General features: G+C 44.8%; 1 protein-coding gene across 9 annotated transcripts; it reads left to right on the plus strand.

Moving 5' to 3' along the window:
* Positions 1–28,644: 28,644 nt before the first annotated feature.
* Positions 28,645–56,483, plus strand: B3galnt1 (beta-1,3-N-acetylgalactosaminyltransferase 1 (globoside blood group)). 9 transcript variants are annotated; one of them, XM_038347828.1, is made up of 6 exons: positions 40,855–41,120; positions 43,099–43,356; positions 43,744–43,810; positions 47,032–47,621; positions 49,222–49,326; positions 55,501–56,483. In XM_038347828.1, exons 4-6 carry the CDS (start codon positions 47,131–47,133, stop codon positions 55,754–55,756), a joined length of 852 nt encoding a protein of 283 aa, XP_038203756.1. In that variant the 5' UTR covers positions 40,855–41,120; positions 43,099–43,356; positions 43,744–43,810; positions 47,032–47,130; the 3' UTR covers positions 55,757–56,483. The 9 variants fall into 9 exon arrangements, with proteins under 9 accessions (XP_038203750.1, XP_038203751.1, XP_038203756.1 ...); XM_038347822.1 differs by lacking the exons at positions 40,855–41,120; positions 49,222–49,326; positions 55,501–56,483 and adding an exon at positions 28,645–28,737 and having other exon boundaries at positions 47,032–49,135; XM_038347823.1 differs by lacking the exons at positions 40,855–41,120; positions 49,222–49,326; positions 55,501–56,483 and adding an exon at positions 28,927–29,031 and having other exon boundaries at positions 47,032–49,135.
* The last annotated feature ends 719 nt before the right edge of the window (positions 56,484–57,202 follow it).

The raw sequence follows: 57,202 nt of genomic DNA on the forward strand, positions 1-57,202 counted from the left end.
CAAGAGCTAACTTCAAATGGTACAAGTCTTTCCAAACCTCAAAGCTTCGCTCCCACCCCCCACAGTTCTTCCACCAAGGCCTCCTACACCTACCCAGCTAGCATCACCAACTGGGGACCAAGTAGTCAGAAGCCTAAGAAGGTGGGGGATGCGTCTCATTCAAACCACTAGAGGCTTATACTTCATTCTCAAATTATTTGCGTTTTGAGCTAGCTAATGTCGCAGGAGAAAGTTCCCTTCAGTCTCTCTACGACCACTTTTACTCTGAAAGGATTCATCATGTCAGCCCCAGCTTTCTGCATGAGCTTTACGTTACCTATTTGTAATCACAAATAATTTGTGATCTGTGAACTGGAAACCAATAATTACTGAGTGAAATTAATGCAAACGTTTTTCTTATTTGCATAATCAAATAAAAGGACAGCATGGAAGTCTGAGAGAGTAAACAGTGCAATGTGTTGCCTTGGAGTTTTGTTTGAAATTCTGGATTTGAGAGTAACACATTTCCTAGTTTTGTTGTTAACTTTCTATTTAAAAAAACGTGTGTGTGTGTGTGTGTCTATTGTGAGCATGTGCATCACAGTGCATGTGTTGAGGTCAGGGGACACATCTGGGGAGTTGGTTCTCTCCTTTCTTTGTTCCATGTATTCAAGGCCAGCTTGGCTGATATAGTGAATTCCAGGCCAGCCTTGGCTGGAAAGTGAGACCATGGCATAAAACATCAACAGAAAAGATACCTGATGCATTTCAGCTCCAGTGAAGCCTGGCTGTCCTCCTGCCAGACACTGCCTTGCACATACGTAAGTGGAGTTAGAGCTCTCATCCCCTACACCTAAGAGATCGCGTAGGAATACACTTTGCATGTGCTTTGCTCATTAAATGCTTATTAAATTGAACTAGCAGACAATGTTATATGGAGGAGAATTTCCTTGAGTCAAGCTGGGGCCAGGTCCCTGGATACCTGATACCAGTGTTCCCTGTATGACAGCTGACAAGTTGTTCCTGCTGAACTCAATGTATATGCAAGAAGACAGTCCTTTCCCCACGTTGCCCTGAGGCTTTCATTTGTCGCATCTTGACATTTTGATTAGTATAGTAAAATAATAACACAATTGATTGGACCAAGTTGTTATTTTTTTCTTAGTAGGAAGAAGTTTGTTTTTACGCTCTGAGAGTTTGGATTTAAAGTAGATGAACCCAGAAATGAAGCTCCTCATGGAGGATCTAAGATAACCATTTACCCATTTAAAAACAAGAATTTTGGAATGCAACTTATGCTGAATAATGGGAAAATTCTTTGACGAAGGTGGTGGAAAGCTTGGATCTTTTTAAATATGAAGACTCAACTCAGATAAAGTAATGTTACTTACAACAGTTATTAAGGTGAAAACATGGGCCCAGGCAGCTCGAACAATACCCCCAGCCATAAAGAATTGCTTGGCACCAGCCCAACAGATCTGCCCTGCTTGCAGAAAAAGTATGTCTGGTTATCCAGGTAACAAAAAACAACCCACCTTGTCTCTAGTTGAACTCCAAAAAAGCTCTACCTTCTTGATAGATACTCGTGTGTGTGCACGTGTGTGCATGCGTGTGTGTGTGTGTGTGTACCAGTTCCCTAGCCCCTCTAAAATATGCTCAACCTTCATCCCATGGAAAGGTCTCTCAATGTTCCAATAAAGCACACTCAGCGTGTTGAAGTCAAGTCTGCTCTCTGACTCACTTTTCTTCCAGGGGAACCTCAGGAGTGGTATGTTAAAGAATGTTAGGTGATGATAAACATCTGCTATGACCCTTTACTGGGATCACAGGACAGGGAAGGCAGGAATGCAGGAAAACAAGTTGTTTTAGTTCTGGAAATGCAAATTAATTTCTTTCTTTCTTCCTTCTTTTTTTTCTTTCTTTCTTGTTTCCCCTGGGTTTCTCTTTGTAATCCTGGTTCTCCTGGAACTTACTCTGTAGAGCAGGCTGGCCTTGAACTCAGGGATCTGCCTGCCCACCACCATCTGGCTTTTTTCCCCCCACCATTTAACCCAAATGGAGAGCCCTATAAAAGAGTGTGGCGCTGACTGACAGCCCTGGCTGACAATGTCATACATAGGTGGGGAAAAAGGGCACAGTGGATCATGATGTTCTTTCTGCTGGATAAGTGTGGGATCCTTATCAGGCAGGATCCCTGGGCAACCTCTGGTCCTGGAAATTCTGGAAGAAAAGGATCCTGTTGACATGCCTTGCTTGGTGTCCTGGCTAAAACAGTTTAGCTTCTGGTATACAAAACGGATCAGGCAGTTAAAAGACAGGGTGAAAAGCCATGACCTTTAAATCAGGGGTCAGGAAAGCACACTGGTTCAGTAGTGGAGGTCAGCAAGCAAGTCACATGGCCGATTGTGGTCGAGCTTCTCAGTATGAGTGAGTTCAATAGCTGAGAGATGGCTCAGAGTTTAAGACCCATTGACTGTTCTTCCAAAGGTCCTGAGTTCAATCCCCAGCAACCACATGGTGGCCCACAATCATCTATAATGAGATCTGGTGCCCTCTTCTGGCCTGCAGGGATACATGCAGACAGATGCTGTATATATAATTAATAAATAAATCTTTTAAAAAAATAAAAGTACTTAGGAGACAATTATCAAGTCTCTATGGCTGTTCTCCGTTGAAATGGGAGCATAGCAAGACTCAGGCTTGCCACTCTTGTTGACTCTTATGCATTTGAGAACAATCAAGGGGACTTAGACATATGGAATTAGATGGTCACAGGAGCAGCTGAGCAAAGATCAGCAAAAGTAAGTGTTCAGCTGGAACTTCCAGCTCTCTCCTGCACAATGAGAAACCCCATCTCTTTCTCTCCAAACCCTGCCCTCTCACAGAAAAGAGGCCCTAAAGCCCAGTTCCTTATTCTTGGCAGCTATGGCAGCTCCTCCCCTGAAGTTGCCAGCAGCCCAAGTCCCTGCCTAATATGCTCAGCTTTTGACATACACAAACCCAGCTTGTGGCAGACAAGCAAGCCATCACCCCTCACCTACAGGTTCTATAACCTCCCTGCTTTAGTTCGGGGCATGGGACTTCTCTCACCTCCATTTCTGGGACTGGAGAAATCACCTGGGAGTTGATTTGCTCAAATAAACCTCTTCTTTTACTTTTCCAATTCAGCTTGATCTGGCTTACCGCATCGGCAGAGAAACCTTTTATCGGGGCTACAGAAGACCTATTTAGTAAGAGAGACATTAGAAGAATTATCAGGAATACACAACCAGTATTTTCTCTACAATTAGAAAGACTATGAGAGTTCTTTAATCGGTTACAGCTGGAGAGATGATTCCTACACCTGGCATGTGGTAGCCCATACATACTTGGGGTTTATTTAATGGGAAGGCCTTTAAGGTCTTCATTTGTTCATATTAAAGTGTAGTTCTATCTATCTATCTATCTATCTGTCTCTCTCTCTCTCTCTCTCTCTCTCTCTTTCTCATCTCAATTACTTTAACCTTTGGTCCTACTTTCTTGCTTGTTGGTTTAAAATCACTCAGGTGATGACAATTAACTCTTTTTATCCTCTTAAGTCAGTTAAGAATCATATCTTTATGGAAGACTTGGGCTTGGAGGAACCTCAGCTACCGATGTAGCATAGGTGTATTATATTTAATATTAAAATGATTGAAAGTATAGTGTATTTTTAAGAGGCAAAGACAGATGGAGATGGGGAGAAGCAAAGAGGCTGGAGAGACGGCTCAGCGGCTGCTCTTGCAGAGGACACAGGTTTGGTTTCCGGCACCCACATGGTGGTTCACAACCATCCACAATTCCAGTTCTAGGGATCGGATTCCCCTTTAACCTCCATAGGCATCAGGCATACATGTGGTGCACATCCATACTCACTTGCACATGTAAAACACACACACATTCAAAAGTATAAACATTATTTTTAAAAAAATCCTTTTCAGAGGGGCAGGGTAGAGGGACGTGTTTCACCTTTGGCTCAGCAGGTCCCCCGCTCTTGCTGCTAAGCTGATTTACACATCGCTGCTGCTGCTGATCCCATCAATGCTGCCATTTCCAGTGTTTCCAGACTTCCATCGTAGACTAAGCAGCAGTGACTCTCCAGGAATCCAGGTTTTCCGCACCAGACTCGGACCGCTAAGGCACCCAGCCTCACGGGCTGAGCACTATGGGGCTGTCAGCCTCCTCAGTGAGAGACAAACATTGTGGGACTATTTCATTGCTGAGGCTGCAGACTCAAATACTGAGCAACTAGCACGTTTTCAGTCTCCCAGCTCTGAGACAGCTATGTCATATAAGCTGATGGAATATATTCTCATATATTTATTTATCCTGACAGTTTCAATTCCTGAGAAAACAATGACTAATATAATAAGATGGGTGGGTGATTAAACAGTTTTACCACGATGACTTAGTATTGTTTTTACCTGTAGTCTTAACACAATCAAGAACTGATTTCATGATTTCTCCCATTCCACAGGCAGATATATTTTATTGCTGGCTCATCTAAGGGTATAGGAGGGATTCATGGTCTTGATATTCATCAATATGTTATTACTTCTTTCTCCTCAGCCCAATAGATAGAACTGGCTGTTTTGATTCATCTATTATGGTTAACTCATAAATTCTTTTTTTTTTTTTTTTTTTTTGGTTTTTCGAGACAGGGTTTCTCTGTAGCTTTGGAGCCTGTCCTGGAACTAGCTCTTGTAGACCAGGCTGGTCTCGAACTCACAGAGATCCGCCTGCCTCTGCCTCCCGAGTGCTGGGATTAAAGGCGTGCGCCACCACCGCCCGGCTAACTCATAAATTCTTAAGTATTGTTTCTGTTACCATTCTAGCTGGCAGCATGACCTGGGACAGAGGGGCCTAAAAATGAGGCAGACTCAAGTCCAGTGCAAGAGCCAGCTATATTCAGGGCATCAGACAGTTTATATTCTGAGGGTTAGGCGAAGTCATATGAGCAGAGTTCTCTTGAGTTCAAGCTGTACACAGCCCCAAGGGCAAGGTCACATGAGCTTAGACTGTCTACAGCCATAGGGACAACTCGTACTAGGAAACATCATCCTGAATAAGAACGGGTAAGACGCTACGCTGGGTGATCTAAAAGTCAACCACTCCTATTTATTACACCTGGGAGGGGCACGCGAGCACATCCCGAGAACAACCCGTGTTGTGGAGGAGCGGGGATTGCAAGACCCCCGTCTTGTTTCCTTGAAGTTTTCTCACAAGCTCTCAGAAATCGTCTCACGAGACGTCATTCATGGACCAGGTTCTGAGAGTTTCAGACTCTGCTTATGTTGCAGGAGCATTTCCAGCAATAGAAGCTGCTTTAATGTCATCTTCATAGTCTGTTGTATTCCCATTACTACAGGAACTACAATATTTGGTTAACGCCGACACACGTCCTCTTTTTATTACTCACGCTCATGCACGCTCTAACAGTCCTGGTTTTATTGCAGAAGAAAACAAGCGAGCTGGTGCGTTAGCCTACCCAATTCTCACTTCTTCAGAACAGGAAGAACAACACCTATGCACTAGTGCTAATCGGTGTCACGTGCAATGCCACATCCCTCTTAGACAAGTGGGACATACTGTGCCCGTGTGTCCCATCTGTGCTCCGTTACATTGTCACAGTCATATAGCTGGAGTTAATCCCAGAGGTAAATATACTGATCAATTATGGACGTCACTCACTTTGCTCTTCTTCCTCAGATGCCGTACCTGCGCATTTGCATTGATACGTATTCTAAATTTCACTGGGCTGTCCCTCCATCCTCAGAGGATGCTTCTAGCAAAATGTGCTTTTCTTATACAAACTTTTGCTGTTAAGTGTAGCGCCTTCGAGAGCAGGGAAAGGGGATGGAGATTTAAAAACATACACACTCAGACAGAGACACAGGGACACAGGTCATCCTTGAAACAAGATTGCCAATTTTATTGTGCTCCAGGGAAGCTTATATAGGGATCCTTAACTGATAGCCATATCCCAGCTCTTGGAATTTTCAGCTGTAAACTCACCAGAAACCACTTCCCTGTCATCAGGAACTCCTGAGGGTCTCGTGCTCAGAGCAGCTGCAGGCACAGGAAAACAAGCCAGTCACTCCGTTCACTGCAGCAGGCAGAGGGTCACAGAAAGTCAAGAGTCTGAGGGTCTGCAGTCCCAACAGTTAAGCAAGTGCCTACTTCCATTAAAAATGGACCAACCTATTATAGTAAAACATTTAAGAAGAACTATAAAGAATGGAATATAAATCATATTATAGGTATTCCTTTAGTCTTCAAGGCCAGGGCAAAACTGAAAGAGCACATAGAACATTAAAACAATAAATATTAAAAACAGAAAAGGGGAAGCACTAAGGAATATTACTGCAGTCTGTTTATTTACTCTTAATTTTTAAACTTTGCCTCCAGGTGATGTATGTTCAAGAGCTCAGAACATTCTGAACTGCCTGTGTGGTTTAAACAATTTGAGACTTGGAAGCCCAGTTGTCTGAAGAACATTGGGAAGGTGTATGCATCTGTCATTCCAGCCGGATCCATTGAAACATTATGGATTTTGCTTCGGCTCCTCTGGCCCTGAACCGTCACGGACAATGGTGGAGGGCGAGGAGACCAAAGCAGTCACCAGAAAGATAGCAAGCCTCTAACTAAAGGACAGGAGTGAGTTTACTTCAGATTTCTCATTGTTGCTTGCTGTTCTTATCCAGTTAATTTTTAAAACTACCCTTTATATGTCTCCATGAAAAACATGCTTTTACCATGTGTGGCTTGCCTTGTGATTGTTTACAGTTTGAACTCAGGAGAACTTTACCTAGGTGACCTTTCTTTAACTCTCAGGGTATAAATTGTCTGGGGTGCTGAATAAAGCAGGCTATTGCAGGAGATTTTTGTCTGCCTCGTTTATTAGCTCCATTCTCCCATGTCCCACCGCCACTAGAGCAGTGACAAAGGCCAACTATGAAAATCCTACAGTTTATTAGTGACTGCTGTCAGTTTGACACTCAAGAGGTCTGAGGACCACAGACATGCTGACATCTTGTATAGCAGGCGTAATTTAAATAAGACATAGTTCAGTAGGCATGTCGCTCTGGCATTGCCTCATGATAAGAACGCCTCTTACTCTTTAAGAGACAGAACTTTTGCTGAACCTCACAGTCCGATTTATTAACACCCTTTGAGGTCCCTGAAGACTGCTCTCCTACTCTGTACTCAGCCTGTTTGTTTAACATGCTTCATATTATTATGCAACAATAATTACTTGCCTAGGATTTCCCATGTGATCAGCTTTTACAACCTACGGTAATGCATAGTTAAAATCTTCAAATTTGTGCTCTTTCATGCTCCTGACTGAGAACTCCGCATGTTCATCAATTGCTGAAATCAGCAAATACAGAAGCTGGGAGCAATTTCTTGAAATAGATAGCCACCATGTGGTGGTTTGAATGTGGTTATGTGGTTATGGCCCCCATAGACTCATGTGTTTGAATGTTTGGCCATAGAGAGTGGCACTATTAGGAGGTGTGGCTTTGATGGAGTAGGTGTGGTGTTGTTGGAGGAAGGGTATCACTGATGAGGTGGGCTTTGTGATTTTTCTAAGCTCAAATCTGGCCAGTGTGACACAGACTCCTTCTGCTGCCTGTGGATCAAGATGTAGAACACTCAACTCCTTCTCCAGTACCATGTCTGCCTGCTTCCTGCTATGATTCCTGCCATGGCAGTAATGGACAAAACCCCTAGGAACAAAAACCTGTAAGCTAGCCCCAATTAAATGTTTTCCCTTACAAGAGTTGCCTTGATCATTGTTGTTCTTTTCTGCAGAGACTCATAGTGTCTCTTCACAGCAATAAAACCCTAACTAAGATACACCATACATGAATACCTACCATAAACACATCATTTATGGAAATTGGTTGATAAACAGTGGTGTTTATAGTACCGCTTGCTGAGTCAGTTAGGGTCAGTTGGAGTTAATGACTTAATTCCCTTGTAAAACTCTGTTGAAAACTTTTGTAAAGTATCACTTTCATTCCCCATATGATACTTTCTATGATGTTCAATAAATACATAGTAAAGCCCTTTGTGAGGGGGAGACATATATAGACACACAGTCACAACACACACACACACACACACACACACACACACGGACAAATTCAGATTCCTACAATAAACCAGAAAGAAAACAGAAGCCACTGGGCACATGATGTAGAGAATTCAAGTTTGGATTCACTCTTGATTAAATGCCTCCAAGGGGATAAACTTTTATTTCTTTTCCTCAATGTGACACCAGTGCATCACTGATGACTTAATTACAAACCCATTTAATCCATGAATAACTCTTGAAACAAACCCAGTTATGGCAGTGCCTCTGTAGCAAGTGCCAGCTTGCTCAATGGGAAAATATACCAACCGCGTTTAGAGCAATCTAACTACATGCTCTCAATATCTGCTCTTACTAATGCTTACAAAAACTGGCTTACAAAAACGTGAATTTTGCTTTCTTTTTTTTTTTTACTAAATCAGAGATTTTGTTAATAGAGAATCTTTATGTAACACTATTTCATCCTTCAAAATTATAGTTAATGAAGTTATAACTACGTTAGCTCCATCCTTTATAAGTTTTTATATAGATGGGCATGGTGGCACACACCTTTAATTCCAGCACTTGGGAGGAGGCAGAGGCAGGTGAATCTCTGTGAGTTGGAGGCCAGCTGGGATACATATTGATCAAGTTCTAGGACAACCAAGGCTACATGTTTTGGAGCCTGTCTCAAAAAAACAAACAAAATATACAATAAGTATTTATATTAAACATCTTTAATTAAAAACATTCTAGCCTCCTCATTTTTTAACCAAAAATACACTTTACACTTTATATTTATAATTAGTATATCTTTTAACAAACAAGTGGAAACTCAGGAAGTCATACTGTATCACATAATTTTATTATTATAAATAATCTGTAAAATAGAAGTTACATTTAAAATACATTGATATTATCTATAAATTTGAAGATGTCCTTGTTTGTCTTTGAGTACAACCTTTTTATCTTTAAGTGTGTCTGTGTATGTGTGTTCTGTATATATCCATATACACACATATGTTTCATTTTGTTTTGTATTTTCAGACAAGGTCATGTTATGGGTCTGGGGTCCTTCAGAGATTCCACTGTCCGACCAGGAATAAACTATAGCAGAGGAGCGGCTTCATTCAGACACTGGCCCTGGGTACTCACGGAGCCAGGACTGCACTGGAAAGTGCCCTCAGGATGCAGTACTGCATCACATCAGTCGGAGATTCAGAAAGGCAAAGCTCACAAGGCTACCTACTTCCTGCCTCCATGCAATGGGCGGGGGGGGGGGGGGAACCCAAGCAGTTTGTTATTAAACTTTTAAACACAGTGTTCACCATCACTGTCTCACTATGTAGGCTTGGCTGGCATCACTGGGTAGAACAGGCTGGTTCTGCCTTCCAAGTGCTAAGATTAAAGACCTGCGCAGCCACACACACACACACACACACACACACATCTTAAAATCAGGTACATAGCAATGTGTAATATTAACTATGGAAATAGGTTTCATGACACATAAATACAGTTTTCATGCGTGTAGCACTTTTGAACACATTGAAATTACATGATTACATGTAACATTTGAGAAGAGAAAGGCCAGTGGAGAGTGATGGTTTTTATCTGGGCAGAGTTCTGTTGCAGAAAGGTCTATGACTGTGAGCCAGTTTGGGTACTTTAGACTTTTTTTTTTTTTTTAATTTCTAGAAAACACCTTATCTTTTTCTTCTTGGCTAAGAGTTGTCCTGGGGCAGAGGGGAGGCAGGCAAGATAACGTTAGAAACTTAGGACTTAGGTGTATGGCTTCCTAGAAGAGAGGACGAGAAGGAGGTGTGGTTGACGGGATCTCTGAACGCTGGCAAAGCAGTTTGGAAGTCTATAGACTAACTTGTTAAAAAGTATAGCTGGGCACTGGGCAGTGGTGGCACACACCATTAATTCCAGCACTTGGGAAGCAGAGGCAGGCAGATGTCTGTGAGTCTGAGCCTACTTTGGTCTGTAGGAGTTAGCTCCAGAATAGCCAGGGCTGTTACAAAGAGAAACATTGTCTCAAAAAAAAAAAAAACGGAAAAAAAAAAGGAACTGGGAAGGCTAGTCTGCTGGGGCAGGGATCTGTGGAATGAGGAACTCCTTTGTTCCTGTATTTAGGTTAGCAACAAGTCAGCAATTGGGGAAGAAGTAAAGTGTAGAAATAAGAAATGTCAGAGAAGCTACCAGAGGCAGAGGGGCTTAGACTGGGCCTCCTGGAGATTCTGACTACCTCGTCTTATCTGAGTCCATCTGGGAGTGGCTGTGTGTGGGTGTGGCTGGAGAAGAAGCTCCTGAGGCAGTAACTGTGCTCCAGACAGGCCACGGGGGACTTTATGAGCATTGCGAAGGGGTAGACACGGGAACAGAAAAAGGCTTGTGTACTGGAAACTTCAGGTCACATTCCTTTGCATATATGAGAGTTCCTTTGGAATCTGGAAGTTAAACACAAGGTCTAGGGGCCGCTGGTGGACGTGTTTGCTGGGGTTCTTCGGCCAGACGGTATTACAGAGGAACGAGGCATTGTGTCTTAATAGTTTTTATTGGGAAGAAAAGACTGCAGAAAGGGACTATGGTATAAAAAACAGAGTCTGCTGTCTGTTTCCAGTCTGGGGTACTCATAGGGATAGTGAGAGAGGAGCTGGAGCCCAAGGGGGCCTGGCCCAGAAGCGGAGACTGGCACAGCCAATGAAGATACAGGACCTAATCTGTGGTCTAAAGACAAAACTTCTGCAGGGATAGAAAGTATCTTCTCCCAATAACAGATTTTGTGTTTTGTTAAGGTAATTCCTTAGCATTTCTGCTGATTTTGCCAAGTTTTTGACTAGTTAGGAAATCCTGTCTTACAAAGTCAAGGTTCCTATGTATCTGCTTGTGTTAGAAATCATTTAAATGAGGATTTTTATAAGCAACCATTTTAAATTTATTTTAGTGCACTAATATCCTATATTTCAGTGCCTGAAAATGTGTAATATTGTGTGTCTAAACTTTACATAATATGCAAAGTTTACAGAGATGACATAAATATAAAGCAGGCAAAATGGCTGTTTTGTACAATATTCCTTATAACTGAACCGATATAAAAGATCCAGTGAAAGTTATGACACTTTGTGCTTTTTATTCTTTTCATTGCTCTCTTTTTGAGACCTATTTTGTTTGAATATCTTTCTCCTTCTGATCTTCCTCTTTGTCTTCCTACGTAGAAAAATGTACCAGGTTAGGATTGAACTCTCAGTTCTACCTGTCTCTGCCTTCTGAGTTCTGGGATTAAAGGTCTGGGCTGTCACAGTTAGCTATCTCTGATATTTTAAATCAGTATTATTTGAATGAAAAAAAAAACCTGCCTTATTAGCAATTGTCTTAGTTAGTGTAATGATTTCAGTCACACAACATGGCTGACACTTCCAGGTTCCAGGGCCAAGCATGTGCAGACAAGCCCTCAGGCAGAAGTGCCTAATAGCCCCGGGGAATCTTAAAGAACCCCGCGTGATCCATGTGCAGCATGGTCGCATTATCTACGCATGATGCAGCTGCATGAGCCCTTGCGCACATGTGTGAGCTCCATCATCTGTGTCTGATGTAACCACGCCATTCCCCCTGTGCTTATGCACAATGCCCTTGTGTTCAGAGAGGAGGCCTCAGCCAGTCTCACACTGTCTCAAGGACAAATCCAATAGCCCCCCCTATGAGCCACATCCGAACTGGCCCAAGCTTGTGCAAGTGTGTCTAAAATTGATAAGACTAAACCTCAGCCAATTAAAAGTATACTCATATAACTGCTGCTTGTTTAAGCAATCATATTTGATGGAGGAGGGTCATCTGTCTATGTGTTATTTTCATTGGTTAATAAGGAAACTGCCTTGGCCCTTTAATAGGACAGAAAATTAGGTAGGCAGAGTAGACAGAACAGAATTGTGGGAGAAAGAAAGCAGAGTCAGGCAGACGCTTCAGGCAGTTGCCATGATTCTTCGACCCGAGAGATGTAGGCTAAGAGCTTTCCTGGTAAGCCACCACCTTGTGGTGTTACACAGATTACTAAATATGAGTTAAAACAAGATGTAAATATTAGCCAAGAAGAGGCTAAAACTAATGGGCCAGGCAGTGTTTAAAAGAATACATTTTCTGTGTAATTATTTTGGGTAAAGCGGCCCACCATTTCTACTACACATATTTGGGACGACCTAACTGTCCCTGCAACCCCCTTTAGCTGTGCTTAAAAGGAGCCTGCGTGCTCCTCTCAGGGCCATACCATTTTGTACAGGTGAACGACCTCACACACATGCTGGAATATTAATAAACACTCTTTGTTCTTACATACTATGTAGATCAGCGGTCTTCTTTCAGCTCTTCCTCAGACCCTACCCTGTTAAGAGCTCTCGTTGTTTTTACAGAGGACCTAGATTCCATTCCTACAGTGGTGGTTCACAACCATCCCCCACCCCAGTTCCAGGGGATCCAGTGCCCTCTTCTGATCTCTACAGGCAACAGGCATGCCTGTGGTGGACATATATACCTTCAATGAAAGCACTCATATGAATAAAAAATTAAAATTAGGGTCTTGCTGAGTTTGGTGGCACATGTGTTCTAGGCCAGCCAGGGCTCTTAGTGAAACACTACCTCAAAAACCAAAACAACATAATTGATATAAATACATGCATAGATAAAACCTCCTCCTCTCAAATTAGCCTATCAGCAGAGCGTGCTAGCTAGTTTTATGTCAACTTGATAAAAACCTTTTGTCATTTGAGGAAAACGTCACCAAGAGATTTGGCTGTAAGGCATTTTCTTAACTAGTGATTGGGGAGGGCCCTGCCTATTGTGGGTGGTGCCATCCCTGGGCTGTTGGTCCTGGGTCCTATAAGAAGCAGACTGAGAGAGCCATAAGGACAATCCAATAAGCAGCTCTCCTCCACAGCTACTGCATCAGCCTTCAGGTTCCAGCCCTGTTTGATTTTCTGTCCAGACTTCCTTCAATGATGGACTCCAACGTAAAGTGTAAGCCAAATGAACCCTTTCCTCCCCAGTTAGCTTTCTGGTCATGGTGTTTCATGGCAGCAATAGAAATCCTAAGTAAGACCCAGAGGAACAGGAAGTGGTGAGTAAAGATGAAAAAGAAGGAGGGGTCCATCCTCATTGACCTCCAAGCTTGCAAATGTCTGGGTACAGGCTAGGCAGGGTTGCAGTCTAATCACTTCCGGTCAAATCTTTCTGTTGTTGAAAGAAGACAAAACAGTTTTCTTGGGTTCCACTTGTAAGGATTCTAACCCCATTTGCCAAGGCTCCGCCTTCACAACTGCATTGCTTTCTCAAAGGACTCGGATTAGAAGTTAGGCTTTCTAAATAACAGCTTTAGTGGAAAGAGGCAGGGCTGCAGGAGGGACGGCTCAGCAGTTAAGAGTGCTTACTGCCGGGCGGTGGTGGTGCACGCCTTTAATCCCAGCACTCGGGAGGCAGAGGCAGGCGGATCTCTGTGAGTTCGAGAGCAGCCTGGTCTACAAGAGCTAGTTCCAGGACAAGCTCTAAAGCTGCAGAGAAACTCTGTCTCGAAAAACCAAAAAAAAAAAAAAAAAAAAAAAAAAAGAGTGCTTACTGTTCTTCAAGAGGACCCAAGTTTTGTTCCCAGCACTCATGTTGAACTGCTCATAACTGCCTGCATCTCCAGTTCCAGAGCATCCAATCCTCTTGTCTAGACTCTGCAGGCACCCGAACACAAACGGTGCGCGCGCGCACACACACACACACACACACACACACACGAATACATATTGAATCTTTTTTAAAACAAGCAAAAAAGAACTTCAGGAAATGACATCCAGTTCCTTGCATCATGAAGGGGGAGGGGCAGGGTAAGTGGAAAGAAGGGTCAATTCCCAGAAAAGGAGGAAAGCAAACAGATACAGTCGGTAGTATCTGCTGACTGTATATTCTGACTGTTGGGAATATAAAAAGTGGGTTCAAAGAACGGGAAGTGTTAAGGCCTAAAAGATCACCTCCAACCCGGCTGCAGCATTAGTTCCTAAAATGAAGCCAAGACCCGAAGATGCCAACGATGTCTGGAGGGATGAGGAGCAGCAAATTCCAAACCAAACAGAACTCGGGCCTGACTGTTGAGTTTCAAGAAGGAATGACGAGCCAGCCGGACTCCATTTGTTCCTGGGAACAATTTTGAATCTGTAGCTAAACTAAGTTTCTGTTTACTGTAAAACTCAAGTGTCCTTTTCTCAGAGCTGGGCGATTCCCCATCAAGTAACCATGAAATGTTCTGGAACTAACACTCCAGGAAGATTTCCTTAACTGCTTTGTGAAATCCTGCTATATCTACACTTGCTTGAAAAGATTCCCCGCCTTGGGGTTGTGCCCTATTAAAGAGGTATGGGAAATTGACTTGGGGCTGAGGCTGATCTCTTGAACACTGCCTCATGGGAGACTGCTGCCAGCTGGCTCCAGTGAACACTAATAAAGCTTGCTTTGATGTGGACGTAATTCAGACCAGTGTGCTTTTTCTTAGTATCTGTGGGATTAGCAAAATAGTTGCTGAGAGCTGTTCTGGTACTTTTTCAAAAAAAGAAAATTTAGACTCTAAATTATAAATAAAAATCAACATGCAATGTCCTTTATCAAGTGAATTTTGAAATAGTTTGTTTAAGTGAATGTAGGTTAGCTACCGAATTTCATACAAGCCACACAGGCTGGATATAAGACACAGCAGAGGCAAATATTTTACAAATGAAGTTACTGGCTCTTCTTGAGAAAGACTGGGCCTCAGCATAAAGCAATGCTTTAGTAATATCCACACCCAAAAGACAGCTGTGGCCCTGGGCCTCTGGGCCCCAGTGAGGTGGAAGTGTCATTCCATTAAAGTCCAGGCCATTAGGAGATGGGGGTTTGGGTGCCCACAGGGTGGCATGTGGGGGCACTCACATTGCCCCAGCCTGGGTGCACAGGTGTGGTAGCCCCCAGAGAGACCCCTGACTAGAGACTGAGGAGCGTGCAGGAGCTCACTGAGATAAGTCCTAATAAGGAGCTCGCACTGAAGCTGAGCTTGCCCTCTCCCAATCTCCCTCCCTTGCTTGGTTCAGCTTTCACATCTGCAACAAACTTAGGGGTACATCAGAAAATACAGACCCGCCAAACAGTAACTTCAAAAGACAGAATGTTCGTGCAAACAGAGGGGACCAGACAAACAGACGTGCGTACAATGGCCACTTTCAGTCATATACTCAATAGTTCCTAACCAAGGGGATGAGAGAACTTCTTTTCTGCCCAGAGGCTGGATAAATGTTTCATCAGATCCACACCCAACAACCTCTCCTGATTATCCAGACTCCAAACAGAACAAAAGAACTCACCAATCAATCTGAGTTTGAGATGCACATTGGCTAGCAATTCTTATGTTCAATCTGTAAATTTGTGGCCGTCCCAGTCTGGGCCCCTGCCTAGGGTGTCTCAAGGCCACCGTGGACTTGCTCCCATTTGGGAGCCTAACCCAGGCTGTTAATTTGTGGCAGCCATGATCTCAGGCCTTCTGTGGACTTAGAAGTCCACCAGGGCCTCCCAATTGTGGGCTCCCTGGGATTCCAAGTCTCAGGGCTTCTCCCAGACCTCAGGCCCCCAGTCAGGGATCTCCCAGAAATTTCACTGGGGTCTCCAAAATATTACAGAGTTTGAGACCACCAGGGAAAGACTTACAAACAAAATAAAAATATAAAAAATTAGGTTTGTTTTACTTATGCAATGTGTGACAGCTGCCTTTGCTAATTTGTCAGCTATAGCAAAAGGGGAAGGCAGTGGCTGGAGCTTTTAAAGGAACAAACCACGAGACAGACCACAACTATCTCAACTCTGGGGCTTTTGCTACTTGAGACCTTACCGTGCTTGTTTGGTTTTGGGTTTGCTTTTGTTTCTCTGAACAAGCAGCCATAAACTGTGACGATTAGCACATTTAAGGTTTTCACTACTATGCTTCAGATACATATCTGAACTGTCTCTAACATGTAAACCCCCAGTTTGTGTGGGCTCTCCCCTGTCAGCTTGCTTCCCCTTTGGCCCAGATGTGCAGACTATTCTTGAATGGACTGATCTTGTCATATTTGTTGTTCTTGCAAGAGAGTAAGTCATAAGACTAGCTCCTATTTCTGCTTTTGTAATCAGACGTAGACTCTGCGCAGAAAGACAACTACTAGACCCAGCATGGTAACTGTGGTTGTTTTCTCCTTTACACGCCCTGTGTTGGTACGGCCAGATGATGGACCCACCTTGGGTGCACTCTCAGGTGCAGTCCTCCTGCCAGGGAGCCTGGTGCCAGCATCTGAATAACATGCTTATTAAAATGTATTGATGATCTTGGTGAATCTCTGAGCAAGCCCGGACCCACAACAAGACACGATTATAGAAACAGAGTGAGCATCAGTATTTTAGATAACAATCGCACACTAAGGGGGAAAGAGCCAGGTGGCTCTGTGATCAGCCTCCTCTTTAGACGGCTGTCAACCATCAACAGCCGACCAGGCTGACTTTAGGGTTGTGGTCTAGACATCCTGTGGGTGACAGTTCTTCAGCTAAGAATAAGGTCCTGTTGACTTCCGGGTTTATTTGTTTATTTATTACTTAACGCAGTAACTTCGTTTGAAACCCAGTTTGAAATGGAGGTCGTTTCCCACCATTGCAATAAAAGCAGGAAACATTTGCTGTGGAGAGGAGACTCTTCCGTGGAACTGACTGGATACCAGCTGGAGAGCGAACTCCAGGGATCTAGCTTCCATGAGCTCTCACCCATGATACAGTGAGGGTGTCAGTGATAAAGCTGCCGCTGAGCCTACCGCCTATGCTCCTCTCACCCCTCAACCACGGTCCTGGAAATAACCCCAATAAACTCACTGGTTTGCCAAGTTAAACTTCAGTGCGAGCATTTTGGGAGGGACAGTCAGAAGTACCCTATCTAAGGTGCATAGGTGTTTGATCGTATTTCCCCGGGGAACATGTAAGATGTGGTTTTCTCAGGGAGAAAGGATGTATTTATTTATTTTGTTATGTTTTAAGGAAGTGATTCATGGAGTCCAGGCTGGTTTGGAACTTTTAGTATAGCCAAGGAGGACCTTGTGTTCCTGATCCTCCTGTCTACCTTCTGTGTGCTGTGATTACAGGTTTGTGCCACCAGATTTGGATTTTAATGGTACTGGATATGGAGATCAAGGTTTCATGCAGGCTAGGCAAGCATCCTACCAACTATAGCTACAGCCCCAACTCTGCGAATCCCTGACCTGACATGCTGGGTTAAGGAGAAAGATGAACCAAAGAATAAATATGGATACCTGACAAATGATGCTACTTTAATCAAATGAGGATCCAGGAGAATCATTAAAGTTTATGGGGAAACTACTGAGATTGGCTTTTGCATGTATATCTTCAGACGGCCTGGTAAACGTCCATGGGAGAAAATGCAGGCATAACCTGGCAGTCAGTTTACCTTGTACGCTGCACTTCTAAATAAGAAGCACGGCACACTGTAACCCAGAAGTCAGAACAGTGGATTCTGAAATGGTATGAGGAACCAGCAGCACCCTCCCCATCTCCTTAATGTGATTCTTCTGCATAGTGACCCTGGGGGTATCAGCACTCACTATCCAATTGGAAGTAATGGGCTAACCAATCACAGCTGATCGGCTTCCGCTCTATGAATGGTTGCTCGTGTTCAATAAACCTGAAATCGTCTATAGAGAGGTTTATCTCCATGCCCTTTCCTGACACATGAGCACTGTGGTCTTCCCAGGAGACGCCCCAGTAATGAAGGTAAATGCCTTTATCTATCAAAGGCCGAGGGTAATATCTATCAAACCAGTTGGGATCATTAATAATCAACCGATGCCATACATATAAATACACGTTGCAGATGGAGCCGCATCAGGCTCGCGCTAGCATCACTCCTGCGTGTGTTCTGTAACCTATAAGAAGGGGGATGCGGAGAGACTGAAGACACAGCCTGTGCTTGCGTGGAGCAACACCATCTATCAGTTCAGCAAGACAGGAGGCATTGGAGGAAACTGCTCCGGAGAATGAAAGATGGGGCGAGTCAAGGAAGAAATAGAAGGCAGCAAATCATCAATTAAGAGTGCATCCCATCTGCTTCAAAGAACAATAAACTGTCAAAGTTTTCCATCAGATGAAGCAAGATGGGGGTACAATGAGATTTCAAAACAAAACAAAACAAAATTAAACCCACGTTGAATAATTCAGCTGAGCAATTAGCAGCAGCATTCACTGTAGATTAGAAACCTTCTCCAGAACCCATCCTGGCTGGAACACATACTGCATAGATTCAAATTCCCTGTTCCATTTTGATTTTTCACCTGCAGACAAACCTAGGGATGAAATATAACGTTTTCTATAAAGGCGATTTCTAGTTCAAACTTCTAAAGAAGCACACGGCTACTAAAGTCTTGATTGTGAGCTTGGAAAATTGCCAGTCTGACTATCCACCTGACTGATGCAATGATAGCTGGGCATGAAATGTGACCTCGTGGTGCATGCTTTTCTCCTGGAATCTGTGGCCAATGGTGGGTTATTTATTTGCTTTGCCTCTGGGAACTAAGCAAATAGCCGGTCTTTAAACCTCATTACAGCTTAGTGAGATGCATACATGTATCTATGAGTGAGATGCATACGTATCTATGAAATATGTTCCAAGTTGTGGCAGGACAGTAGGGCCCTGGTCTCTTTGCCCTGGTAGCTCATAATGTCACGACAGACACCTATAAGGTCGCTCTCAGAAAAGTGAGTGGGTGCTGAGAATTATGACAGGCTAGCTCAGCGTGGGGAGAGGGCGGAAGAACAATGGGTAGCAGTAGAAGTAAAATGTGGAGATTTATGTCACAGTTTGAAGTTATTTAAATCTAGCAAATCTGATACTGAAGTAACCATAACCTCTTAAAAGTCCCTTGGTTGGCCGGGCGGTGGTGGTGCATGCCTTTAATCCCAGCACTCGGGAGGCAGAGGCAGGCGGATCTCTGTGAGTTCGAGACCAGACTGGTCTACAAGAGCTAGCTCCAGGACAGGCTCTAAAAGCTGCAGAGAAACCCTGTCTTGAAAAAACCAAAAAAAAAAAAAAAAAAAAAAAAGTCCCTTGGTTGAATGTGTGGTAAAATCTGCCCCTTGGTTGTCTTCGTGGTTATAAAAATGTAACTCCCCACTGAGAGGCAGGACCTATTTGTCTGTCTCCAGAGTGCAGAGAGACCTGATAACTTGCTTTGATGTATACAATGTTGTATATATGACCTTGTGTGATTTCATGGCTCTGGCTGAAGAAGGTCACCTGATTCTGCCTGTCCTCTCCTGGATGAGGCCAGAGCCCGGCAACTTAACCCACTGGATGATGAGAGGCTTCACACTGCTCATAATTGTGTGAGTGGGACACCTGTGACCTTCAGCTCAGCTGATCCTCCCGTTGAGGGGATTACAACCCGCTACCTGACACACTCCTGGTTAAAGATTACGGCTTCCTTTAGCTTGCAGTTTGGGGATTCTCCATATATGGCCAACTGGTCCCATGGCTTTGGTGCCTGCGTCAAGGCAGTGCAACATCACATTGCCCTGGGGAAGAGAAAACTCATTCAAATCTCGACTTAGAAAAAACAAACCACTATTGGTACTGGCGGAGGACCAAGTCTTTAGCACACATTGCTGATGTAAACCATAGCAGAAACGAAGCCCAAAACATTCACTATCTAGTCTTTTAGAGAAAACCTTCCCAGCCCTTAAACCCTTTAAAGCAGAATGTAACTCTGTTGAACCAGCCCAGACAAATGCAGAGAGAAGTCACCCAAACAACTCTCAGAACTGAGAAGTATTAGGATGGGCGATGGTGATGAAATGACAATTTTACAATCCCGGGGATTGAACCTAGCACAGTAAGCATGTCAGCTCTATGATGGAACTTCTCCTGGGGAGATGCAATGCATGTCTTCCCAGCCCTGCTAATGTTGCCACTTCAGACCAAAGCACCAATACCACCAAAATCCAAACTGGTAAATCAATGAATTTTGTCAGAGTTACTGACAGAAGCAGAATGATTCAAAGACAGCTGCATCACCAGGGTCCATCCCAGCATGGATGACAGCCCATCAAAGCTGGGAACCTGGAGCGCACCGCACAGCCTGCAGGCAGCTCAAAGAGTGTCCTTCCCGAGTGGTCTAAGTCTCTTCCAGGCAGTTTGGCTGGTTTCTGCTTCTTCCAGGCAGCTGGGCTGGTCTTCCTTACCGTTTTTTTCTTCTCGCAGAATCTTCTCTGCTGCTGGAGTTGTTAGAAGTCTCCTTAGCAGTTGATTTTCCTTCCATCTGGGGGGCACTCAGCTTTCATCCTGTACTCTGTACATCCGGTCAGATCCAGTGGTTGCCTGAAGCTAGTTTGAAGTTGTTTACCTTCCTGCTTTAAGGAGTCTCCTGCAGGATGGAACGTTTCAATCTGGGAGGACACTGTTATACAACAATGCCAGGCAAATACTCTACCACTGTTGTGGGAGAATTGTTTGTACAGCCATTCCACTGTGCCAATAAAGCCACCTCTACTGCGGTCACCGATTGGCTGTCTGGGATTAGTCATAGAGTTCTCGGAGGACCCAGGAAGTCTGCAGAGAGGACCGGAAGAGAGAAGGGGGATTTCTGCGGCTGGTGGTTCAGGAGAAACGTGGAGAGAGGATCAGCCAATTGACTCTCCTCTGTCCATGAATTTATCAGGTTTTTATGTCAATTTCCGACTCCCTGGATTTTATTATACTGGAACAATTTAGATGGTCATTACATCTGGCATCCCAGACATGGGATTATTAAACCACGCCAAGGCAATGAACCCTCCAAGCCACACCTACAGCTGCCTGCTGCTGCGGAGGCAGCTTTGTCCCCTTCTCCACCCGCCCTCTGTACCTGTTTTTCTGCGTCCAGGGTTTGTTTCATTACAGTCCTTAAGCTGCCCCCAAACGCTTCTGGGACTAGCTGCCCCTCCACCAGACTCTGCCCGCATTTAGCGCCACACAGGCCTCCCCCAACCTCCTCTACCCCGCCCCCAAACCCCGTCATTTAACAGCTTTGAGTGCTTCAGACAGGGTTGAAGACTCAGGAAAGAGGACCGAGTCATTTACTAAAATTATACAAGGCCCCAAAGAAGCTTTCATTGCTCTTTGTTGTTGTTGTTTTTGTTTTTAGATTGGCTTCAGCTGTAAATAGAATAATATCAGATCCAGGAGTTACACAAATATTAATTGAATCTTTGGCCTTTGAGAATGCTAATTCATAATATAAACACGTAATTAGGCTTTTAAAGGCAAGATCAGCCCCCATAGATGGATGGGTCCAAAATACAGCTGATAATAGATCTCGTGCTTATGAGGCTGTTTTGAAAGAGCCCCACCTTGTATCAATTTTTTTTTGTACAACAGTCATTGGAAATAATTCATAAATTGGTTCTTCAATTTATAACTTATCATTCTATGGCTATCTTCATAGCTGATTCAGATGCAGATAACTTAGAAAAATGTTTGAAGAAGTAAAGAAAAGTTTTCCTTGTTTGGGATTACAAATTGCTCCTGAAAAAATACAGGGGAGAGTCTATTAACTACTTAGGATAGAGGGTAGGTTTATAAAAAGTTCAACCACGGAAAGTACAAATCAGGAGAGATCAATTATGTACTATTAATTATTTTCAAAAATTGCTGGGAGCCGGGCGGCGGTGGCGCACGCCTTTAATCCCAGCACTCGGGAGGCAGAGGCAGGCGGATCTCTGTGAGTTCGAGACCAGCCTGGTCTACAAGAGCTAGTTCCAGGACAGGCTCCAAAAGCTACAGAGAAACCCTGTCTCTGAATAAACAAAAAAAAAAAAAAAAAAAAAAAAAAAAAATTGCTGGGAGACATTAACTGACTACGGCCCACAATTAGATTAACAACTCAAGAACTAAGTAATTCATTGCAGACCTTACAAGGTGATAAAAACTCAAATAGTTCAAGAAAATTATGAGCTGAGGCTGAGAGAGAGTTGGCTTTGGTAGAAAAGAAACTACAGGACGCGCGTGTGGATGTCCTGGACCCAGAGCATTGTATCATACTATCTTCTATGCATTCTCCCGCAGGAATTCTTTTACTTTATTTATTTAGTTTTTCAAGATAGGGTTTCTCTGTAGCTTTGGAGCCTGTCCTGGAACTAGCTCTTGCAAACCAGGCTGGCCTTGATCTCACAGTTATCTGCCTGTCTCCCAGGTGCTGAGATTAAAGGTGTGCACCACCACTGCCTGGCTTCCTACAGGAATTATTATGCAGAGAGCATATAGTATTTTATAATGGATATGTTTGCTACCCAAACAGAGTAAAAATTAAAATCCTAAGTAGAAAAGTTGTCTGAATTGATTCTGAAAGGAAACTTGAGACTGTCAATTAACAGGAATAGACCCAGCAGAAACTGTAGTATCTTTTACTAATGCTGAAATTTCCTCATTATGGGCAGAAAATGAACACTGGCAAAGAGCTCATAGTAATTTCTTGGGAGATATTAGCAAATATCCCAAAAAGCAGGAGACTTCAGCTTATAAAAAAGAATTAATTGGATTAATTGGATTTTTTCCTCACCTTGTGCAAGAAATAACAATTTCTGGAGCTCCTATATTCTATACTAATGCAAATAAATCAGGAAAGGCAGGTTACAAATCAAGAAATTTAAAGAAAGTTACACAAAGGACTTATGATTCTGTTCAAAAGTTAGAATTATATGCTATTCTCATGATATTATTAGATTTTTCCAGAACCTCTTAATATAGTTACTGACTCTCAGTATGCAGAAAGAATTTTTTTACTGCTAAATTGTTGAACTTATTCCAAATGATTTAGAATTAACTTTGCTATTTATTCAATTACAAGAAATAACCAAAAATAGAAACCACCTCTTGTATATAACATATATTAGATCCCATGCAGGTTTACCAAGTCCTTGAGCACAAGGAAACAATTAATTTTATCCACTTATTAATGGGAAATGTGCTAGAAGTCTCAGAATTTTATAAGAAACACCATGTTAATAGCAAGGTGTTAAAGAAAGAACTTTCTATCACTTGGCAACAAGCCAAGAAAATTATAAGGAAATGTCCTATTTGTTCAAACTCCACTGCCTGCAGGAGGTAACCCAAGGAGTACACAAAGAAATGAAATTTGGCAAACAATGTGTTTCATTTTGCAGCAGTTGGAAAATTAAAATAAGTATACCATACCATAGATACATATTCAGGATTTCAATGGGCAACTGCTTTGAATTCTGAAAAAGTTGATTCTGTAATTACACATTTATTAGAAGTTATAACCATCATGGGGATACCTGTACAAATTAATACTGACAATGCTCCAGCATGTCTCTAATAAAATGAAACAGTTTTTTACATATTATAACATAAATTACATTGCAAGTATACTACACAATTGAAATCCAATCAGTCCCTTAGCATGAAAACCAGCCATGTCAAGAACACGAAAACCAATCAATCCTTGAGCATGAAACCAACCAATCCCTGAGCATGAAACCAACCAATCCCCGAGCATGAAATCCAACCAATCTCTGAGCTTGGTCTCAGTAATTGAGATCCTACCAATCTCCACTCTGAAAATCTCCACCTTGGAATGCTCTGCCCCGAAAAAACCTGATATAAGTCCTTTACCTGTTCAGTCTGTGGCTAACCTTTTTCCACCCTGGCAGAGCAACCACTCTCCTGGATACCTCTATTCAATAAACCTTTAGAATGAGCTTTGTTGTAAGGAGTTTCTTTCGCCTAAGAAGAGCAGAGTAGAGCAGAGATGTAACAACTTTCACCAGAGCAGAGCAGGGCCGCCAACACTTTGGCTGGGAAAACATTCCCTTACTGGAGCAGAACTGTTACATTCAGGGGAAGCTGAGAAGAGCTGTAACATTTCTCTGGAGCACAGCGGATCAGAGCTGTTACAACTTTGCTCGGGAAACCCTCCCCTGCTGGAGCAAAGATGTTATGCTTGCATTAGAGAAACCTTTCCCCAGAGAAAGGACTGTAACACTTTGCTGGGGAAACCTCCCCCCACCAGAACAGAGCTGTAACAATCTGCAGTGGTCTATTTCCTTTCATTACTGTAGGTATTCCTTGGCTTCCAACTGTCAGGATACCGTCCTTTCGGAGCTGTAACACTTACATATATACCACTAAGTTATATCATATTTGTATAGGCAGCTGAACTTTGGGACGGATTGTTCTGAGCATAGATAGCTGAATCCTCAGCTGTTAGATGCTATAAGTACAAGAGAGGGAGAGAGAGAGAACATCTCACATCTTAGTTTGTGAGTGTCTTCTTACATATTTTGAGAACTCAATTCTCCTTATCTGAAGCCCCAGAGTCTTTGCATTCTAGAGCATTCTGGAAGTGCACTTACTAGTTATTCATGGATCATTAAAAACACTTTAGAAATAGGTGGTGCTGTAAGTTTCCAAAAATTAAAAAGTAAAAATCTAATGTTAATATCCTCAATTCGAACACTGAGGTCCATCCCTTTTTCAGTATACTAACCCATTTGCAATGGAGCCTGCTTACACTGTCAATAATAGACCATGCCTCTGTGAAGTGAGCTGTCAACCCGGATGGGTGAGGAACAGCTGTGATAAATGAAAGTGTAGCAGGGCAGCAACCACTTTACTCTCTGCTAAGAGCACAGCTACCTACTAAGCCTGGAACTAAGCAAAGAATCACAACTGTGATTTAGATCCGAGTCCTCACACTGTGCCAATGAAGTCCTGGCTTACGTTGCCAATGTTTAAACTTAGTTTTGCTGTATTCCCACTTCAACCTTTAACTCAGCCCTGTTTTCAGAAAACTTTCTGGTGACCACAAATGATTTCAAATGTGTTCATTCTCCTTTTTTCTCTTGCAGTAAAGAAACTGCTGAGCCAAGCGAGAACGAAATGGACCGTGTGTTGATTTTGAGCAAAGGGACAAGATAATCAGTTCTCCCCATCTGAATTTGGTTTTGTCTATGACAGTATGATATCTGATTTCCAAATTGTGCCCCAAACCCCTAAACTCATCTGGTGATGATGTCCTTGCCTAGTTCTTCCACTTTTGATCTTGGACAGTCTTTTGCTTGCTTCTGATCAATAGAAAGTGCTGAAACTTTTGCTACATGACTCGTGTGTGTGTGTGTGTGTGTGTGTGTGTGTCTGTGCACTCACATGGACACAGGTATACAAGGAAGCCAGAAGTAGTGTTCCTCAGGCACTGCCCACTTGGTTTTATTGTTCGTTTGTTTTGTTTTGTTTTTTTAAGGAGGGTCACTTGCTGGCCTAGAGCTCACTGATTAGGTCACACTGACTAGCCAGAAAGTTTCCGTGTTCGCCAGTCTTTGCTTCCCAGTGGGATCTGGGATCAAACTCAGTTCCCCTTGCTTGCACAGCACTTTTTCCAGCTGAGCCACCTTCCCAGGAACACACGACACTTACCTCGCTGTTACCTTTCAGCTTGTCTTCAACTCTTAGATGGCTGGTTCTGATGACGTTCAGATCAATGGTCAAGTGTAAGTGTAGACTATAATCTGCTTGCACAAGTGAAAACCACTAATACCAGCCACTGATTTAGACTGGAAAAACTGTCCTCGTTAATGTCTTTTGAGTATTCCCTTGTAGGAGGGAGATGGTCATTGTTCATTACAGCAGACTTGGCAGAGCTCTTGCCTAGCAGAACTTGAGAGAGTTTAAATGGAAGTATTTTTGACATAAGTCAGAGACCAGATGATTGAAGGTAAAGATTACATAGTCTTGATTTCTCTCCGCTATTGAAAATGGCTATGGGAAAGCTGACCTTATATGCCTAAGTTAATATGGGAAACACTTGGATTTTGCCACCACCACCCCTTTTCCTTTGGTTTTTCAAGATAGCATAACAGTCCGGGCCGTCCTGGAACTCATTTTGTTGGTAAGACTGGCCTCAAATTCACAGAGGTCTGCCTACCTCTGCCTCCCCAGTGCTGGAATTAAAGGCATGTACCACCACCATATCTGGCTAAGATTTTGTCAGATCTTAAAACATACATCGCAAGACCCTACAGAACATCACTCCTTTTAGCAGAAGTAGTCATAGATACTATCAGGAGGCCCCAACTGCACAAAACACAGAGCTCTGGGACTCTGGAAGGAAAGCTAGCATTCAACCCAATTCTGATCTACGTCCTGCTAGGCTACCTGACGTCATAGTGCCAGAAAAACTTAGAGGGTTATTATGCTATGAATCTAGGTACATGGGCTTGTTTTCAGTCTCATGACTGATGTCACAATTCCTTGTACAGAAAAGTCACGGTACCATGTGAAAAGGGACAAATGATAAAAAGTTAGTTTGTTCAACAGTGTTGGTAGGGTTTCAGTGGTGTGGCCAGGGTTCTGCTTATGGTGACTCTCCCACCAGATCTCTACCTTGACAATTCTATGGCAAGTCTGCTCAACAGAAAATTACCCCTACCCTGTGCGTGACTGACTCTCAAGGGCCTTTGCCTGCCTTAGTCACTGATTTGGCCCCAGTGCCTCTGACATTGTCTTGATTGGTTAAATAAAGCAAAATACATTCTTGATTGTTGATTTTCATGCTTAAAACTGGTCACAGCTCATCTAAAGGACATGCCACCACAAGTCCTAGCTGACAATCTGGGGAGGGTTACTGCCTTATCTACACATTAGCCTTAAGTACTCTCATTTCCTGAAGGCATTTAAAACACTGTCCTCCCAAGAATTTTCGAAATCTTCGTTTGACAAATTACCTATTAACCACTCGTGGAGGCCCAAAGATGTGAGCCTATTTCCACCGTGTCTGAAGGTCAGAGAGTTTCAGCTTGTTCAAAGTTGTTGACAAGCGTGGCTACCTACCCTGACCAGTGGTCAGGAAATTCAAGCTTACTTCTGCTCCTTCTTTTGAAATAGGAGGTTTGACCTAGGGAGTGGCTGCCTTCAGGATACTTGGTCTAGGGTGGGTTCACTGCCTAAACAACCGAATGCTAATGACTTGATGTCTCAAAGTATTGAAGCAAAAACTGTTCTAGTTGTCCTTTGTATCGTGTTAAAGTAGTTGTTGTATTGTGGTATAAAAGTGTACGGGAAATTAAACACAGGCGGACTTCAGTACTCACTGGAGCTCCCTCCCGTGCTGTCCTATGTCCTCTGTTTTGTTATTCTCACTCACGGCTTCATCCTCTTTGCTATTTTCCTGATCCCCATTGTGTTGAAGCTGGTCTCCGACGCCACTAAAGAGAAACACTCTCCACCCTTGCTTATAATGGGAAAATTTGGAAAACCCTGCTCTTTACTTCAGTGGTAGTAGTTTTGAGACAACTGGGATTGTGCTGAAGATTTCATATTCTCCCCCATGGGAAACAATATGAAGAGCACCATGGGCTGCAAGAAGGAGTCCTACCGTTGCAACCAGCCTCTGGCTCAAGAACCAGCTTAAATTCTAGAGCTAAAGGTAAGTTGAAATCATGCCAGGAAGGCAAAACATGAGACACACACCTTCCAAAAGTACTGTCATGGAGGAAAAACAGGTTGTGCTAAGTCGATATTCTACAGAGATTCACTGAGGCAATATTCCAACCTTTATTAGATCTCCTTTCTAGGAAACCCCTGTGACTTTTTCACAACTGGGAAAGTGTGACTATGGAGTCCATACTAGGTGACGTTATAGAAACTCTAGTTCTCAAAAGCAATAATGCTGATCTGGTTGCGTAGAAGTCGTTAGTTTAAGAAATGCCGTCTGAAGTATCCAGAAAAGAGTGGGAAAGCCATTCTTGTAGAGTGTTAAACTGTTGAATTTTGCATGCATGTATGTAGGTGTGCACTGAAGAATGAATTCTTCCCTTAAAGGTGGAGGGAGGTCAAGCTGTCTACTGTTCTAAAGCCAAGGCACCAGAATGAGTCTTTGTTTTCAGGTGACACTACTGCAGGGGCCTTTTGGCAAAAAACAAAACAAAAACCCCAGGAAGTTTTATTTTGGAATGGAGCTACCTCCACCCAAAGTATGGAATGAGCAGGGCCAGTATAGCAACACCCAGCTCTCACGACCAAAGCCTGTCCCCCTCCCTTATCCTCCCTCCCCTTATTTTCCTCCCCTCCCCTCCTCTCCCCAGGGGAGGCACTATTTGGGTGGGGACGACTCAGAGGGGGAGATGATTAAGTGTCCTTAGGAATGAACTGTTTCTGGAAGCATTTGGGGGTGAGGGGGTGCGGGCTGGGTGCCAGCGACTGACTCCATGAGCCTCCTACCCGCAGGGACCTAAGGCACCAGGAGTGTCCTCAACCTTTCATTCCCTGCACTCCGATATCCTGCCCAGTGAGCAGTGGGATGAAGTCCTGCCCTTTGGCAGCTAGTGGAAGATGGCACGTGCCAAGGAGCAGGGCGTCTTAAACAGAAGCCTGCGGCGGAGATGCCAGCGCTCGCGGCCGTGGCCGTGGCCGACAACGGTGGCGAGGACAGCTCCGGGCTGCGGGTGCCGGGTCCCCGCGTGCGCGCGCGCGTGCGTGCAGGAGGCGCGCGCCGGGCGTGCGTGCGGCTGCGGGGAGCCGGTGTCCGCGCGCAGGAAGCGAGCGCGGCCAGCATCGCAGCGTGTGCCAGCGGCTCGCCGAGGTGAGTGAGGGGCGGGCGTGCCCGGGAAGACGGTTGGGCGGCGGCGGAGAGGCCCTCTCGGGGCGCAGCCTTCTAGGGACGGCGGGTCCGGACTCCCGGGCCCAAGGCTCCTCCGGTCGCTTGTCGCTCCTCGGTGGAGCGCCTCACCAGGGCGAGCTGCCACGCCCTGGGCCCCGGCCACCGCGGCTGCTCGGGTGTTCTCGGCCGACTCTCGGGGCTCGGGGACAAGGCACCCGGGAATCCGGGACGCTTGGAGGAGCTCCGGTGCGCGTGGCGAGCCAGGCCCCGGGCGCTGTAAGCCTGGCGACGGGAGGGTGGGGGTGGGGTGGGTGGGTGGCCTGGTTGTCACCGTGGCCAAGGAGAATTTGGGAATGGTGTCAGCGCGCTGGTGGACCCGCAGCAGGCCCAGAGGAATGCACTTTCCTGCCCGGAAAGGGCCGGTGGTCTCCTGGGTAGGAGAGTGCTTCCTGGGGAGGGATGGCGGGCAAGATGGACCCGAGGAAGGGAATGGGAGATTTGGAAAGAGGAAGGAGAAAACTCCCAAGGTTTTAGGCTCCGGAATTAATAAGAGATCCGAGTGAACCAGCAAAGCATTTTAAAGAAAATATTAGATGGAGGAGGGAGCCTCACTCTTGTAGGGTGGAAAGGATGGTGTCAGCAACAAGCACAGATGGCTGTATTCGGTGATTGTGACTGCAAGACTAAAAGGCAGGGTTTGATTTTTGAACTGTGTAGGTTTTATTTTTCATACTGCCAGCCTTTGGGAGAAGCGGCTGCTTTCTTAGGAAATGCGACTGTCAAGGAAGACATTGCCCAACCGTTTGTTTTTGGAGGTAGCACAAATGGAATTTGCAATCTTCACCCAGAGAATATTTGTGTTTTGGCTCTGGGTGTTCCAGGCAGATGCAGGGGTCTGTGCTTTTTGAAGTGTTGACACCTTACAGGGAACTTCCATCACTCTAGAGAAGGGACCTACCTGGTACTGAGAGGAGAGTGTGGTGTTTTCTCGTTCACGTTGAGAGGTTTGTTTAAAATGAATGGCCGTTGGGGAATTGCAGCATTGAGTCCATTATCGAAACTGTTCAAATACAATCCTCGGTTTGCTCATGGGACAGGTAGAGAACAGAATTGAAGAGAGCATCGAGGCCTATCCGGAACGAAGAGCCTGCCCGCCGATGCATAATAACTTATCCTAAAGGAGTTTGTTGGGAATGGAACATTGCTTTTAGCTGTCATAATGTTGCTGCTTTGTATGATACTTACTTTAAAAAAAGATTTTCTAAAACAAAACAAAAAAAACACCAAAAACCCGTCTGTTCTGCCTGTATGTATGTATGTATGTATGTACGTATGTATGTATGTGTTCCAGAGGCATGCCTGATGCCTCCTGAGGTCAGAAGTGGGGCATTTCATCCCGTAGAATTGTAGTTACAGATCCAGGTGGATCCACCACATGGGTACTGGGACCTTAGCTCTAGTCTCCTACCAGAGCAACAAGTGCTCTTAACGACCAGGTCATCCCTCCAGCCCCAAGATATAGTGTCTTCTTCCATTCAGTTGTTTGCAGGACTTGTATTTTAGCTAAAGCACAGACTATGGAAATCCCCCCCCACACACATATACACACATTTATCTAGTGGTTTCATCTAATCTGAAATCCTGTGAGTTTAATGTGTTTTTTTATTTGAATTTATGCAGTTGGAAATGCCCTGCGGGGGTGGGTGGTAACCTACCCAGCCTCCAGCTCTACTCTGTTATGGTGAAGGTAGCATCTCATTTCAGAACATCCCCTTATCCCGTTTACACCTATATATCATCCAGGGAAAGCACACTTGTCTGACACAATTTGCGGCGCGATAGGAACTATAGTATGGTAAAGGGCCTCATGTTACCATCTCGTGGGTAAGGTCAACTGGACAGTCAAACAAGATACTCTTAAATGAACTTAACCAACAGATGCTTTCAGAATTACCGTTCAGCAGGCTGTTTGGCAGCATCTCCTTGGGGGTTGTGGAAAGTGATTTTTATTTATAAATAAAAGTTGTGTGAACACCGATTTGCCTTCTTTAGCAGGATTCTTGCCTTAGTGTGGATTAGAGGAAGGGGATGGTAAAGATAAGAGTTAGGGCTGGGCCTAGGAGCTGATTGAAGCCCTGTGATGTGAAGGAGTAAAACACCAGAAAGCCATGTCAGATAATAGCTGTCCTCTGTCATGTGTCCCTGACCCTGACTGTAGTTAACTAGGAAGTCAGGCCTTTTGCCTTCCTTGTCCACACAGCCGAGGGTACCAGTTCCCAGCTCAGTCTACCTTCTGAGCCATTGCACGTAGGGAACATGTTACTGGTTAGTCTAGGAACCCCTTTCATTCTGTGACTCCTTTGGATCGGAGGGGGGAAAAAAGACAATAAAATCTAGAGATTTTATTGCTGCTTTGAGGGATGACTTTTATGGATTAGCTCCAGCAGATATTTCCAAACTGATAATCTGTTTGATAAATACAGTCAGTCCTTCGGGTGCGTAGGTTCTGTATTCATAGATTCTGCCAACCACGGGATAGAAATGTTTAGAAAAAAAAAAGTGTGTGTCCTAAAAATGTAGAGATTGTGAGTGTTGCAGTTGTGAGAGGAAAGGTTTCCCCAGTGCGTGCGTTACAGCTCTGAGGGAGAGAGGTGTCCTGGCAGCCAGGAGCCAAGGAATACCACAAAGTCACACCATACAATAAACCTCACACAGGAGATTCATAGGGAAAGATGCAAGAGGGTGGCTGCCTCTGCTCAGGCGAGAAAGAGCAAAGCACTAAGCAGGAGACAGCTTTGAGCAGGGCAGTGGGTCTCAACTTGTCCGTGGCTCCTTGGGATTGAGCAACCCTGACAAGGGCCACCTCAGACCATTGGGAAACACATTTACATTACAGTTCATGACATTAGAGAGATTTCAGTGATGAAGTAGCAATGAAAATGATTTTGTTTTCATAGGGGGGTCACCCCAACATACCAAGGGGGAACTATAAAGTGTCCCAACATTAGGAAGTAGAGGACACGGATGGAAGTTTTCTCGGTGGTGGAGCTTTCCAGGGTGGGGGTTGGTGGGATTTGTAGTCTTGAGCTCGGAGTGAACTCAGGCATTGCTGTGTTTTTAAGCCCCAGAATTGAGCTCAGGATTTTTACTCTCTAGGGCAAAGAAAGCTTGGCCACCAGAGTCTTAGAGGCTCTGGGCTCAGCCTTTGCAGCCTTAGAGTGGTCTGTGGGTGGAGCCTGATAGAGTTCTTCCAGGGAAGGGCCTGGCCACTCAGGTGCTCAGTCAGGGGCCTTACACACACATTCTTTTCTTTTCATCTTGTTCTAAACAATGTCTGACAGCTATGCAAATCACATTTGCATCGTAGACTCAGTGGTTTAGAGCGCTGGCTGCTCTTTCCGAAGACCTGGGTTCAATTCCCAGCACTCACACGGCCGCTCACAACTCATTGACTCCAGCTCCGTGGAGGTCTGATGCCCTCTTCTGGCCTCCATGGACACTGCTCACATGTGGTACACGTACACACATGTAGCAAGATGCCTACACATGAAAGAAATATAAAATCTCAAAAATAGAGATATTTGCATAAGTTATATGCCAATATTGTACCGTGTTTGTATAGGAAACCTGAGCATCCTCGAGTTTTGATGTCTATGGGGTACCTTGCTGCACCCCTTCCCTTACCAGTTGGGTTACATTGTGTTAACTCCAAAAAAGAATCAAGTAACCAAGATAGAGACACACAACCTGCAGAGAAAATATTTACTATCTTGCCTTTTGTGGCAAACAAAATTTTTGCCCACCCCTTGGACAGAACATAAGCTTCTGAGTGCACTTTGAATACACCCTTATGAGTGAGAATAAAGGCAGACCCCTGCCTTTTAAAACACTCCAGCAGCCTCCAGCCATGTGACCCGTCATGAGTGTGGAGCTTCCACATTCTTCTGTCTGGAACTGTTATTGGATACTGGCTTAGGTATAGACTTTGGTTTTGAAATACAATTACCCAGTATTTTTATTGTGTGTCTATGTGTGAGTGTGTGTCTGTGTATGTGTAGGTGTGTAGTGCGAATTCTAATTAGTCTTAATAATAAAAACCTGGGATCAAATATTGGGGGTGAAAGCTGAAAGATCAGAGAAGCAGAGCAGTCACTAGTCCTTACCTCTACAAAATCCTCAGACTGAATGAGGTATCCTGTCTCTACAAGTCCTCAGACTGGATGTCTTGAGCTCCTGTCTCCTCCTTCCTTATATTCCTCTCTCCATCCAGTCAAATCCCTTTCTGTCTCCACCTCCCTAGTGCTGGAATTAAAGGTGTGAGCCCTCGCTCTGTTTCTCTTTTAGACTGGATCAATCTCACCTAGCCCAGGGTGGCCTTGAACTCAGAGACCTGTCCGCCTCTGCCTCCCGAATGCTGGGATTGAAGGTGTGCGCCACCACTGCCTGGATGCTGGGATTGAAGGTGTGCACCACCACTGCCCGGCCTCTATGATAACTCGTGGTTTGCTCTGCACGTGATCTTCAGCAAGCTTTATTGTTAGAGTACAAACAGAATATCAGCACAGAGGTGGCTTTCTCCCCTCTTGTTCTTCACCTTTTCTTTTTCTCTTTTGATTTTTCATAACAGGGTTTCTTTCTCTGTGTAACCCTGGCTGTCCTGGAACTCACCTTGTAGACCATACTGGCCTCGAACTCATAGAGGTCCACCTACCTTTGTCTCTCAAGTGCTGGAATTAAAGTCATGTGACACCTTTCCTCAGCGAAACCCTGTCTCGAAAAACAAAAAAAAAAAAAACAAAAAAAACAAACAAAAAAAAAATTATTGTGTGTGAGAGAGAGTGGACACACACTTGTTATAGTGTATTATGGAAGCTAGCAGGAGAAGTCAGTCTTCTCTGTGTGCTGTGTGGCTGAAGGAAGGCCATTATATTTGGATTGGGTTTGGTGGCAGGTGCCCACTGATCCATCTCACCAGCCCTCACCTTATTTACTTTCTTATTTATTTATTTATTTATTTATTTGTTTGTTTGTTTGTTTGTTTGTTTGAGACAGTCTGGAGCACGCTGGTTTGGTTAGTCGGATTCACCAGAAGTCCCAGAGTTCCTCTTCCCAGTGCTGGGATTGCAGGTGCTGCTAAACCTAGATTTCTGCATGGGTGTTGGGACCAGAGCCCAGCTCTTCATGCTTGCAAGCAAGCAACTGAGCCATCTTCCCAGCCCTCCCTCCCCTGAGAAAATAAATTATTGTAGTATTAAATAGTTCCTGTATCCTAGCGTAGGCTGTGTACTTTGCACCTTTACTGGGCATCAGCACAGTCTGAGAGCATAAACTTAGCCCCCTGCCCTGCACACCGGTTGCTAATTTAGAGACATTTGAACTCGAGACCTTCCCAGTTTTCTCCAGACTGGTTTCACTCATGAGGTGCAGGCTAAACTTGGAGTCATGAATCCGGAGACTCAGGCACTGGATGTGAGGTCTGAGTGCCACGCAGGTGCCTTGCTTTGGGAAATGGGCACAGCATTTGGAGTTGAAAAGCTTCGGGGTTCTAGGTCCGTGTGTTCTGGGCTGTTCAGGTCTTTGAAAATCTAGTGCTGGCAAATGTTGCTTTATAAACTTGCCTCTGAAGGTGCTATAGGACTTCTACAGAGCTGCTTCCAAGCAAAACAAAGAAACGAAAACAAACACAAACCCACTCCCCTCACATAAAGCCCTAACCTCACTACTGAGGACCAAGAGTGGAGGTTTTGTTGTCGAGTGTAAGTAAAGGTGGCAGAAGCAAATGAAAATTGGTGCAGGTATGCCAGCTCCTGCTGCTTTTGGTTCTGTCCGCTTCCTAGCCCAAGAACCCTGCGTACCCTAATCCCCAAGTCTAGAATAAAGTGCCATCTTCAGGGTTGCTTTAACTACAAGTGAACGTTCTCGGGGAACGGGACATGATGCTTGTAAACTGTATTTAAAAGCCCACTCATCTCCCCAGCACACAGGGGCAGCAGCCTCCGTTCCCATCGGGCGTGGACGAAAGGCCCCCCTCCCTGGTGTCTCAGACCACGCTTGACTCTGGTGCTGCCGCAGCCGGCTGGGACTTCAGGAGCAGGGCCGAGAAATGGCGGTGGACATGACGGGATTTACATTCACTCCCTATTGAAAGTGTGTGACGATCTCAGGGAGTGTTGCTCAGTGTGGGAGTTTTCTGAAAATCAGTGACTATTTCAGGTTCATTGTTCAAATGTAAGCAGGTTAGGGGCTGGAGAGATGGCTCAGGGCGAGGAGGAGGGCTGTGTGTGTGTGGAGGGCCAGCATTAGGTCCCTAGCACCCACATCCAGTGGCCCACAACCACGAGTAACTCCAGTTCCAGGGAATCTAATGCCTTTGGTGTCTGCAGGTGCACTCAAGTGCACATCCATATACACATGCATATGGTTACAAATAAAATCTTTTCAAAAACTGAGCAATTAAGGCTTTTGTATAAACACGAAGCGTAGCTATGATGGGCTAGCCACATTCCGAGCTATCTAGCCTCTGACTTTGGATGTGCAATTTTCCACTTTGTTCATAAGGAGCTTTAAACACCTCGCTCTCGTCATAGAATCTAAATTTGGGCTCTTTCGGGTGTCTCTGGACCGTCTTTGGAGGAACCCTAAAAAAGTGGGATGAGGTTAGTCAGATGCCAACTTTATTGTGTTCCAGGGCAGCTTATATAGTACCTTCCCTGACCAATGGCCACGCCCTAGCTCTCGGAATCCTTCAGCTGCAAGTCACCAGAAACCCATTCCACTGCTTCGTGTGCAGAGCAGCTGCAGGCACAGGAAAACAAGTTGTTTTTCTCAGAGCAGCTGCAAGCATAACAAGTTGTTTACTCAGGCAGGCAAGGGGGCCTCAGGAATTCAGGGCCTGGGAGTCCATAGACCCCAACATGAACTAGTATAGTATTAGTGATTAATGAAGAGGGTTAACAAAGTCATCACACAAATAGAAATACAAACACAGCTCACCTGCCCCAGTGCCTGGACCTCGCTGGTAAAATGATGGAGAGGGAGCGTGAAAAGATGCTCAGTAGAAAAGAAAGGAAGTGTTTTTAATGTGAAGCTTTTGTTTGTTCTGGCAAAGTAAAACATTATTTTCATTATTTTTTATGTTGTTAAGTAAATATACCAAATTGCTGTCTTGAGTAAAAGTCAGTTTCCCATGGATGCCCGACCGTGCCTCAAGGAGGAGACAAATGTAAACTTACCAAATGTACATAGTAGGCTGGAGAGATGGCTCAGTGGGGTCGACACAGGACCCGCATGGTGGGATGAGAGAACTGACTCCCACAGGTTGTCTTCTGACATGTACCTGTGTGCACTGGTGCGCACGCATGACACACACACACACACTAATTGTAAAAACATTAAGTATATGCACATCCCTCAAATAAAGTGTCTCAGTGCTCACTACTATCCTGGGCATCCGATGGAAAAGGCTCCTGCGTTTTGTGGTTGCTGCAGGTGCCTAAGGTAGGACTTGCAGCAGTACAAGTCATGCGGGAGAAGGAGAAAGGAAACTCAGTGCAAAGTGATGGCGGGGTAGGAAGAAAGGACCGTAGGGAGCAGAGCATGTGAGGAAAGGAACCAGAGTCCACCTGCAGCAGCTGGATCTCTTCCAGGAGGAGTGGGAGCGCAGGTGCTTGACCTTCTAGAGAAAGCAGAAACCTGGGCCTCTACAAGGCAGGCTAGCTGGAGGGCAAAGGTAGACAGACCCCTTGGGGTTTATCTGCATGTTTAACCACACCGGAACATGCGGAATCATACCACATTTGGGAGTAGCTGCAGATTGTGTAAACAGAACAGATACAGTCAAGTAAGAGCTGGGAGCATCGAGGGTGGGTGCCGATGGCAGCGGGTGCCTACTGAGGTCTTGGGTACCGGCCCCACCCTAGATGCTGGCCATGCTCTGTTCATGTGGTCGTCACCGAAGACCCAGGCAGAAGACATTGTTGTTCCTATTTCATAGAAAAATTAGCCAGTGCCTCAAAGGGTAAAAGATGTGTACAAATTGGTAATGGAGCTTCTCAAATCCCCTAAGCCTGTGAGTCGCTTGGGGATATTGTTAACGATACCGATTTAGGAAATCGGTGTGGCGGGCTGGAGCTCTGCGAGTCTCACGTCCCAGGTAGTGCCGGCCTGTGAGGACTCACTGGGCTCTTCTGGGAGTTGAAAACAGTGCATCCCTTCACCCTCGGAAACTGAAGTGGTTGGTTTGGGGTGGAGCCTGGTTCCCGGGTAGCCAGCAATGTGAACCCCGGGTCCAAGGAGAGGGAGAAGGGTGGTGGTGGTCAGGTGGCAGAGGAGTCCCTCAGCCGGAAAGCAGCGGTGTGCTGTGAGGACAGAGGGGTAGGACTGCAGAGTAGAGTGTTAGTACCTGCTCCAGAGAACAGCTTTGCCAGAGTCTACCTGCCCCTTTTTGTGATTTCCAACTATGTCTGTAAAAACTAGAAAGCCCTTACTCTTCTCTTCTTCTCCTCGCTACTTCTACTTCTTCCCCTTCCTCTCCTTTTTCTCCTCCTTATTCTTCCTTCCCTTCCTCTCCTCCTCCTCCTCCTCCTCCTCTTCCTCTTCCTCTTCTCCTCTTCCTCCTCCCCCTCCCCCTCTCCCGCCTCCTTCTCCTCGTCCTCTGTGCCCCCTTCACTTCATTTTCTTCCCTCACATAAAAAATTAAGAAGATGCAGAGTAATGTACTTGAGTTAATCTTTTACCCTCTGATCCTTGCCTGCCATAGGCATCCAATTCTGAGCACGTGAGGGGGGTGCTGAGGCCTGGTACTCAAGGCCCCTAATATTGGTGGGGCCCACAGAAAGTCACAGGGACTCAAGCTGAGCAGGGGAAACACTGATGCTGAGTCCTGACGTTAGGTAAAACACATCAGGTCATGAGGCTCTCATGACCTTGAACCAGTGCCTTGGTGAGCTTGGCGTTGCTGCCATCGCTGGGCCCATCCGACGTTAGCAGGGTCTGTGTGTAGACAGCTGCTTATGTTGACCTCAACAGTGACAGCTGGGGAGAAGGATTGCCAGGTTCCCAGGTGTGACTTGACAGAAAAGTACACAGGTTCTGAGTTGGCCTAGAGAGGTGCTGTTATGAGCCTTCTGTTTACTTTGGGAGAGGATCCCTCAATCATGAAGACTTGGACCCCCATTTACACATTTCTGGTGGTGTTTTGTACAGACAATTAAGTAAAGTGTTCTACTAGAATGGACTCCTGCGTCACAGGAAAAATAAAGGCTCAGCTTTACTAAATTAAATTACATAAAAGGAATTGAGCTGATTTGCATTTGCTTAAAACTATTACTCAGAATAATTAACATAAGCCTTTTCAATGGGATGCCTATGAAGGTCTCCCAGGACCAGATTTCTCTGAATGGTTTCCTCCCTGCTAGAGACACCAAAACAGATTCTTTTTTAAATAATGTAATAAACATGGCATATTATATCCTTAGAGAATACATGTTGAAATCACAGAGAAGCCCTCCATTGGGGAAAAAAAAAGATGTAGTTAAGGTTTGTTTGAATTACTTCCAAGTGTTTTTTGTCCCAGGCATTTCTAAGATTACTGCATCTGTCTGTGGATTAGATGCAGCCGCAGTTGGGCGTGAGCAGAAACTGGGACGAGGCGGACATTTTGAGCTCATAACTGAGATGCCCATTCCTCTGCGAGAATGGTGATTGAGACCACTGGCATGCATCATGGAAGAGGGCAGGAAGGTTGTAAGAGCTGAAAGTTAGGTGTAAGGGGCATGGCGCTCGTAAGCATGAACACATGCTATAGATACCTTGAGCATTCATCACAGGATGGGGGATGGTTTCATGAAGCCCCACCCTTCCAGGAAGAGCTTTTGGCAGTTAATATTGCTGCAGGGAAGGGAGCAGGGTTATCTTCTTCAGTGGTGTAGACTAAGTTACCCACATCCCAGTAAATAACACCCTACCACGTTCGTAAGGTGCCTTCAATAAACTCAGCGGGTTAGGAGAAGCAGGCGAAGGTGGCCTAGGTGGGAAGAAGGGGGTCAGCAGAAGTGGGAGGGATAAACAGAGGGTAATTACATGTGAGTAAGACCATAGTACATTGGATAAATATATAAAGTTACAGCCAAGCATAGTAGCACAGGCCTTTAATCTCAGTACTTGGGAGGCAGAGGCAGGTGCATCTCTATGAGTTCATGGCCAACCTGGTCTACATAGTAAGTTCCAGGACAGCCAGAGCTACATAGTGAGACCCTGTCCAAAAAAAAAAAAAAAAAAAAAAAAAAAAAAAAAAAAAAAAAAACCCAACCAACCAAACAATATATTTATAAAGGATAAAGAGATTTAATAAAACATTTACAGCTTGTAACATTAGAAAGTCTTGCTTTCACCTCTCTTCTGATCTATCCCTTTCTTCCCATCTATCCCACGTCTCTTTCTGCTACTTTTCTAACATACATTGTCTTAGGATTCCTACTGCTGTGTAGTAGACACTCATGACCTTGGCAACTTTTGTAAAAGGAAGACATTTACATTGGAGCTGGCTTACAGTCCAGAAGTTTAGTCCGTTATCACCATAGAGGGAAGTATGGCAGCGCAACAGGCAGACATGGGGCTTGGGGGGAGCAGAGAGGTTCTCCATCCAGATCAGCAGTCCGCAAGAAGAGAGAGAGACTGGGCATGGCTTGAGCATCTGAAACCTCAAAGCCTGCCCCCAGTGACATAACACACTTTCTCCAACAGGGCCAAATGTCCTCTAACAAGGGCAGTCTTCCTGATAGTGACACTCCCTATGAGGTCATTTTCATTCAAACCATAACAAATATATAAATATATTCTAAATTTTCTAATACAAAAGTTAGTATGACAGGGTCATTGAGGTGGCTCAGCAGATAAGAGCCCTTACCAGCAAGCCTGACACACTAGACTTACATGGTAGACAGGGAGAACTGACCCCACAAGTAGTCCTCTGACTTCCACATATATGTGAGTACACACACACACACACACACACACACACACACACACACGCAGGAGAAATGTAAAAAATGTTACTATTGTTTAGTCCACGTCTAATTTCTTTATTTCATATTGTCTGGAAGTCTTTTCATACCAGTATATACAGGGTATCTTTGCTATTTTCGCAAAATGGTAGGTTTGCAATTCTGCGTTTTCAAAGACATTTCTGACTTCAGTTTTTCTGTAAATAAGGCCATTTCCTTATCAACTAGGGTTACTGGTTTCCCATAAATTATGCATTCCTTTGAAGCAGGAAAAAATGCTTTCTGCCCCCACACCAGGAAATAATTTTCAAATTGTTGGTGACTAGCTAAGATGTTGAAATGTACTACATTGTTGATGCTCAGTTATAAATTAAAAAAAATTCACAATGTGATGGAGACTCTCTATGGATTGCATTTGCAAAGGTTTTGAGTTTCTAAAGAAGGTGTGTGTGTACGTGTGTGTGTGTGTGTGTGTGTGTGTGTCTGCGTGCGTGTATGTCTGTGTTGCTAGAAGTTGAGTCCAGCAATCACAGGCTAGGCAGGCTTTCTACCACTCAGCTGTATCTCCAGTCCTAAATAGATTTATTTTTTTAAATGCGTTTTTCAAATTACACTTGTGGAGGTAACATTGGAGTTCATGTTGTGGGTAAAGAAGGTAGTATGCGTTTTAGTGTTTGAGGATTTGCCAAGTGGTGTATAAGAGGGTGGGGAGGGGTCGAGGGGCGATGGGGGTGGGGACACCACACACACCACACACACACACACACAGACATTGGAGTTTATGTTGTGGTAAACAAGGTAGCCTGTGTTTTAGTGTTTGAGGATTGCCAAGTGGTGGTAAGGGGGTGGGGGGCGATGGGGGTGGGACACACACACACACAGGAAATTGGAGTTCATGTTGTGGGAAACAAGGTAGCCTGTATTAGTGTTTGAGGATTGCCAAGTGGCATGTGTGCCTTAGTCAGGGTTACTCTGGCTATGATGAAACACCAATGGCCAGTATGGCTCGGGGAGGGGAGGGTTTGTTTATTTGGCCTACGTATCCTGAATCACAGTTCATCAAGAAGCCAAAGCAGGAGCTCAACCCGCAGGAACCGGAGACAGAAGCCATTATAGAAGCCACAGATGAGTGTTTGCTTACTGGCTTCGCTCTCCGTGACTTGCTCAGCCTGCTTTTTTAGAGCATCAAGGACCACCAGGCCAGGGGTAGTGACACCCACAATGGCCACATCAATCACAAACTAAGAAAATGTCTTACAAGCTTGCCTACACCCCAGTCTTTGCAGGCAGTTTGTCAACAGAGATTGTTTCCTCCGAGATGACTCCAGCTTGGGTCAAGTTGACACAGAACTAGCCAGCACGGTATGTAACCTACTGTCAGGTTTTGTTGTTGTTGTTGTTTAAGTAAATGTTTGATGCAGCCTTAAAAACAAGTATGGGGGCCCTCAGGGCGTGTAGGAAATGTTTCTAAGACTCCTGTGGGCTCCAAGGTTCTCTCACACTCAAATCCCTTATGTACAATGGTGTCATATTTGCATTCAGTCTGTGCACACTCCAAATTTAAAAGCCTAATGCAGTGTTTTAAAATATGAATGTGTAGCTGTTTCTCAGTGTTTCTTAGAGAAGAATGGCAGAAAACAAGTGCAGGTTTTACATAGAAGTAAAGACATATTTTATACAGAAGTAAAGACACATTTTATACAGAAGTGAAAGGACATATTATACAGAAGTAAAGACATATCTTGCCTTTGGGCAGTGGTGGTTTTTGTGTTTTGTTTGTTTTCAAGGTATGGTGGTTTGAAAGAAATATGGCCATCAAAAGAAGTGGGCATTATAGTGAGGCGGTTTGGCCTTTGTTGGAGAAAGTCTGTCACTGTGGAGGCGGGTTTTGAGGTCTTATATGCTCAGGATACCGCCTAGTGTCTCAGTTCACTTCCTGTTGCCTGGGTACGAAGTAGAACTCTCAGCTAATTTCTCCAGCACCATATCTGCCTGCACACCACCATGTTCCACAATAGCGATATAGAACGAACTTCTGGACTGGAAGCCACCCAGCTAAATGGTTTTCTCTAGAAGAGTTGCTGTGGTCCTGGTGCCTTCACAGCAATAGAACCCTAAGTAAAATACAAGGAGAGAATTGCTTTAGACTGGGATTTACCCTATAGCCCAGGCTGGCTTTAAATTCACTATGTTGCTGAAGATTATTTCAAACTCTCAATTCTCCTGCTTCTACCTTGTAAATACGTGTGTGTGTGTGTGTGTGTTGGTGTGTGTGTGTGTTGTGGTGTGTGTGTGTGTGGTGTGTGTGTGTGTGTGCACAAATAATAAAAAGTGGTCAATTGAGAGGGAGTGAAGAGGACAAGGGAAGAGTGGAGGGGAGAGAAAGGGTTGGAAATGCTGCAAACACAGTACTTCTGAGAGTGGCTCAGGGGTGACCTTTTGTCACTGAGCCAGATGACTTGAGCGCCATCCCCAAGACCCACCCCTCCACCAAGTCCTGGAAGTCCTTCTCTAGTTCCCAACGGTGTATGTGCAATCGAAACAAACAAATAAGTGTCATCTGCAGATTTTAAGGAAAGGATTATTCGTCTGACTTCTCAAGAGGATCTTGTATGCTGTTTCACATAAAGCGGAGGGAAGTGGGATGTGTCCGAGAGCGCGCATGCAAGGGGGGGCTGAGGGAAGCCTTGAGGCCTGCTTTATCACAGCTGACTTAAGATGGCTGATTCAGTTCATTAGGAACTAGATTGTTTCCTTTGAATGATAGAGCCCCCCTTCCCTCCTTATTATCTCCTTAAACCCATGACATTGGGGACCAACCCCCAACATGGGTTTTGGTGGGTACAGACATTAGGTCATAGCATTTAGATACAGGAAAAATCCTGAAACCCACTTGTCAGCCCAGCACTCAGGATCTGGATGTTGTCGGGATGGCTTTATAAACAGATATTGCAGACTTGCTGCTCTATACTGTAATGTTCCCAGACCAGGCTGGAATGAGGACCCCGAACAGTGGGGTGTGAGTGGGAGGCAAGGGATGGAAATAGAGAAAAATGAAGAAGCAAGAAGACATAAGCAATAGCTAGGGCCGGGGGTCTGGCAGAAGCTGTTGACTTACGCCAAACAAGTTTTTTTTTTTTCCTTTTTCTTTTTGTTTTTCAAGATAGGGTGTCTCTGTGTAGCCATGGATGTCCTGGAACTTGCTTTGCAGACAAAACTGGCCTCAAACCCAGAGATCCACATGCCTCTGCCTCTCGGATACTGACATTAAAGGCCGGTGCAAACACACCTGGCCCAAGCAGGTTTATTAAGTACAACTTCTTATATATACTATCTGCAGGAGGAAAAAGGCCAAGGTCAGCAGAACGCTCTGTGTTAGACAGTGTCGGCAGAGAGACCGTGCAGCACCTCCGACAGCTACCCAAGGATTGATAACCACAGCCCAGAAGGAAGAGTCGGGTCTCCAGAAGCTGCAGCCTTGATTCCTTCGAGGCACTGGCTTGAGCCCAAGACCAGCTTTGATTAGCCGGCTACTGGACAAGGACACAGAACTAAGGTCACGTTTGTCCTTTCATCGGGACCTCTGAGGAAATCTTGGGTCAGTCTGGCTCCCCACACTGACGCTTTTTTTGTGTGATGTAGCTTTATGATCGCTAATTACGTTTTTGGGGGTGCTCTTGTTGAACTCTGACCTTCACACTTCCAAACACACATGCAATCACATTCACATGGCAAATAGAAAACACGAAAGCCAGCTGCTGTAAATGCAAACAAACATCAATATGTTCAGCAGCTCACCTTAACCACAGGGGCCCACACAAAACACAGTGGCTATAAAGAGATATGCCATATAGACATTTTGCTAGCGACTTTTCAATGCGACTCACTTAGAAAACATGATGCGAATGGCTAGTTTGTTGATTGGCATTTTCTGGCACATACTTTCCTGTTTCTTAAGTTTTAAACACTTTGTGTTTTGTTTTAGGTGTGAGCCTTTTAAGTAGCATGTGACAGAAATTTGGGCCAAGCCGTGAAATTCAGGTGTGGTTCAGGTGAGCTACTGCCCCATACTGATGTCCATTCACATTTACAGCAACTGGCTTCTGTGTTTTTTCTTTGCCATACATTTTCTCTGCTTTCCCCTCTCTTTCCGTTTTCCCGTCAATAGCTGGCTTACTTGACTTGTTCGTTGTTTCCTTCATTCAACTCAGAAGATATATGTCCATATTTATTCTTCTACTGGTTATGCCAAAGCTTTATATATCTATTCTTTTTAAATTTCTTTAAAGTTTTTATTTATTTTTCTAAGTATTTTATTTAGTCATTTTGATCTTAGGTGCACAAATGTTTGCTTGCAAGTGTGAACGTGTGCCACAGAGGAGACCGAAGAGGACATAAGTTACAGATGGTTGTGAGCCATGCACCAGGTGGCACCCAACCTGGGTCCTCTGCAAAAGCAGCTAGTGCTTCCAATCACTATGCCGTCTCTCACCCCAGTTTAGAATAGACTCTTACATGTGATGGTTTTAGCAAAAACTATGTTTATCCTCATCCTTATTCCTACTGAACAAAGTGTGTGGAGACCAGAAGTCAACGTCAGGCCTTTCCTTCAGTCTCTCTCCACATTTTTTTGAGACAGGCTCCCTCACTGAACCTGAGGCTCCCCAATTCACTTAAACTGGGTAGCTAGCAAGCTCAAGGAATCTACTCCTCTCCACCAAGCCATCCCCCACTCCAGTGAGGTTACAGACATGTGATACCGCATCTGCCATTTACGTGAGTGGTGAAAATCTAAACCGGGGTCTTCACGCTTGTATGGCAAGGATTTACCAGCTGAGCAGCCATCTCATTTTCCCCTGGTATTTCATCTTCGATCTGTGCATGCTTACTTATTCCTGTGCGTGCACGGGGGAGCCTGGGATCGGTGTGGATGCATATGAAGGTCAGAGGTCGGCATCGGATGTCAGTCATTTTCCACTTTCCCCTAAGATTCTGTTTGGTTTTCATTGGTCGGCCTGTGAATTGAACGCAGGGCCCTGAATTACGCTCAGCAAGCCATGCATTCCAGCATTGCTCTTCCCCTTTCTTTATGGGACTTTGTCTCTCACTGACTCTGGAGCTCACCGACTGGTCACCAGGCCTCTGGGGAGGCAGAGACAGGAGGATAGGGATGTGTTGTATCATCTTGTCACTTGGGAGGCAGCTTTCCTGTGTATGGCTCCTGTGTCCGCAGGGCAAGCACTTAATCAACGAAGCGGTCATGTTTCTACAGCCCCTCGGTTCTCAGCCTCCCTAACGCTGCAACCTTTTAATACAGTGGCTCATGCTGTGGTGGCCCCAACCTTAAAACTGTTTCCGTTGCTACTTCATAGCTGTAATTTTGCTACTGTTGTGAATCATAATGTAAATGTCTGTGTTTTCCAATGGTCTTAGGTGACCCCGTGAAGGTTCAACCCCCCCAAAAAGGTCAAGCCCCACAGGTTGAGAACCACTGCTCTAGGTTCATCCTCTTCATTATATGAAAAACATTATTTGTGTCCTTCATTGTCTATTTCCATTCTTTCAGCTGTGATTACAAGTCTTTCGTATCTTTTAATAATCTTTTGCTTTGCCTTTGCTTCTTACATTCCGTTTCTCCTTAAATTCAGTGTTCTTCATAGTAAAAAGAGATCCTTTAATAGCCAGCCATGCCAGAACACTAGAGGTGAGGGCAGAGACGAGGCAGATGCAGGTGGATCTCTGTGAATCCTAGTTTTTTGAAAATATTATTTGTATTTCATATGAATACTCTAAAATCCACTTATAAAATGGGTACAGTAAAGCCCATCTTTCTCAGCAAGCTGTAACGGTGAGTGTCAGCACCACTGTGAGATACGTGCACATCCAAACAAGCTTTTCAGAGCATGCCCTGGATTGAGATGATGTGTAAATTTTCTATTAAAATAATAGAAAATTTAAAATGATAGAAATGCCATGAATGGTTCAAGGTCACACTTGTGGGGTACAGCTAGGACAGGGTAGCACTCAGGCTCCCAACCTCTACACAGGCTCAGCACCACTTAGTGGAATGTGATGCCCTGCAGGCACAAAGTCCAGTGTTTTGGCTTTGTTTTCATTTACAGAGGCAACACAGAAAATCCAAAGCAATGCATGTATAAGCCAGTGACACACAAAGGAAGAGCGTGAGCTCCCAGCAACGCCCAAAACGAGACCGTTGGGTTGGTGGAGCACATCCTTGTTCTGCATATATGCACATAGAATTGTAGGTGTTTATCATCCTCTCTTTTCAAAAGAAGTGTATATTATGCATATCGCTCCATGTTTCAGTCAGTGATATGAATTATGGGAAGCAAAATTGCAAGTAATGAGTGAAGGTATCCTGTTGAATGAGGTAGCCATAATTTCACTTCAAAGGTTTCCTATGATAGACTTTTAAATCATATTTTTTCTATATTATAAAGGACCCACACAGTTTTCTGATTAGTATTTAGGATAAATTGATAGCAGTGGTGTTACTTGACTTGGACACAGTCTAGAAATCCTGCTTGGGATACAGCCAGAGGCAAGCAAGACCTGCTTATGTATTGCAGCACCGTAGCCAAGATACAGAATCAGAGCCGAGCGATGTGCTAGTGGATAAAAACTGTGGTAATCTACAAGATGGAATATTATTCAGCTAAAAACGTTAGAATCCTGGCATTTGAAGCAACATAAATAGAGTGGAATGAGCAAGGCCAGAAAGACAGATATCTCTAGTTCTTGTCTGCGGAATATTTTTCAGCTTCCATTTTCTTTTTTGCTTTTAATTTTGAGTTCGGGTCTCTCTAGGTCACCTAGGCTGGCCTCGAACTTGTGATCTTCTTGCCCCATCCTCCCAAATAACTGGGGTTACAATTATTTGTATCAAATGAGAGGTGTGGCCGGGCGGTGGTGGCGCACGCCTTTAATCCCAGCACTCGGGAGGCAGAGGCAGGCGGATCTCTGTAAGTTCGAGGCCAGCCTGGTCTACAAGAGCTAGTTCCAGGGCAGGCTCTAAAAAAGCTGCAGAGAAACCCTGTCTCGAAAAAACCAAAAAAAAAAAAAAAAAAAAAAACAAAAAAAAACAAATGAGAGGTGTGTTTGAAAATGATTCTTGGGTCTGTTTTAACCTGGATCTTGCTATGCACCCCTGGGTGGTGGTTCACCGCTGTGTTAAAGGTAGCCAGGCAGGCTGAGGTCAGACTGTCTACTGTTGATTGGGAGCTTTCTCTCTCCATTCTCTCCTCTTGACTAGATTTCAGCAACTGACGTGTGTTGAGGAGGTGGACACTCACCAAGAGCCTTTGCTCTGTCTTGTAGAGCCCGTGCCTTCTGTACTTCCCCGCTGCTGTGGATGGCCCCGGCTGTCTTGACTACCCTTCTCAATAGGATGTCACTGAGATCCCTCAAATGGAGCCTCCTGCTGCTGTCCCTGCTGAGTTTCCTGGTGATGTGGTACCTCAGCCTTCCCCACTACAATGTCATTGAGCGTGTGAACTGGATGTACTTTTATGAGTATGAGCCAATTTACAGACAAGACTTTCGCTTCACACTCCGGGAACATTCGAACTGCTCTCAGCAGAACCCATTCCTGGTCATCCTGGTGACCTCGCGCCCCTCAGACGTGAAAGCCAGACAAGCGATCCGAGTCACTTGGGGCGAAAAGAAGTCCTGGTGGGGACATGAGGTCCTTACATTTTTCTTACTAGGCCAGCAGGCCGAAAAGGAAGACAAGGTGTTAGCGCTGTCCCCAGAAGACGAACACCTTCTCTATGGCGATATTATACGGCAAGATTTTTTAGACACATACAATAACTTGACCTTGAAAACCATTATGGCTTTCAGGTGGGTAATTGAGTTTTGCCCCAATGCCAAGTATATCATGAAAACAGACACTGATGTTTTCATCAACACTGGCAATTTAGTCAAGTATCTTTTAAACGTAAACCACTCAGAGAGGTTTTTCACAGGTTACCCTCTAATCGATAACTATTCCTATAGAGGATTTTTCCAGAAAAACCATATTTCGTATCAGGAGTATCCTTTCAAGGTGTTCCCTCCCTACTGTAGCGGGTTGGGCTACATTCTGTCCAGGGACCTTGTGCCCAGGATCTATAAAATGATGAGTCACGTGAGACCCATCAAGTTTGAAGATGTTTATGTTGGGATCTGTTTGAATCTGTTGAAAGTGGACATTCATATCCCAGAAGACACAAATCTCTTCTTTCTGTATAGAATTCACTTGGATGTCTGCCAGCTCAGACGCGTGATTGCCGCCCATGGCTTTTCTTCCAAGGAGATCATCACGTTTTGGCAGGTCATGCTGAGGAACACCACCTGCCATTATTAAGGCCGTACTTCAGACGTCCAGGGCAGGGTGCTCTCTAGGAAGAGTCAGGGTTCAGAGGGCTGGCTTCCCACTCTGAGACTCACGGAGCAGGCCCAGTCGGAAGCTCCGCGGCATAAACTTACTAGTGATTTGACTTCACAGACTTTCACGGGACTCCTTAAAGGTGATGGAGGAGTGGAGCAACGCAAACAAAGGGTTTTGCTAATGCAGTCAAAGGAACAAACGTCATCTGGATGACTCAGTCTCTAGATTATTATTCCTTAAGATTTCCCTGAAAGAAGAGCTGACTCGTCCACAACAACAAAACCATGCAGAGTTGTATTTATTAGATAGTCTCGTCTCATGAAGCTCAGTGTGGAGCTTAGGTGGTATTATTTATATATATGTGTGTGTGTGTGTGTGTGTGTGTGTATACATATATACACATACATTTCTTGTAAAAGCTTTACTGAAGTTATATTGAAGAATTTTGTCTGTATTGTTTTCATCCACGAGATACTTGACAATGTGGTATTTCCGGGTTATCAAATAGTATTTAATGTTATTTCAGGTTCCTAAGTGTTTAAAGGTTGCGGAGGCTTCAGTATTATTATATAGTGAATCCCCTTTCACATTTGAGTTTTGTTTTACTTCCTCCATTCAGCAGTTTACCTTTGACAGCCCCGCTAGTGGGGCATCATAGCTTGTTACTGACTGACAGTAATCTCCTGAGCTTTGTTGGGTATTTTATTGTAGAAATATGGAGAATTAAAGCAAGAAAATTCAAGATTTCGTGCTTTTTTTTTAATGTAGTACAAATATGTAGTCTTTCTAGATGTCCTGCATTTGTGCTTTTCTCTACAGACCCGGGGAGTATTTCCTAAAAGCACAGAGGCTAGGGTGGTATTAAGAGTAAGTACAGAGGTGTCTGAGTTGGAAAGGGAAGGCAGAAGGTCCTCGCTGCATTGTTAACCCGCCCAGTGTGTTTTCGCTTCGTGATCAGCTTGTGAATAAAGAGTTTTCAACAACAGGAAAAGCTGCTTCTGTGGTTACCAGCTCATCATTGAGACGAAAGTCTGAAGTTGAGTCTGATTTTAATCTCCTGTGCCTTCACAGTGCTGGCGTTTCCTTGCTGGACCTGTTACTAAGGGAGGAAAGAGGATGCCTTGTCCACAGGTGCCAGGGACTAAGCAGCTTTCTCTCAGAGTTGATAAAGAACAGGTAACTCCTTTCTTACTAGTTACCTGGTAGTAAGAGCTCAAACCTTCCTCGGAAAATATAACCTCAAAACCCGCAGTTAGGTCCTGTGGTGGCTGATTTATAATTCTGTGTGGAAACCATTATGTTGTGTGGTTCCCTATAATAGGCCTGTGACCATCTCCCTGGGTCTTCAGTCTATGCCCTGTGTCCACATAGGTGTGACCATCTCCCTGGGTCTTCATTCTATGCCCTGTGTCCACATAGGTGTGACCATCTCCCCGGGTCATCAGTCTATGGGAGTCTCAGAAGACTCTCAAGTGTATGAAGACCACCGTGTGTTCTTTAAGCTCACGTTGCTTGCCAGTGATTGCCTAGCACCCTGCACCAAGTGTCTTCTCATACCAGGGCACAGGTTCAAGTGCAATGCCCATCTAGAACACACCATTCTTAAGGAGAGAAGGAAAAAAAATCACTGGTAGAAATTGGAAGCTGGGGCTCAGTAAAGAAACCACCATCAAAACAGCTCCATAATTAGGGGGCAGGGTTTTATTGAAGATAAATATCAGGAGCCATCTTGAGGGAGACTGTCATGGCTACCTCTTGGGGACAGAGCGAGGGGCAGACTGCAATAGTCAGAGCTTTGGGCGAAAAGAAGACAGCAAACATGATGGGAGTGTCCTGCCAGTTACAAGGGGTTATGTTGCAGAGGGAGGAGGGCAGCTTGGTGTAACAGCCTGGGAACTAGCATGGGGCTCTGCCCTGCTGGGGTTTGCTTAAGTTCACAGAGAACTGGGCCCTCTCTGGAGGCTGTGAAAGCTGATGAAAAGACAGCAGCTTTTGCTGGCAAACAGAAACCACTTGACAGGGTTCTGAGGGAAGCTGAGTGTTTATGGGGTTCAGTGTCCAGCCTGAGCCGAGCCTAGACTGCCGTCTTGGGGGTCAGTGTCCAGCCTGAGCTGAGCCCAGGCTGCCATCTTGAAGGTTTGGTATTGATGTGGGATTTTCCTCTGTATGCTGTGAATATGTTTTATTACCATTGGTTAATGAAGAAGCTGCTTTGGCCTATGACAGGACAGAATATAGCTAGGCGGAAAAACTAAACTGAATGCAGGAAAACAAAGGCAGAGTCAAGTAGACATCATGTAGCTGCCCAAGAAGCAAGATGTGAGGTAACAAACCATGAGCCTAGTGGTAAAATATAAAACAACAGAAACAGGTAAATTTAGGATGTAAGAGCTAGCTAGGAATACGTCTGAGCCATTGGCCAAACAGTGTTGTAATTAATATAGTTTTCTATGTGATTATTCGGGTCTGGGCAGCCAGGAAACGAAAGCGCAGTCTCCATGTACATGTTACCTAACAGTGAACATGCTCAGTGCAAATTATCCAGTCTGAAGAAAAGCCAGGAAAAAGACTGAAGGAAAATTAGCGGGAGGTTAGAGATTTGCAGGGCACTACAAATTAAGATGCATGTTATAAAACTGTCAGGGACAAGAAGAAACTGAAACGAAAATACTTAAAGAAATAATCTCCATACATTTCCCCAAATTCTATAGACAAAAGACATGACCATCTAGAAACTGCAACTACGAAAAGCCACAAGGTAGCTTAATACAAAGAAGCGACACACCCAACAATTGTCTCACCAAAGTGTCAGCAGGGTTAAGGTTGGAAACCTCTGCCTTAAAGCAGCCAATAAGAATAACTACAGTAATAGAAGAGACATAACGAGGAAAGGGAATTAAATGAAACACTAACGGATAGTTAAGCGATGGCAGGACAGAGCGTGCAGAACGCAAATTACTACACTTAAGTGTGGTTGTTGTACTTGCAGTAAGTTTCACACTACTCAATACTCCCGACAGAAAACGTCATCTTTAAAAGCATTATTGGGACAACTGGATATCTGTATGAAGAAAGTGACTTTCAAACACTTTCTCAACCTTAATAAGATTTTCTATTTGAGGCAGATGTGTAGCACACACTTGTAGGGATTATGTTGTCAGGCTCCAACTTTCCCCAAGATGGCATTCTGGGCTCAGGCTTTGCAAACCCTCAGGGCTCCCTGGCCACAGGGCAGCTGCCTCCACTAGACCATGTGGCAAACGGGCTTTGACTTACCTCTTACATCTGCCAGCTCACCCTTGCCACAGCACTCCCACAGAGAAGGAAAGCGCCCCATGTAGTAAGGATGCCCTGCACTCTGCCTGACCACTAGGCTCTCAGAGAAGTGACTTTGCATGTGGTTCTGAACTTGACTTAGTGGGTTAACATTGTCCCTGGCCTACTTTTACCACCTTAGCCTTTCCTCTACTTTGCTACAGCGGTAGATGTACCTGACACTGAAGTAGTCAGTTTGGTTCCTGGTTGCTCAGCCCAGAAATAACCACACAGAAACTATATTATTTGCAATACTGTTTGGCCAATAGCTTATGCCTATTTCTGGCTAACTCTTATATCTTAATTTAACGCATTTCCATTAATCTGTGTATCGCCACAAGGCTGTAGCTTACCAGCAAAGTTTCAACATGTCTGTGTCTGGCGGTGGCTCCATGGCTTCTCCCCTGACTCTGCCTTCTTCCTTCCAGCATTCAGCTTAGTTTTTCGATCCTAGCTCTGTTCTACCCTGCTCTGCTATAGGCTCAATATAGTTTCTTTATTAACCAATGGTATTTGCAGCATAAAGAGGGGAATCCCCACATCACGACGCCTCATGACTTCCTTAGTCCCATACTATAGAAGTTTGTACAATTTCTTCCCTGGTAAAGCACTTCACTTGTGGTAACCAGAACCCACGTTCTTGGCCATGATCATCCATATTTGGATGTGAACAAGAAAGCCAGTGTAAAAGAGGCATTTTTACACTGATGGTGGCATCTGTGAGAAAGGAGTGACGTGCCACAGGCTTCCAGGGCCACAGCAAGAAACAGCAACAGTGGAGAGACAGGATGGACCCTGGAATCTTCTGGGCACAGCAAAGGATGCTTCTTCTAAAGCAGTGTAAGACAGTGAAAATTATTCAGGATGAGATGACCAGGAATCGAAGCTATTCGGGCAACACAGCTCTGGCTTCTCCATACACACATCTCGTTATTGTTAGAAATAAATTTAAGATCATTAAGAAAACCCCACTGCTTTTTATGTTTATGTGTGCCAAGTATCTGAAGGAAGTCCTTGGAAATCTGGTCCCACATTAACCACACGTGGGCTAACCAGGGAGCGGACGGAGTTTGCAGGAGTTCCAATGAGAACTGGTCTTTGAGTACCCCCAAATCCAAATCTGAAGGCCTCACTTTAACATTAAGGAAGTGGTACGGTGGCACAAACCTGTAATCTTAGCATCCAGGAGGCTGGGTGAGGTGAGAGGATTGCAAGTTTGAGTCCTGATGGATTAAAAGGTACAAGGATGTAGGAATTCCAAAGACACTAACATGGGCTAGTTATATTACAGCATCCATCCTTCTCCCCCACCTAAAGCTAGCCCTGCCTACCCCTCTCTGCAGTAATGGCCTATTAGAGAATGATGTTGGATTGCCAAGATGGCAGTCTGGGCTTGGCTCAGGCTGGACACTGAACCCCAAGATGGCAGTCTGGGCTCAGCTCAGGCTGGACACTGAACCCCAAGATGGCAGCCTGGGCTCAGCTCAGGCTGAACACTGAACCCCAAGATGGCAGTCTGGGCTTGGCTCAGGCTGGACACTGAACCCCAAGATGGCAGTCTGGGCTCAGCTCAGGCTGGACACCGACCCCCAAGACGGCAGTCTGGGCTCAGCTCAGGCTGGACACTGACCCCCAAGACGGTAGTCTGGGCTCAGCTCAGGCTGAACACTGACCCCCAAGACGGCAGTCTAGGCTCGGCTCAGGCTGGACACTGAACCCCATAAACACTCAGCTTCCCTCAGAACCCTGTCAAGTGGTTTCTGTTCGCCAGCAAAAGCTGCTGTCTTTTCATCAGCTTTCACAACCTCCAGAGAGGGCCCAGTTCTCTGTGAACTCAAACCCCAGCAGGGCAGAGCCCCATGCTAGTTTCCAGGCTGTTCCACTAAGCTGCCCTCCTCCCTCTGCAACATAACCCCTTGTAACTGGCAGGGCACTCCCATCATGTTTGCTGTCTTCTCTTTGCCCAAAGCCCTGGCAATTGCAGTCTGCCCCTCTCCCTGCCTCTTCTGTCTGTCCTTCTCTCTGCCCTTGAGAGGCAGCCATGGCAGACTCCCCCAGCTGGGTCTTGATTTTCTTTTTTTCCATGATGACAACCTTCCCTCACCATGGAGGAGCTTTGACGAGGGTCTCCTTACTGTGCCTCTCACTTATGCTTACGACTGCTACCTTTATTTCTTGGTTCTGATAAACAGAGCAAGTACATTTTTAATCTCAGTTATTTATTTCTATGTTTGTGTTTTATATTCCAACATTTTAATTTTGTTTGCTTGAAGCAGGGTCCCTCTATGTAATTCTGGCCAGTCTTGACCTCTGTAGACCAGGCTGGCCTCGAACTCAGAGATTCACCTGCCTCTCTGCCTTCTGAGTGCTGGGATTAAAGGTGTATATGTCACGGCAGGCAGTTTTAATTTTTAACGTTCCATCTTTCTGTTGATATACTTTGTTTTCCCATTAAGACCACAGTTACCTTTAACTCTCTGAACACATCTGCAGTCGTTTTAAGGTCTTCGGAGTACATCTTGTGACCTACAAGGAGTTGGTTGCTATTGACTACTGTCTCTCTTGACTCCCAGTTACATTTTCTTGCTTCTTTACACGCGGTGATTTATTGATAGGCGATTGTCTTGAACAATGAGGTAATTGTAAACACACACTACCCTGGACTGTTTAATTCCTCTGAGGACTTCTGGGTTTTTAGTTGGAGGCAGCAGCTGAGTCATTCACTGACTATGCTGGACTTGGGGGGTTTTTCTTTGTTTTGTTTTTTCCTTTTCTGTAGAGGAGTGTTTTAAGGGTTACTTAAGCCAGTCCGCGAAAGCCTAAGAGATTTCCCGTGCTCCTGGGAATTGTTGGCTCAGTTTTCCAATTTTGATTTCCTTGTAGCTCTTATCAGCAGTTCACTTTAAACTCAGGTGGACTAAGTCTGCAGTAGGCCTTAGCCCACAGTGTGGGCTTTACGTCTAAAGCATGGCACACAGGTGCTAGCAACGTTTAAGTGAGGGTTCTCAGCTTCACGTGATCAGAACCTGGCCGTCCTCAGCAATGCTCTCTTCTGTTCTCACCTCTATAGCAGCTACTTCAGGTAAGCTTTCTATTGCTCCGTGCAGGAAAGCCCTCAGCTGGTCACATGAGGGATCTGTACGTGAACTGTCAGCCCCTCCTCCCTCATCTCTGCAGATTCTAATCTCTTTGCTTGTCCCCATCTACATGTCTGCAATGGCATCCTCTCCAGTGGACTCCAGCCTGCTGCCCTGAACTGTGATGCTCACGGGACAGCTTCCTCCCTCCCAGGATTGCTGCCTTGGGCTTCCGGGAAACCGTTGCCCGGCGTATTTGCCCAGTTTCATAGTTGCTTACCGAGCTCACCTTAGCCAGTGACTAGCAAGTCCATCAGCGCTGGACGAGGAAGCCTCTCACACGTATTCTAACCAAGTGACAAAGATACCATGTCATACTTTTCATTCTGTTAGATAAATTCTACCCAGGGAATGCAGTTTCCATTGTTTAATATCTGTGATTAATATTGAGACGATCTTGCCTTGAATTTATGATTCTTCTGGCCCAGTGTCTTGTGTGCTAGGATTACAGGGGTGAGTTATTGTGTCTGGCTCATGTTGTTTTTAATGAAAGAGAGGAAAACAATCAAAGGCTATGTTTTTATTTGTTTGTTTTTCGAGACAGGGTTTCTCTGTAGCTTTGGAGGCTGTCCTGGAGCTAGCTCTTGTAGACCAGGTTGGCCTTGAACTCACTTACGCTGTACACTTACATTGTATGCATTTAAAACCTTGCTGATTTTAAACCATCGCCAGGCTCACTCCTGATCCCAACTGCCAGCAGCTCCTCCCGCTTGTGTCTGTTATGTTTAGGTGGCCTCCTACCATGAAGTGATTTTCTGTAAAACCCCAAACCAGTAAAAACTCAAAACCACATATTTTCCAAACAGACATTAGAACAGAAAACGAGTTTAGTCCAAGGAAAAGAATAGCAGGAGCAAACAGTTTAATAGCTTTAATGTGTTTACCTTCCCTCCTTTAGCTGTTCATTTTGTATACAACATAGAATTAGTGATTGCATGAGCACAGCAATCTCTACAATGTCAACTGTACCCAGCACATCATCGGGACCAAGTGACACGCCATGCATCTTGAGTGACTACATTACCACCGGCTCTGAGCTCCTCCCAAACCCACTGCAGCCTTGTTCCTCATGTGTCTCAGAAACAAGAAAAAACAGTACAAGTGAAAAGCTCTACGTAGCCCCCGCAAGGTTTGGATGTACAGATGGGTTTTAGGGATTGACTTCAGAAAGCCTGGTTGATGCAGCTGTCACACCGTCGTGTGACGTCATCATTAAACACAATGTCAGGAGTTTTTAAACATGGCGGATACATTGTGGATCTTGGTACCTTCTGATAAACCGCCCCTTCTGACATTGAAAGTAGCAAGGAAATGCTGCCAATGCGAAGAATTCCATGATGTCAAGCGGACATCAAGAACAGCTTATACAAAGCCAGCATTTCCACAGTCTGCACAGGATGGTCTCAGAACTGTTGAGCTGCGGTGCCACTCACAGAAACTACTGTGCAGCTAGTACAGTGTCTCTTTCCCTCTTCCCCTTCCTCTTCCTCCTTTTAAAAATCTCGGCCCCACCTACAGTCTTAGTCTTATAGAAGCTGGAGAGGTTTCTTCTGCAAGTGCTCGTGATTAAAAAAAAACAGCGGACTCCAGAGGGCAGTGAGAGGCTGGTTCTTACCGGTCTGCTCTGCCTAGGCAAAGGACTGTAACTCAGCGGTTCAGACAGCTTAGGGAAGGATGGGGTTGGCAAACTTTAAAGGTGATGTTTCTTTGGCTGAAAAAAAAGTCTGACTTTTTTGGTTCCTCCCCCATACAGATTTTACTATTCTTGTTCAAAGTGTAAAACTTAAAATCATATGTTTAGAACTTGGAATGCGTAATGCTAAGAGACCATCTATGTTGTTATTGTTTAAAAAAAAATCCGTCATTTAATGTTTGTTTGCATTTGAAGTTAAGAAGTAATTGTACTCCTGACATATGCTAGCTTTCCAAATGACAAATTCGCCATCTACATGGTCAGTTATCTTTTGGGGCATGAGATCATTACAGTTCATAGTCTCTTGAGATCAGAAATAGAAAAAGCACACGGCACAGTTCTCATTCCTCCCTGTCCTCACTCTCTGGAGGGCAGGCAGCTGGGCTTCCACCAGGTCACAGCTGAGACTGTGCCCACCACTGTCCTTCTCCGGCCTGAGCACTGGTCCGCCACATTCTGTCACCTTCTGTGATAGAGCAGTACACAGGCTAAGTGCACAGGCATGCATTATCGGAGTGTTTCTGTGATAGACAACCCGCGGTCTAAAAGGTGTTCCTATAGAAACAGGTGAAACAGCAGTCAGGGAACCTGGGGAGGGGCGGCGCTCAACACAGCTAGACAGTAACACGGAAAAGTCAGTTACCAGAAGTGGGGATTATCAGACCTTAAGCAAACGTAGGTTCCATTGTCCCTCCCTCGGAGTAGTCCTGCCCCCTCTTCCTGGTCCCCGAACACTCCACGTCCTAACTTTCCACTCTCCCTTTGGGAGGACATAGGCAAGACAGTCCCAGTCTTGCTCATAAAGCCACAGCTTTAAAAGAACATTGTAAGAGCTAAGAATTCAGGAGGTCTGAAATGGAGTTGTGGCATTTTTTTTTCAACTTTCTGAATGTGTGTCTTAAGATAC

This window comes from Arvicola amphibius, chromosome 11 (assembly GCF_903992535.2).
Source record: "Arvicola amphibius chromosome 11, mArvAmp1.2, whole genome shotgun sequence".
Classification (NCBI taxonomy): domain Eukaryota; kingdom Metazoa; phylum Chordata; class Mammalia; order Rodentia; family Cricetidae; genus Arvicola; species Arvicola amphibius.

Bases quoted from the DNA above. Each gene is read 5' to 3' on its own strand.
- B3galnt1 (XM_038347822.1), top strand. From the start codon at position 47,131: ATGGCCCCGGCTGTCTTGACTACCCTTCTCAATAGGATGTCACTGAGA.